A 72089-nucleotide genomic window follows, 5' to 3' on the forward strand; every position below is an offset into this window, starting at 1 on the left:
CCCATGTAGAATATACACCCCTGCTCCAACCACTTATTTTTTATTTCCCACCCCCCCCCCCCCCTAAGCCGGGGATCCCATGTAGAATATACACCCCTGAATCTTTGTCTTCTCCCCTTAGAGATCAATTCTTATTAATTTATATTTTCAATCTAAATTACCAGCTTTTGTTAAAGCAGTTAATATTTTTACAAAGAGGACTATCCACGAACAAGAGCAAGGGATTCTAAGCATCTTCCAGCATTGACCCAAAGTATTTTTTAGTAAATATACTAGGTTTATGTTTAAAATTTGCTTTATCGACAAAAAAGTTAGGTTTCACCATTGTTTTATATGAAAAAAAAACTTTGAAATGTTAAACATTGTTTGGTGCAATATCATCGAATGTTTTGATGAGTTCAAACTGTTGTTTGCTTTAACACAAAAGTATTAATGTACTTTTGCAATTTACAACATTTGATGCTTTTCTGCAGCGTTATTTTATTTTGTCCTTTGAACTCAACAAAGTATTTGATGATATTGCTTTAAAAATTGCTTTACATTTTAAATTTCTTTTCGTATAAAACCATGGTGAAACCTAACTTTTTAGTCGATAAAGCAAATATTAAACATTAAACTAGTATATTCATTAAAGAAAATACTATGGGTCAATGCTGGAAGATGCTTAGAATCACTTGCTCTGGTTCGTGGATAGTCCCCTTTTACAGAGTTTTTGACACCCCCCTTCCGCACGCCTATGATTTATAATGCTTATACTTTTCCTCTAACAGTCCTATTGTAATACGATATTTTCTACTTATGTATTGTATATTATTAATGTTTCCATAAAAATTATCGTTTATCCTCATTAAACTAAAATTAATTCAAAATTAAAATACGCAGCTGTTTTAAAGATTAAAATGTCTGAAAAAGAAGATAAGATATCCTCATGGCCTCCAGAAGAAGAGGAAATATCCACATGGCCTCCTGAAGAAGAGAAAATATCCACATGGCCTCCTGAAGATGAGAAAATATCCACATGGCCTACTGAAGATGACAAAATATCCTCATGGCCTCCAGAAGAAGAGGAAATATCCACATGGCCTCCTGAAGAAGAGAAAATATCCACATGGCCCCCTGAAGAAGAGAAAATATCCACATGGCCTCCTGAAGAAGAGAAAATATCCACATGGCCTCCTGAAGATGAGAAAATATCCACATGGCCTCCTGAAGAAGAGAAAATATCCACATGGCCTCCTGAAGAAGAGAAAATATCCACATGCCCTGAAAAAGAAAAATTCTTGCAGGAAGATGCTATTAGTTTGCCTGAGATGACCCCCTTAACAAAGTTGCCTTTAAACACTTTTCAAGATGCAAGAACAGCGCTTGCTGTGTGGTACAGGTATGAAATAGCATTGAACCTGAACTTTTTTGGAAAGAAATTTCCTTCTCTGTATCGTGGGTATTTTTTAAGTCAGTGTTGGCTGAAAGTCATTACATAATAACAAAGCTTTATATATTTAGAAGAAATAGTAAAAGAAATGAGCTCGTGTTGCCAGAAGGACTAGGGGCCGCTTCAAGAATTAATTATCTGGCAACTTCTCAACAAGGAAAGCACTTTCTTAAACAACAAATCAGGTTTAGTTCTTTCTTTTAAACTAAAAATATTTTCTAATGTGCATTGGGAGAATGGAATGTTATCAGAAAATGTACTGTTATTGGTTGATTTAAATAATTTGGAGAGTAATTACAATCTTCATTTGTTTGTACAGAGTAGAATAATTTTGTTCATAATTGGGGGGTAAATAAAGGGGACTATGCACGAACTAGAGCAAGTGATTCTAAGCTCTTTCCAGTAGTGATTCTAAATATTTTTTTGGTGAATATACTGGTGTCATGTTTGAAATAGTTTTACCAACTAAAAAAAAATTTAGTTTCACAATGGTTTTCTATGAATAAAACATTGAAATGATACGTATTTTTTACAGGGGTGTATATTCTGCACAAGATTTATTTTTTTTTCCCTGCTACAAAATTTTTTATTTTTTTTCCCCCCTAGATTTTTCTTAAAAAGTAGGGGGGGAAATAGAAAAATATTTAAAGAACTCTATATTTTATTTATTTTATCCCTCCTACCACACATTTTTTTAGTTTTTTTAACCAAGGAGGGGGGCGAAATGGAAAAAATGTTTTCAGTTTTCTTAATTTTTAAATTTTTTTTCCCTCCAACCACTTATTTTTTATTTCCCCCCCCCCCCCCTGAGCCGGGGATCCCATGCAGAATATACACCCCTGATTTTTTAATGAAATAACAGCAAATGTTTTGTTGAGTTCAACGGTTTAAATAAAGTAACATGCCAAAACATAATAAAATGCTGTGAATTACGAAAGTACACTAATGAAACTGTTTACAATATTACAAGTTACCATACTTTTTTCTAAATTAACATTTTTAATTGAAAAGTTTACTTTTGTGTCACAACAGTTTAAACTCAACAAAACATTTAATGATATATAGCCAAAAAAATGCCTAACATTTCAAATTTTTTTCGTATTAAACCATTGCGATTTTTTTTTTTTTAAATTGATATAATAATATTAAACATAACCCTAGTATATTCACCAAAAAAAAACATTTAGAATCACTGCTGAAAATTGCTTAGAATCACTTGCTCTCGTTCGTGCATACTCCTCTTTATCTACAATTGTCCCAGTTCCCAAGATCCCTGATAAGAAATTTATTTGTGTTTTAAAAGCGAAGCTTTTCTATAATTAGGGTCGGTTCGTACGTCCGTCCGTAACGAATTGCTTTTTTCGTTAATTTAGACATGTTAGAATTGTACTATCGATTTCAAACTTTGCATGGTGATTCCTTTAGTAGTTAGGTACGATTTAGAAAGCGTAGCAACTCTATATAATTATTACCAGAATGTCCGTACGTCCATTTTAAACATGTCGATTTTTTTACTTTTTTAACAACAAATTTTCATGTGATCTATTCATTCGATTGATCTGATTTTTGGTATATTAATTCATGGGACAACAAAGTATAATGTTATGAGCGAAGGAACTGTATAATCAAGTTCTAAAAATGTAAGTATGTCCATAAACATTATCCTGTATCCAGCAGTTTTTCAACAAATTTACTTACAATTTTGCTTCGACTCTTATACATTTATATTCTGATTATTCAGTTCTGACACTATAAAAGTGTTCATGTCCGTTTGTCCTACCGTTTCAGTGCTTCGCTTTTATGGATGTTGTCATCCTTGTTATTTAGTAATTTGTTATCTGAAGAGAATCTGAACTGTGACAACTATCATTACTACTACACACTGGCCTCATACCATGATCTATGTCAAGATAAAACAAAAGCTTTTGGTAAGTTATTACAGTATGGCGTCGAAACCGATTATAATATCCGCTGGATTAGAACCGGTTCTTAGCCATTCTGAAATATAATGCATAGCATCGTATTACAAACAACTTTCCACGAAAATTCATTTTTGTTAGCCTGGGCCTTCGGCCCCTTGGGCTCACCAAAACTGGTTTCATTCTTATAACTCAATTTGGAAGCTAAGCCATTACTGCGATCTTCATTAACATACAGCATTATTTTAATTTTGAAATTAATTAAATATAAAAATCAAGTTTATTTTTTAGAATATGTGAGAAAAAGCTTAATGCTTATGGAATTTAATGAAGATCTTTTAGAATCATCAGATATAAAGGTATTCATTTAGCGGAGCTACTCTATAATATTTTCTATTTTGGTTTTTCTGTCCGTAATTCTTTACCATGCTGAAAAGGAGAAGGGTGAAATAGTATCATTGCGGGTGTAATCAAAATATAAATTAAATTGATCTTTGTTTTACAATTTTTTGGGGAGTGTGTTCTTAGGTTCTATATGCCCTTTATTCTATTTTCGATCATTTTCCTTGTTGATAAACTGAAAACCGGAATATCCCACCAATTTTTTTTTGCTTTTTCTCGTTTAATTACACAAATTTGAATCATTTAGTAGTGTTAGGAGAAAACATAGGGGAAATTTTTTAGAAAAAAAGTTTGTCTTAAGTTGATTAAAAATTGTCTAATTTGGTGAAAAGAAAAATTTGGCGGTATTCGGCGGGAGCGGCGGTTCGGCCGCCATTTTTCACAAATCCACGTTATACCCCTAATTAAAGCAACTGCCATGCCATATTTTCTGCTCCTATTTTAAAGTCTTAAAACGGGTACATGGCGTTCCTGCAACTGGCAGAATTACAGCTGGATGTAATTTTGTCAAAATGTAAAAACCTCTGCCAAAAATACAGTCATACTTAAAGTAACCGCCATAAATACATCTAACACAGGCATTTATACATCCAAAATTGTCAATTTTACATCTATTTCTTGCCAATTTAACATCTAAACTTTTTTATATGTCATAAATACATCCTATACATTTTAATTAATAATAAACAATAGTGAACTGTATAGTAGACATTTATTATCAATACAAGAACATGCATAAATATTATATTAAAATTATAGTTAAATGTTTAGTAGTCAGACATACAAGGTTATTTTTAGGGTCGATATGCTACGAGGTTATTTGCACCTTTTCTAAATTGCACCTATCAGTTATAGGAATCATCAGGCAAAGTTTGAATTCAATAGGACAATTTGAACATGTCAAAATTAATGAAAACAGCTAACCTTTATGAACGGACAGACAGACCAACCCTAATTATAGAAAAGCTTATCTTTAAAAAAATAAAAATCTGCATGTGTTGCTTGGAGTAATGAAATTTCCGGTTACGATTATAGAATTGCTACACTTCCTAAATAGAAAAAAGGGAGGGGGCGGAAAAACTACCAAAACTAAAAGTCAAAGGAACTCAACTAAATAAAGAGTTAGAGCTCTTAGTTTTGGAACTGTGAAGAAACGACAGTGGAACCGCCGCTACTGCTGAAAACCGCTGTATCCCGCCGATTATTTTTTGCCTTTTTTCAAATTAGACAATTTTCAATTATCTGAGAAATTATTTTTTCATAAAAATTTCCCTCATATTTTCACTAGACGCTTGGCTTTGACTTTTATTTTTGGTTTTAAAAAGTGTCACTTCCGCCTCCCCACTTTAAAACGTCTAATTTAACGAACAGGGCTGACAGACATACATACCATAATTATAAAATAACTTCACTTTAAATATAACAAGAAAACATAATGACCACTTCTTTTTTAAAAATTCACAAAAAATACGAATATATACAATCAAACTAATTACCTAATAAATGACATTCTAAAAAGAATTCTTGAAATGGGTAAACAGGGAAAAAGGAATAAGTTATAGAAAAAAGATTTTAAACATTTACCTATAATGTAATATATTAAATATGTATATTATTGTAGTATTAATATCTACTATATAGTTTACTATTGTTTATTATTGATAAAAATGTACAAGATGTATTTTTGACATATAAAAAAACTTAGATGTGAAATTGGCAAGAAATAGATGTATAATTGACAATTTTGGATGTTTAAATGCCTGTGTTAGATGTATATTTGTCAGGGTACCTACGATATATGGCAAATTACTGTCGAATTTACATCCAGACAAACAATTTTGACAAAAGTACATCCACTGTATTTCTGCCAGTTGCAGGAACGGCAACGTCCCCTTAAAACACACACTGTTGCAAAATATTGCGAAAAAAAAATTACCTTTATTTACATCCCCAGTAATTATGAACAGATTTACCCCACATGAGTATTGATTGATTGATTGATTAGCCATAGTTTCTTAGGGTTTGGACCTAAATAGTCATGGAGTAGGCTGAGACACTTTTGTCTAGCCACTAAGGCTATCAAGCTCCACGTTCCATCACATTATGACTTGACCCGCTATCTCATGGGAGCTACTCATTATTACCTCAACCTCGCTGTGTATTAAGATCTTTGATTGAAAAATTTGAACACTTCTAGTCTGGAAGCAACCATTGAAAAATATCTTGTTATTTCAGGAATATTTAGAGTTGATAAAGAATCTGAATGAAGATGAACGAAATTGTATTTGGTTATTCTGTAAACTTAAACTGCAATTCAAAATTAAGGTACCTAAAATTTCACCCAATGTTTATTGTTTACCCAAAAACTTTAAAGGCCTAACTTTCTAATGTCTGTTATGAAGGGTTCTTATGAAATAAGGCAATGGACGATAAATTGTTGGAAAATTTTGGAGACAGAAGGTTTTTGCAACCATCAAGATTTAGTGATAAATCCCCAATGTTTTAAGTCAATGAATCATAGATCGTGCCTAAAACATTAGTTATGGGGAAGTGAAATTACAGTCCAATGTCCCATCCTTTCCTGCTTCTTTTTTTTTATATGGGTACAGTTCTATGTTTACTAAGGGAACTTAAGTGAAAAGATTATGGACTTTAAATTAATATAAATCCCAAATTAAGATTTTCAAAATTACCCTATCTGTAGATGAGAATTATTGGTTGAAAAGTTCCATCCAACTCGACTAGTTTGTAACCACCCAATCAAAACATATAAAAATACCCAAATTATTTAAGGTGATTACAAAACTTTGGGTACCAGTTGTATCCTATTATTTATTACAGGAAAGTGCAACAGCCAAACATAAAAGTTCCTCCAAACTGAAAGTAGACAGATGTAATCATAAGGATTTGTCAGTTGAACAATTTAAGGTAATAATGAAATGAAAATAATAAAGGACTAATATTAGTCCTTTATTTGTAAGCATCCTGAATTTAAGTAATTTTATGTCATACTAGTTCAGACTTCTATTGAAGATTGAATATTAATTTATTAAAAGCATTTTTTACTTTATACTGGTTAATGTTCTTTTGTCTAACTGTTTGATTTTGCTTCTGTTATGGGTAATCCCATCCTTGTAAGTACTATGACTAGGTGAAGTTTTAATGTCTTAAAGATTTTAAATGCCATTAACTCAACCAGTGAAAAACAAAGAAATAAAAATAAATAAAATTTCAGAGTAGCTTGCAAGTTAAAAATGTATTTTTTCTTTTAAAGGTGTCATACTGTGGGGCGCAGCGTCCTGTTGTGATAACCAACCTAGAATCCGTGATTGCTGGACCTGAATGGACTATTAAACATATCAGGTATTTTTCACAAGTTTAGTAGAAAAGATAATCTATAACTCACTTTGTCTGTTCATCAAGGGGGGGGGAAGTTCTGACACATTTGCGTAAACCTGGTGTATAGGCGTTATCTTTGGACTGAGAGGATAGGTTATTAGGGATAAAATCATTCTTATATGATGAACTTCCCCCAGATTTAAGATTTTTTGGATAGGCCTCCAGGTTCCGGAGCTCCAGGCCTCCAGGTGGTCTCTCTACAGGTAAAAATGAAAAAAAAAATTTTTTTTTTAAAGTTAGATGTCAGCTTATGAGACAAAATATGTATGTTTTTTCTTCAAATATGTGAATAACAATCAAAAAGAAGCATATTTTGTTTTATAAGTTAACCTGTAACTCTTCAAAAAAAAATCTTATTTTTAATTTTTACCTGTACAGAGACCACCTGGAGGCCTGGAGCTCCGGAACCTGTAGGCCTATCCAAAAAATCTTAAATCTGGGGGAAATTCATCATATAAGAATGATTTTATCCCTAATAACCTATCCTCTCAGCCCAAAGATAAAGCCTATACACCAGGTTTACGCAAATGTGTCAGAACTTCCCCCCCCCCTTATGCCCCAACAGTTAAAGATGAACTCCTTATATATATTCATTCTTTTTCCATTCCATGGCAGCTTATTTCAACAACGAAATTAATTTGGGGGGAAATCACGAAACCTTAAAGTGATTTTCAACTGTCGTTGGGTGGTAACACTCATTATAGTTGACGACCTTTATATCTGCATTAGATTTATTAACGAAGCCCAATCTGTCCCACTTTTGAGCAAGACGATTCCTATATGACGTCATATAATGGGAAAAGAAAAAGGGAAGGGGGGGGGAAGAAAATCTCTTCAAAAGAGATGGGAGAAAAGGGAATCGTCTTTCTCAAAAGTGGGACAGATAGGTCTTTGTCGATTTATTTTGCTTGTTGGCTATACCTTATTCCTGGTTCCATAGTCCTTATGTCAAAAGCCTAAGAAACTGTGGCAAATGAATGAAACAATTCATTTAAAATGTTTTTTTTGTAGAAAAGTTTGTGGATCCAAGCAGGTATCCTTGAAGAGCGCCAGAGAAAACTCTACAGAATGGGCTGGATTAGAAAGTAACCATGCTACATCTACAGTAGATCAGGTATAAACTATTGATTAATCCTATTGATTGTCTTTACATAAAAGTAACAGGATGTCTGTCAAATCAGATCTCGCTAACCACTGCACTGCACTGGAAGCTATTTATAGGTCCAGGGAAGGAACTATTTTGGAGGAAATTTTTTTCACCCTCCAAAACTGCTTTACCAAAAATTTTACTTTTCAAAAACTAAAGTGCCTCTAGAGTTCTCAAGGGGCTTAGCCATTAGTTAAAATTAAAAAAACAAGTAAATTTATGTTCACAGGCAGTGAATCAATAACAAGCTTACTATAACTTGGGAATAATAAGAACAGTAACTGCATGTGATTAACTGTGATTATAGATAGATGAATTTATGTTAATATATCTTATTTAAGATATTAAGTTATAGTCATACTAGCGGCTACGCCCCTAGAAGCTGTAAAATCTATATGTTCATTATGTTCATATAAAAATGTATGTACACAAATAAGCATAAATTTACCTTTCCTTTGTTCCCTGTTGAACATTTGGACGGGATGAAAAAACCTGTTTGCTGTACAAAATAAAATTCCCGCTAAAATAAAATGTTATAAAAGGGATAAGAACCTGATAGAATCTATCAGTTTTATATTAGTAGTCGTACAAGAAGGTGCTTCTGTTTGTGTGGTCCTGGCTTTGCTCCAAACGAGAGTTTTAGTGAACATTGTAGTTAATTATTATTGTCAAGATCTTTCCCTTCCCTGTACATCATTCGATTGGTTCTAACAAGCCTAAAAGAAAATTATTTTATCTATTTAAATTTTATATGTAAATAAAGTTTTAAGAATTGCTAACTGTGTTTTATTTATTTTCGATGAGATTTTGCCATTAAAGAAATGATTTCGGACGCTATTGGTTGATTGAATACCACGTAAAAGCGCCTAGAAATTACAGAAGCCTCTTGAAGCACTTAAGGTAGGAGGGGGAAAAGTCAACCTCATCCCATTTTGAATTTGTGTTCAAAAGAGTAAAAAAGATATTTTGAGGGGGAGGGGGTGAAGACATCCTCTCCAAAAATAGTTTAAAACCTTCATAGGACCTATAAGAAGCTTCACTGTAAAGGAAAACAATATCGGTTCAGCGGTAATCGAGATCCTTCGGGACAGACAAAAAAACGCTTACTACTTTATATATAAGGATAGTGACTGGTTGCTTTTTCATATGGACGGTCAGAATTACAGACAACCTAGTTGTAGAGTAGCTGTGCTTGAATATAAACAATTCTATAAATGTTTTCTATTCCCATCCTTTTATGGGTTTATTTAGTGACTTTTTATGAAATGCCGTTCAGAAGATCTTCGGTGATATCAAACACAATTATAAGAAAGAAAATCCCATTTTTTTTTACTTTTTCAGTACCTGGATACCTTACCAGGTGACCAGTACCTGTTTGACTGGAGCCTGCCCCTGAATGCTCCAGAATTGGCCGCTCAGTTCAATCTACCAGAATATTTTGAGGATAATATTCTGCTCAAAACTAACCCGGGAGCTATGTATAGGTATGTTAGTTCATACTTTAATAGCCACTGCCTCTAAAGGATTTATCAAGGTGGGGTAAGAGTAGCCTAAAACCTTAAGATATTTTTAAGAATCCGAGATCTTTTGCTTCAACCCAAAAAAAACCTTCTACTTTTTACAATAGAATAAGTACTACATAAGAGTTATTTTAATGTATTTGATCCCAGATGTCTTAATGGCAGTAAATCCCCTATATTGTTAACCAAGTTTACTCCTTCTATAGATTAAAATTACTGGTTGAAAACTATGAGAATGTACACTAAAACAATAAGAATCACCAAAAAAAATTTACTCACAGACAGGGGTGTATATTCTGCACAAGATTTATTTTTTTCCCCCGGCTACAAAATTTTGTATTCCTCCCCCCCCCCCCCCCCCTAGTTTGTCTCACTAAGTAGATATAGTCGTTACTGTTTCTTGTAGGGATAGCTGGCCAAGCCTGTTCATTGGCGCGGCGGGAACAGGCAGCGGTCTCCACGTGGATGCTTTCCATTCTCATTTCTACATGTACCTTATTTCAGGTAAACTTTGAATAAGTTCTAGTCACGTTTTCAAATATTTTCACACTTGTAAAACAAATGAATTAAACAGTTGAATCTTATTTTCAGAAACGCAATTTTTGGTGCTATTTTTACACACTATATTTGCAAAATATTTGCACAAATACTAATTTGTGGTGTTTTCCCTTAAAGTGTCTAACGAGTACTAACCACCTTCTCCTCAACCCCTTTATTAAACAAATTAATAGAAATTAAGGAAGGGTAGTTTTTTTCTTTATGCTCAACCTCTGGTTTGGGGGGGAGGGAAGGCACATGTTCCCAATATTACCCAACTTAATCTGCTCTAAGTAAAAAATAAAAACAAACAAAAAATATCCCCCCCCCCCCCCCTCCATAATTTCAATTTATTACAAAATAAGAGGGCGGGGGTTTTGTGCTCGACTAGGCGCATTGAGGGAAAGCACCACTAATAATTTTAGGAAAGAAAAGATGGACTTTTTATCCAGCAGAAAGTTTGCCCCTGTTAAAACCAGTTTACTGGGATTCCTTAGATCCATCATTCACAAAAGATTTAGATACAACCAATATTAATAGTTTTACTGTTGGTAAGTTGCTTTTTTATTTTATTGCGTGCACAGATACTCACCATGTGAGTGTTAGCATTGATGTACAGGGGGTGAAAAAAGGGAAGAATGGCCTCCCTACTTCACTATCAAATTGGGATGTTTACCACCTGAATACATGTAAAAAGTCAGACCCCCCAAAACAGCTAAAATCAGAAAACATTTTTCCAAAAATAATTCAGTTAAGGATAGTGTTCCAGGGAAATCTTTCCATTTCAGTCCAAACTTTAATTACAACCATCAGCAAACTATCTCTTTCATTGCATGACCTTTGTCTGTCAGCCTTTTCTCTTGTGCATGGTTATGAGTTGCGCCTGTTTTGGGCAAAGGTATATCAACACCCGCATCTGACATAGCAGCAGTAGGAACAATTTTTAACAACTTTAGTCATTACACGGTCTAGAGCCGAAATTCGAACCCCATTACCTCCCCCGACTAAGAGTAGATGCGCTATGTGTAAAGTAACCATTTCTGAATAAAATTAATGTTTTCTTTTTTAAGATTTATGTGCTGGGGAGGTGCTGTTTGTACCCGCTGGTTCACCACATACCGTCATTAATCTGGAAGATTCCATAGCCGTCTCAGGAACAATTATAATCTTGTATAAAATTTGAAAACCTTCCTTAATCCTTAAAAGCCAGAAAAGCCATGATTGTATTGTAAAATTTTGCTTTATTCGCCCTCTTTTTTCTCAAACTTTGTTTTGAATGTCCTTTTTTACCGGAAAACGGGAAAAACGGCTGTTTTTTTCTCTTAGGTAATATTTTTTTTTTAAATTTTCGGATCACGTGCATTTCCTGGTATCTGTTATCTTCAAAAATCCATGATCTTTAAAGGCTGCAAACGTCGGTAACGCTTTAAATTTTAACCGACAAAAAAAGGCCTTCAAATAATAGGAATATTACCTAATAGTGCAATTATCTCGCAGTCCACATAAATGCGCGAAAAAGACGCATTTTTCCTTCACTGAAGCTTTCTCTGTGAATCATTTGATCTTGGCTATTTCAGATTATTTATAGGCCTTATTATGCCGCTTAACATGATGTGCAGGCAGGATATGTACGTTTAGTTGTTTGGCAGCTTGCAGCCTTTTAAGTTCATAGATTTTTATTTACTAAGTATATTTGCGATAACTTTTATTTAATGAAATCTTCCAATTTTTAACATGTACAAAACGGCCTGCTTAATTGCTTCAAGATCCATGTCAGATCTATATAGGAAATAAATGTCTATAAACGAGCTCAAGTTTTCCAAGGAATATTTGTTAAAAACTCATAGTGCTCCAATAATCCATAATAAACTCTCATTGCCCAGAACGATAAGACCCATTATTTTACTTTATTAAGAATAAATTCCTTTTTTTAATTTCATGTTGCTATTTACCTTATATTGATGTATTTAATTTCTAATAATAAAAAAGAAAATTTAAATTTATAATATAATAAATTTAAGAAAACTCTGTTTTAAAAGAATTCGATTGTGGCGACACTTTGTGTGTTCAAATGTTAAACTAAAATTGTAATCATCATCATTAACCCTTTGGTGATGGTAATGTAAAGAAAAAATATAATTTAAAAAATCTTTTTAAAATCACTTAAATTATTAAATATTTACTTTCTTTTAGATAGTAATGCCGGGTGAGGAAAATAGATTTATTGAGAAATAGATATGCATATAGAAAACTAGCCAATAGGGAGATAATTATATCGAGCCAACTCTAGTATATATATATGGATATAACATTTTGAAGTGAACTGCACTAGATCTAAATTTTCAAAACCTAAAATCTCGGTGGATGTTACATGCTAGATGTTAATTGTGTACAGGAAACTTTGTGAACGGGACAAATGTTGAGTTATTCAAGACCCACATGAAGGTTAATGCTCTGAAAGATCCAAGATCAGCTGATCTTCTGACAGAACTCTGTGATTTGAAATTAATTTGAAATGTATCAAATGTGTATAAATTCTAGGAATAATAAAATTAAAAATAAGATATTTTACTGAATTTGAGGGCGGCCGGGGTAATTTTGTGTATCATCATTGGGGATGCATATATATTCATCGGTCATTGTCTTATCCCTTGAGCTCCCTGAGTGAGTCTAATCTTTAAGCTATATTTGTTGTGGGTGAGTTAGATATGCTTTTATGCGAAATAAACGTCCTTGATTAAAATCAAAGCTGATAACATCCTAAAGTAGTGAGGCTATTGAATACTAGAATTGAGCTCGATATAATTATCTCACTATTGGCTAGGTTTATTCAATGTTTTGTTTACTTTCTTTTGGTTATCTGAATACTGACAATTAACCCTATTCTTCCATTATCTTCTCCCTGACGATTTCTTTCTTTAAACTATTTAAGGATCTTAATATTTTTTATTTCAAATTATCGTCCTAAAAAGGGTTAAAATGTTTAGTTAACTGTTAAATTTTAGTTCAATATCTGACCACATTACGCACGTATCGCTAATATCAAATTATTTTAAAACTAAGTTTTCTTTTATTTACTATATTATAAATTAAATTTTCTGTTTTATAAATAGAAATTTAATACTTTAATATAATTCAAATAGCAACATGAAATAAAAAAAAATGAATTTATTCTTAATACAGTAAAATAATGGGTCTTATCATTCTGGTCAATTAGAGTTTATTATGGATTATTGGAGCACTATGAGTTTTAAACATTTATCGCTTGGAAAACTTGAGCTCATATATAGACATTTATTTCCTATATAGATCTGTCATGGATCTTGATGCAATAAAGCAGGCTGTTGTGTAAATGTTAAAAATTGGAAGATTTCATTAAACGAAAGTTCCCGCCAATATAAGTATTAAATGAATGAAAACTGAAAATCCAAGCAGACGGAAGGAAAATGTGAGAATACCAGACAGACATAATTTATTATACAAAATAATTCTGGCAATCAATCTTTAATAACAGCTGATATAAGGAGTCTGCTCAAAATATTTCAGCCATTTATCTTGGTTGACAGGCAAGAAAATCTAGTTTTCTTCTCAATGAATTTAACAGACGGGCATTTAGAATTATAGCGTAGCTTCGCAGCTTTAAATTAATAAGAAACCTTTTAAATTCTCCAACATATATTTTTATTTTTGTTTAATTTCATCAGAAATAAATTATTCTTATAAGAATTTCAAATTATTTCATCATTAGAATACAAAAACAAAATGATCAGTTTGGGATATTTTTTGCTGACTACTTTCATTAACTACCTAATGATTCGTAGTGCATTATTTTTCTGCTACAATGTTTACCATAATTAAAATTTATAATTAAGACTAATGAAAATGTTAAAGGCAAAATTATTTTTGTGCTTTCCCTCAATGTGTCTACCGGGCGTCCAAGGTTTTTTATTTTTTTTTTTTTGGGGGGGGGGTGGTAAATCTTAAATGGGGGAGAGGGAAATAAAAAAAACAATTGGGGTCCCTACGGCACCCCCAAATTCGTTTGGAGGGTAATCACCACTTTGCCCCCCTTGGACGTCCTTGCCAGCGGGGCTAACCAATATCTGACAAACAGTAAAAAACGGTATACTACTCCTACCCCCTTATTTTTAACTTAGTTGAAAGGAAGGGAGGGGGGTCTGGTGCTAAACAAGAAACTTTGGTATAGTCCCTTTCGTAACATCGCACCTTAAGGGGCGATTCTTTGTATTTTTCACAGTAGCTTCTCTCCTATTTCTAGCCCCTGCGGGGCAAATTACCTACCCCTGTGGGGCAATCACCTAACCCAATATAACCTAACCTAAAATAACCTATTAAAAGCCGTTTTAAAAATACGACGAATTGCTCCTTATGGGGCGATGTTACGAAAGGGACTATTCCCGAAACTTTGAGGAAAATCTAATTAAGCTTTTGAAGAAATTGATCCACTTCTTTGATGGAATAGCCAAATGGTCCTAAATCCCCAGCATAGACAATCTTGTTGTCAAGTATGACGTACAATCTTTCTGGTAGGGCTGAGTAGTTCTTCTCCGCTTCATTGCACATACTGGAAATACAAAAACAAGGTTGACAACATCCATATAAGCAAAGCTCTAAAATCAGAGGGTTGGACAAACGAACAATTACTCTTAAAGATCTTAATAAGTAGAACATCGAATTGTAAGTCATAACAAAACTGATAAATGGAGAGGTAGCTTTTACAGGATTCGGTGAAGATGTGTGGTTTAGAACTGTGAAGAAACGGCTGCAAAACAATCGCTGCTACCGAAAACTGGTATATCCCGTCAATTTGTTTTTGCTCTTTCTCGCTTAATTACATAAATTTGAATCTTTTAAGACAAACCAGTGAATTTGAACAGTTTTAAGAAAAGACTAGATATTTATTTTAACATATGATTCTGTAAACCTCTGACAATGGTCCTACCTGGACTCTACACTGAGTACTTTAACAATATAACAAACAAAGTTGACCTTAAGTTGTGACACTTTCAGGTGAAAATATTGGGGAAATTTTTTAAAATAGAAGTTGTCTCAAATGATTTAAAATTGGAGAAAAAACACGAGAAAAATGCGGCGGTTCGACCGCCGTTTTTTCACAAGTCAGTGTCATATCCCATTAAAGCAACTACCATGCCAAATTTTAGAGTTCTACTTCTATTTTAAAGTCTTACAACACACACCTTTATGGAATTCTGCGAAAGCTACCTCTCTCTTTGTTGCACAATTGCGTAAATCCTTATGATAAAGTAACAGGATGTTTATCTGTACAGAAGGATCTCGCTAACCACTGAACCGATCGGGTTCTCCTTAACATGACAGAGAAGCTTCTCACATGTCCCGGGAAGGTTTATAGCTATTTTGGGGGAGGGTACCACCACCTCCCCAAGAGAAATCACAAAAAATCCAGAAAAGAGATGCCTCGGTAACTATACCTTATTGTTTTATGAACAGTCATTCCAAAAATCAGAATAAATGTATCTTAAGTTGTTGTCAAAAAAGTTAAACATCAACATGTTTTAAATGTACGTACGGACATTCTGATAACGGTTATAGAGTTGCTACGCTTTCTAAATCGTACCCAACTACTAATGCCTAAAATAATGATAATTAAAATATCTTGAATTGATTATGATCTTACCTATCCACAAGAATAGGAGAACCATCCAGGTTTTTGCCAGCTTCCTTTTTCAAAATTCTGGCTGCTTCAATTTTATCTTCCATTGTCCTGTGCTGTCGAAGATTATAATTCTCCCATGCATCAATTCCCTAGGGTGAAAAATAAGATCTAGCTAAACCGATGAGGGTTGGGCCGGATATTCGGCGGATTAAAATTAAATTACATTAAAAACAAAATATACTTCTACATTACTTTAAGTGGTTTCGTGATTTTTGTAGAATTGATTGTTAGAAAAGCTACCCCTTACTATCTGTAATATTAACCCTTAACAGATGGGGGGGGGGGCGACATTGAAAGCCGCCCCTCTTCGGTTTTTTTCTATCTCATTGTCTGTGTATGAAAGGTAGAGGGCTATAACTGAGTGTTCAAGGTGTTTAAGTCAATTTCAGGCTCCAGGTATGATCCTGCAGGGCCCATATATTTCAGATTAATTGAAAATAAGGGATCGAAGTAGTATTTTCTCCTCCGGGAAAAATCACAATATTGCTAACCTGTTCAGTTGGGTGGGCCTCACTGATGTAAATAGTAACAAAATCCGCGGCATCCTGGAATTTTACGCGCAAGGCTCCAAAATCATCAAGATGCTCCATAAACGGAGGTCAGGTACAACTACGAATAATTCAATTATTTTCTTTAAAAAATTTTGTTCCTCTACTAAAAGATTGTCCATCCATATTACAGTCTCTGCACTCATTGATCCATTATACGATTATATCAGAGACGCTTTTATAACCAGTCCTGAGCCATACTGAAAAATCATGTATCGTCTCAAATAGATTATTCAATTTTCCACACAAAAAATAGTTATTTATCGCATCGTATTATAGACAGCTTTCCCCTTAAGTGTAACAAAACTGGTATTAATTCTATGATTTTATTTTAATATTCGTAGAAAATTGTCTGTAATACGATGCTATGTATGGCTTCTAATCCAGCGGATACAAATCGGTTTCGAAGCCATACGGAAATGGATCCTGTTCTTTTGGCTAAAGCCTTCGGCTTCTCAGGGCACACAAAGAAGAAGCAAAATTCTGTATATTTTCATATTATTATTCGCGGAAAACTGCTTATAATATGATTCGTTTAATGTCTACATATTTATGAAATGTTTGTTTGTTAATGCTGCAGTGCTTGTAGATAATTCTCTTGTCATTCACCAGGGCTCGGCAGCCACGTGAAAGCCCCGTGTAATCCTCAGTAAAGTTGTCATATTATAACTATAAAATCTAGCTGCCTAAACCTGTTCCTTAACAGACAATCTTTTCGCATTTTTTATATGCACGCAAGCGAATTTAAAATATGAGTCTTATGCGCGGCTGCCGAGTCCTGCACCCTCACCTTCCAAAATTGAGTACAAGCGGCCTTCCAGGTTTAGCAAAGCTAAGCAGGTTGACCCATTCACAAGAGGCAAGGTCATACACCTTGGCATCCAGCGCTATGCTTCCCTGAAAATGGAATGATAAACAAGAATTATAAATATAATCTGGGATCTAAACTTAACTAAGATAACAAATAACGAAAATAATATAAATAGACAAATTTATAAAAATTGGTTTTGAATTATTCTTTTTAATAGTAAGCTGTTCTATTAAATTTTCTTATATGTATGTCTGTTCTGTATGTAATGAATAGTGACAAAACTCAAATTTAATTTCTCTACCTTATGGGCTCTTATACATTTCGTAAATTTTGCTTATAATTTAAAACAGCTTAGCTACAATTGGATGCAACCATTCTTGGCAAAGATTTTTACGTTTTCTTGATTTTCTCAACACCTTTTCAAGATACAGGGCTGAAATTTCCAGGGAATAATTAATTTTATATTCTACATATTTTCCCCAAGTTTTATTAAGATTTTTCTATTAATTGGGGTGCTAGATCGATTCCTAGATTTTTAGGTTTTCATATTTTTATCGATTCCTATTCAGGATTTACGGCTGAAATTATCAGGGATTGAATATGCACATGTTCTCCATATTTCCATCAAGTATCATTAAGATTTGTCTATGAATTGAGGTTTGATGATTTCCCTATTTTATACAATTTAAAGTTTATTGTATGACACTGCTCTATATTAATTTTTTTCCCGATATCCCTTCATCATTATGGAGCTTCGCTACTTGTGGATTTTGAATACAAAACTAAGGAGAAAATATATATTCATTGAACCTAACCTAATAAAAATAGCTTAATGTGTATTTATTGTTTTTTTCAACATGAAACATGGCTTAGAACCGGTTCTTATTAGGCGGCTAGTAATCGTCGGTAAAAAGTCATACTGAAATAGTTATTTCTTTCATCGTATTATAAACGGCTTTCCGCGGATATAGAATGTACAATTATGAGATTAAAACTAATCGAAGGCACGGGCTAAAAAACTAATTTTAATCTTATGATTGTACATTTTTATATTCGTAGAAATCTGGATATAATACGATGCTAGACATAGTTTTTTTCGTATGGATGAGAACCGGTTCCTATCCACCGGATTCGAATGAATACGCGAATAGTTATTTCTCGTATCGTATTATAAACGGCTTTCCGCGGATATAGAATGTACAATTATAAGATTATAATCTTATGATTGTACATTTCTATATTCGTAGAAAACTGGATATAATACTATGCTAGACATAGTTTTTTCGTATTCATGAGAACCGGTTCCGATCCACCGGATTCAAATGAATACGAGAAAAATAATTTTACCTTAGTAGACTTGTTCCATATATCTCTCATGCTCCACAGTGCCTTCGAAGGTGCTTTGACTTAAGTGTCAGAACCTAAATTGGGACATAGTGCGTTTCATTACCCTAGGTTAGGTAACTTCATTTCACTTTTCAAAAAAATCTAAAATGCAGCGGTTTTTGAGAAAATTAGATTTAAAAATTTCTAGTTAAATTTTCACCCACTAGGAGTTACCGCATAATCATGACAAGAAAATCAAAGATTATTTATTTAATATTTTGAACAACTTTGCTTTTATAAAGTCAGTCATAAAACCTCCCTATATATGATTTATTTAAGGCTGAATTTCTGTGACCTTAGCAAAGCAATTGATAAAAATAGCCATTAATTACATCACTTCAGGAGTGGTTTTATGAAGAAATTTATTAGAGCAAACTTGTTCAAAATTAAAAATAAATAATCTTTGCTTTTCTTGTTATGATTATACGGTAACTCCTAGTGGGTGAAAATTGAACTTGAAATTTTCAAATTTAATTTTCTCAAAAACTGCTGCATTTTAGATTTTATTGAAAAGTGAAATAAAGTTACCTAACCTAGGGTAATGAAATGCACTATGTCCTAATTTAGGTTCAGACACTTAAGTCAAAGCACCTTAGAAGGCACTGTGGCTCATTTTGTAAAGCATAAAAATGGAATCACTAAAATATAAAATAAATGGGTATTATCCTCTTAGGATTTTTTTCAATTTTGGTAGCCCCCCCCCCCCCCCCTCACAAAACTATGACCTGGACGCGGCGCTCGGCCCCCTGGCCTGCCTAGCCGAAGCGCTCGGCACCCTAGCCTGCCTAGCCGCAGCGTTTGGCCAACACTAGCATATTCTACCAAATTCAACCTATTTTTTAGTTTACAAAACTTAATAATAGGCGTATAGGTGGTTTTAAAAAAAAAAAAGAATAAGGGGGGGACATTGTGTTTTATGCCCAATCCCTGCGGAAAGCTCTAACCCTGCAGTGAAATCCTGTAACCAATACCTATAACCTAACCTGACCTAAAGTAAAAAATGAAGAAATGACACCCCTTTTTAAAATTTTGTGGAGGGGGGGGATTTCGTACTATTGAACCGATATAGATCTCCTTTACAGGGTAGCCTCTCATAGGTCCTAAGAATGTATATAACTATTATGGGGGAAGATACCACCACCTTACCTTGAGTAATAGCCCCTACACGGCTGGTTTTTTATTAAATGAATAAGTTAGGGTACAATGTTTGGCACTTTCGATATAAGTAAATGATAATAACAAAGCCACAGAATACGATAATACCTTCAGAAAAATCGATGAAAATAGTTTTCATACTAAATTTTGGTTTTTTATATTTTTTCTAAAATGTCATGACAGAAGATGTAAAATGTCGTCTTAGTTTTTTGAAAGGATTAATCTTCTCTGAAATCTAAATTATCAAAATATTATTTTTGGTAAATGATTATACGATATATGTCAAACATTTTATCAAAAAGAAATATTTAAAATTGTGAAGTAGAAACCTGAATAATTTTTCTTGTGGAAATAGCTTTCTGCAAATGTTGATAAACATATGTCTGCTAGCATTAAGATGTTTGTACTGTCAATACACGTTGGGTTTTATTTAAAGAATTTCTTTAAAATGTTGTTTTTACCTTGTATACCAATAACGCAATATTTGCTATCAGAAAACCCCCATACCCCCCAATCAACTAAGACTCGCCTACGGCCCGATCTTTTAGGATTGCTTTGTAATTCGCATTTTTGAAAGTCTTTCAACAGTATACACAGCAAGTTCTCTCTTTTTTAACTAACTTTCCGAATCATATACCTAAAGCATTTGAATTGACAAAGGTTATGCTAATATTTTTACCATTCAAGTTTATTTAATATTCTAATAAATAGCGCAACCCTCCAAGTTATGGCTACTTTTCATGAACATATGATCTAAAGAATAAGCTCTGACGCAATGTCATATAAGGATATTATAATATTCATTAAAAAAATTGTTATTTTTGCATATATGTTACATTTTACAGTGTTTTGTGGCTCAAAAGAAAGACAACTAAAATTTATTTCATATTATATAGTTTAAATTGCATAAGATAACCTAGAAATTGTAAAAAAGTCCCTTTCTTTTTTTGTCGTAAAACAGAAATTAACAAAGATTTTTATTAAAAAACACCTTAGTGTAAAAATTAAAAATTTTAAATATGGTCACAAAAAGATTCAATTAGTTTATTAAATGTTTCATTTTCAGCAAATGACGATTAATCTCTATTACAAAGAATAAAGTGTAAAAAGATATTCTCGTTTTAATTTTAAGCAACTTAAAATGCATTTTAATACCTTTTAATGATTTATTTTTTAAAACATCATTTTATAAAATGTTATTGATTTTTAAAGTTATATATTAGAATGTTTTTAAATTTTGTTAACATTTTGTTTTAAATGTAGAAAATTGGTAATTCTAAACATTCAAAAAATGATTTTATTAAATTTTCATCACTTAAATTGCATGTTTGATGAAATTTTCAACTGATAATTCAAGAAAAATCGTTTAAGTTTTATTATATTTTACTTTGAAATGTTAAAAAATATAATTATTGTCAAAAATGTGGAAGTTATACTTTCCTCAAAAAAAGACCTAAAACATGCAAATTAACACGTGTAATGAGATTTTTTTTCTTTCAGGTTTAATTTTAAGTAATTATTGATATTTTTTGTAAAAAGGATTTTATATAAAAAGTTTTAAAACTCGAGTTATGTAGTGGTTCTAAAAAAGGTTGCGAATTTATGCAATTTTCTTGCAAAAAAAATTTTCTAGGATTTTAAAAATAGCAAAGGGTGTTATTAGACGTACTTACAGATACAATTGCAAAGTCATTTTGGCCAAACACTAAAATAAAGTTTTGACATCTGAGGGCCTAACCGTGCCTAGAAAAAAATTCACCCCACCTAAAAAATTTTTTTCTTTTTGAAACTACAATTCAAATCGGAGGAAGGGCCCCAAGTAACAGATATATACTACCTAGAAGTAAGAAATTTCAAAATTCCTTCTTTATTTTCAGGGTTTGGAGAATCATCCTAAATAGAATTTGTTGTATTAGTAGTAGCAAAGCATTTTTTAAAGTGAACTGTGTCGGCATGTCTGTCTTTGTTGTGCCCTCTTATTATTCAACATATTTCCCATAATATTTCTTTCCATAGGTTCAGCTGAATCTTAGTTTCCGATTTTGTACGTATCACCCTCATCCTATCTCAATATTCAGTACTAGCTAAAAAAGCTTCAAACTTTTTTTAAAAAGCGAAATTTGAAAAATTAAAATTTTGAATGTATAATGTATAAATCGCTTTGTAAATGTAAAAAGCCTTTCCCTTTGACTAGAGTCCCAGCGGACAAATTTGCGATTTCGCCAGGCAAAATCGCGAACTTTAGCAAGGGATTAAAGCCGAATTAGCAGTTTTTAGCAAAATTTTTGTATTTTTTGCGAAAAATTTCGAATTCGCGAAAATTTTGCGAAATGTAAAGGCTAAAAATTGCGAACTAGCAAGCTAAAAGTTGCTAAAAATTGTGAATTAGCAAGCTAAAAGTTGCTAATAATTGCGACTGTGTTAATTAGATTTTTGAGAGAACGAAAATATGCAAATTCGCTAATTTTTAGCGAAAAAAAAATAGAGAAAATTCGCGAATTAGCATTTTTCGCAAAATATTTGCGATTCTTCGTCATCACCTTAATAAATTCGCCTTTTATAAATCGCAAAAAATTCGCAGATAAAACTAGCGAATTCGCGGCTTTTTTTCAAGAAATCCTTGCAAATTTGCGGATATTCTCTATATTTTTCCTCAAAATTCTTGCAAATTCGCGACTTTTATCTTTTTATTTTTGCGGCTGTTCTCTTTTTTCCTACAAATCATTGCGAATTTGCGGCTTTTCTCTATTTTATTCCCTCCAAATTCTTGCTAATTCGCGAATTTTGTCTATTTATTTTCGCGGCTATTATTATAGCTCTAGCTTACGTATCATTGCAAATTAGCAGTCATTCTCCTAAACAACCCAGCGGATCCGTATGTTTATTTGCACATTTTTCACAAAATTTTACGTCATATTTCAACTAAACATTGTAAGCTCTGGCTCAAGAAGTATTGCAAATTCGCCAATGTTTTTCTAATCTTCCTTGCAAATATTGGCGGATTCATATTACTTTACTTGAGATATGCTTAACTTTAACCTCTGGTTCAGAAGTTAAGTAATGAGAAACTCTTATACTTATTCTTCGGTGACAAAGGCTATAATACTTTCCATCATATACTAAAAATTTCAAATTTTGTATACTGTTGTCTGTTGTTCAGATTTTGTTATTCTTTCTTACAAAAAATTTCAAAATACCGGAAAAAAATGAAATAGGAAATTATTATAAATATGATATACTTATTTAATTTTTAAACAACCATACTTATATCAAAAATACCAAAAAAAATTATGATTTTCTAAAATGTTAGAGACATCTAGCGGCAAAAATTAAAACTATATGAAGTATAAATTTGTTGAAATCCAATTTAAATATCAAATGGAAAAAATATAAAAACAGCTCGCCACAATTTTATACACAGGGAGGGAGCGGACATTGTTTTTTACACTAGTCCCCAAAGTCTTAGTATTTTTCGTTGGATTTACAACTTTGGGGACTTTTATTGAACTTTTATTGGTTGCCTTAATAAGTTAAGTGTTCAGACATTTCAATCACTAATTCTAATCTACAGAAGGGGTAATTTTGTGTGTCATCATTGAGGATGTACATGAATTCATTTGCCATTGTCTTATCCCTTTAGATCCCTGTTTTCTACACCTTATATTAAGTGAATTTCAAATTCAATGTCAATTTTAATTATCCGTAAATTTCCATATACAAGAACAGACAAATATTTAACCGGTATGGTATTGAATCTGATAAATTTATGCTGGATTAGAACCGGTTCTTGGGTCATGTATCACAATAAACACTTTTCCGCATAGGGTAAAATAAAATCAATAACACTGGAGTTAATCTTACAAGTTTTCATTTTACTATCCGCGGACAACAATCTAACAATGAAATAATCTATACCTTTTAGGATTTGATGAAAATAAAGATTTCAACCTATAGGGACAGAAAGCTTTGCTATATATGTATACTAGCGGCTGCGCCCCTAGAAGCATCTAGGGGCACTTTACTTAAGGTAGGGGGAGGAAAAGTCGACCTCATCCCATTTAAAATTTGAGTTTCAAAAAGATAAAGATATTTTTTAGGGGGAGGGGGGTGAAGACACCCTCTCCCAAAATAGTTTAAATCTTCCTAGGACCTATAAGAAGCTTTACTGTAAAGGAGAACAAAATCGGTTCAGCAGTTAGCGAGATCCTTCAGTACAGACAAAAAACGCTTACTACTTTATATAAAAGGACTAGCGGCTACGCCCCTAGAAGCCTCTAGGGGCACTGGTAGGAGGGGGAAAAGTTGACCTTATCACTTTTAAAATTTAGTTTAAAAAGAATTTTAAAAATATTTTTTTGGGAGGAGGGAAGTGAAGACACCCTCTCCAAAAATAGTTTAAAACCTTACCAGGACCTATAAGAAGCTTCACTGTAAAGGGGAACAATATCAGTTTAGCGGTTAGCGAGATCCTTCGGGACAGACAAAAAACGCTTACTACTATATATAATAGGATATATAAAGCCTCTAGGGGCTTAGCACCAAGATGTTTGATTAACCTGATTTTTCATTCGGTGGGGGTGTCCCACCCCCCAAGAAAATAGCTTAAAACCATCTCAGGACCAGTTGGTATATTCTCTGAAGAGTAGAGCCCAAACGGTTCAGTGGTTACTGAGATCTTAAGCTTCAGACGGACAGACAGACATCGTTCTACTTTGTATTATAGATTTAAGTAGTTAGAATTGTCATATTTTTCGTCAATTTTGGCAGGTTAGAATTGTCCCATCGATTTAAAACTTTGCAAGGTGATTCCTGTAGTACGTAGGTACAACTTAGAAAATTTTTAACTATATAAGTTACTTTTATTGAATTTTCATTGAATGGTTCACTAACTTGAATATCATTTATTTGTTAGTTTGTTCTTCCAGTAGGAGGGGAGGGGTGGGGTAAAGTGGGTGGATAAGAGCGTTTGTTCTTTTAGCCAGCTAATAGTTTCAATTTATTAAAGAACATGATAATCTTGTGTAAAATCCATGTAATAATAATCCATTATATAATACTAGCGGTTACGCCCCTAGCTTCTAGTGGCTCTGTATTCAAAGGGGAGAGTTAAAAAGCCTAAAACCTTCCCAAGACTTAAAATAGAATAGCCTAAAACCAATCCACGACTTAAATAAATAGCCTAAAACTATCACAAGACAAATATTAAGCTTACCTGAAATAGAAAGCCCAATCGGTTCAGTAGTTATTGAGATCTTAAGCTTCAGAACATAGAACCGGTTCTAGTCAAGGGGATAATAGTCAGTTTTTAAGCCAAACTGGAAAAATTTTAATGAACAATTGAATAAATGCAACTACTCTATGATTAAGTGTATGTTATACAGGGATAGGAAAATGGCCGATAAATTGATATACAAAATTACCCCTTCTGTAGATTAAAAATTTGTGGTTTAAAAGTTTGAACACTCAACTTGATAAACCAACTTATCAAAATTCACTAAAGTCCCCAAAGATTTTAAGTCAACCAATAAGAAAACGTTATTGTAAAACTTTGGGGACCAGTGTAATATAACCATTGTCCCCTTTCTCTCTCTCTCTGATATTTATTGTTGTTTTTTTTATCAGTAGCGAAGCTACTCTATAATTTGAAATGTCTGTCTGTCTTAGTTTGGGGGAAACGTGATTTTCTCGGCTCTTATAAAAGATAAAAGATTGATTTTTTTGACAATTACCCCTTATGAACAATTAGATTATTTGTTGGAAAAGTTTGAAGAGAAAGAGGGGACAATGGGCTGTTTAATGTCATCATCATTGCCTTTTAGTTCTCGGCAGAACGTAGGCCATGCACAATGGTTCTCCAATCTTCCTTTTTTTGGGCACGTTTTGAGGCATTGCTGAAAGATGGAATTTTCTTTTCTTTCAGTTCACTTAAGAGTTCCCTCCTCCAGGTTGTTTTTGGTCTACCTGGTTTCCTCTTTCCTACGTGGGGGTTCCAAGTCAAGGCTTGATTGGTTATATCATCATGCCCTTTCCTTAGAGTGTGCCCCAGCCATCTCCATTTTCTCTGTTTTATTGTCAGTTTAATGTCTGACATATCACTGCGCTCTAGAAGCTCAGCATTTGTGATCTTATTTGGCCAAAAGATCTTGTGGATTCTCCTTAGACATTTATTGACATATGTCTGTAGCTTGGAGACCACTGCTGTGTTTAGGAACCAAGTTTCAGCCCCATACAGCAAAACAGAGAGAACATTTGACTTGAACAGTCTTAACTTGGTCTTTATGGAGATGTTGTTTGAATTCCAAATTTTGTTCAGGCTGGCAAAGGCTGTCCTAGATTTGTTAATTCTAGCTTTAACATCTGTTAAAGTGCCTCCAGCTTCATCAATTTTACTTCCAAGATACTCAAAACAGTCTACATCCTCAAGAATTTGGTCTCCAATAGTAATTGGTTCTTGGGAATTTGCATTTAATCTGAGTATTTTGGTTTTAGGAACATTTATTTCTAGTCCAACTTTCTTGGAAGTTTCAGCTATCCTGTTAGTCCTTCTTTGCATTTGACTTCTATTGCTTGTTAACAAAGCGATATCATCAGCAAAGTCCAGATCTCCTAAATATTTGGGATTGCCAAATAGCTCCCAACGAATGCCATCATTACTTTCACAGTTCTTCATGATCCAGTCAATGGCAAGGAGGAAAAGGAAGGGAGAAAGAAGGCATCCTTGTCTGACGCCTGTTACAATCTCAAAAAAGGTTGATAGTTTACCTTTATACATTACATTTCCACCTCCTTTATGATAGATAGCTTTAATGATATTGATTATCTTTTCTGGAATGCCATAGTGTCGGCAGATTTTCCAGAGAGATCTTCTGTCTAAAGAATCAAATGCTTTTTTGTAGTCAATGAAGTTTACAAAAAGCTCAGAGTTCCATTCCTTGGATTGCTCTATGATGATTCTTAGAGAGGTTATCTGATCAATAGTGGAACGGTTTGGTCTAAATCCAGCCTGATTAGGTCTTAGCTTTTCATTAACCTTCTTCTTTATTCTATTAAGAAGAATCTTACTAAGGATACGGCCAGGTACTGAAAGGAGCATTATCCCTCTGTAGTTTCCACATTGGGTCAAGTCTCCTTTTTTGGCTAGTATTGAGATATGTCCATTCTTCCAGTCCTCTGGGCATAACTCATCATTCCATATTTTTGTGATCAGAGGTAGGAATGCCTCAGCAGATGTATCTAGGTCTGCTTTTATGACCTCAGCTGGGATGTTATCAGGTCCAGCGGCCTTGTTATTTTTCAAACTTTTAATGGCCTCCTTGATTTCCAATAGATTTGGCGCTCGACAGTCAATGTCAAGTGCATCTGAGGGTGGAATCTCAGTTTCTTCCTCTGGAACTGGAAGATTCAGCAGTTCAGTGAAGTGCTCTGCCCATCTATTTAGAATATCTTCATCAGTTTTAAGGAGTGAACCATCCTTGTCCCTGATGTGTGATCCTGATTTGTGTACTTTACCTGCAATGCTCTTAGTAATCTCATAGACATCTTTCATTCTATTTTGATTAAAAGCATTTTCTGCTTGCATAGCAAGGTTTTCCAAGTGTTCTTTTTTGTCAATTCTGACACTTCTTTGGATTTCCCTGCTGAGCATCTTATACAGGTCTTTATCTTCTGGAGAGTTTCTGGAGAGTGTCTTTTGTCTTACCTCTCTTCTTTGATCCATGAGATCAATGGATCTTTGAGTGATCCACGGCTTTTGGTTAGCCTTTTTAAAACCTAATTTTTCTTGGCTAGTATCATTATAAACTTTTTTGATACCTTGCCAAATATCTTCAACTCCATCATCCTCTTGAAAAGTCAACAACTCAAATCTGTTCTTTAGAGTGAGCTTAAACTCTTGTAGCTTTTCAGAGTTTTGAAGGGTTGTTAAATTATACTTTTTCCTGGGGTTAGGCTTTGTGTCCTGCTTTTTAAATCTAAGCCGAACTTTAGAAGATAGAAGATAATGGTCTGAATTAACATCAGGTCCTCTTTCAACCCTGACATCAAGGAGAGAACCTTTAAAACGTCTAGATATACAGATGTGATCTATCTGATTAAAGGTTCTTTGATCTGGTGATCTCCAGGTGGCAGTATGAATCTTCTTGTGTTTAAAGATGGTTCCACCAATGACAAGTTTGTTTTCAGTACAAAAACTTACAAGTCTATCACCATTGTCATTTTCCTTGCCATTACTTAAGCCTAGGCCATAAATGCCCATGACTTCTTCTAAATTCTCATTATTACTCCCCACTTGAGCATTGAAATCACCTAGGAGCATGGTCAGGTCCTTTTCTTTATGACCATTCTTAAATACAGAGTCAAGCTGGTCATAAAATTCGTTTTTGACCTCTGTTTCTGCTTGTTCTGTAGGAGCATATGCTACTATTATTCTCAGATTGATGTTTTTATCTGAGGATTTGAAGTAAGCCTCCATGATTCTTGGACCATGGGGTTGCCAACTGATCATGGCCTGCTCTGCTGGGCTGTTTAATGTACTAGTCCCCAAAGTTTTATAATATTTATAGTAATATTTTTTTTCTTTGGAGAATTTTGATTGGTTGGTTAATTAAGTTAAGTGTTCAAACGTTTCAGCCACTAATTTTGATAATATAAGGGGTAATTTTGTCATTCAATGTCTTATCACTTTAGATCCCTGAGTTTGCATTAAATTTTCAATTGCTCTTTAACAAGGATGACAACATCCATAAAAGCGAAGCACTGAAACGGTAGGACAAACGGACATTAACACTTGTATAGTGTCTGAACTGAATAATCAGAATATAAAAGAATCGAACAGTCGAAGCAAAATTGTAAGTAAATTTGTTCAAAAACTGCTTGATACGGGATAATGTTTCTGGACATACTTACATTTTTAGGACTTGATTATAGAGTTAAACAAGATAAGATGATAAACTAAAATTGCTTAAAAACGGACCTATGGAAGCTTCCCTAAAATGAATTACTTAATCAGTTTAATGATTACCGAGATCTTAACGAACAAACACAAAGTTATCAGCGAAGCACCACTGTTTTTTTAATTTTCAAATGTTAAGCATCCTGTATTTGATTTAGTTTGAGATAAATATTTATATAAATTTTAGAAAAGTATCCAACTTTTAAAAGCCAACCAAAATGAGCAAACGTTTTATAAAATTTGGGTAGCAGCATATTTTAAATTCCAATCCCCAATCCCTCCATGTTTATTACGTGTCCAGTTTGACCGCTCATATGCTCTCACATGCACCTCATGTAACTGCTATTGGTCTAGTGCGCATATTTGACCGACAATGCTCGTGCGTTTTCATCTTTGAACTAAATAATGGGTATATAAGAAAGACAATTCACATCATCCCTATTAATACCCAAAAACATCAATTGTCTATCTAACGGGAAATGTTCTCAATAAAATCTAAATGGATTTGCATATCCTTAATGGTGACACACAAAATTACCTCTTCTGTAGATTAGTTTTCGTGATGGAAATGTTTAAACACTCAACTTAATAACACAACCAATGAAAATTCAACAAGTCCCTAAAGTTGTTAAGCCAAGGAACAATACTAAGACTTTGGGGACTAGTGTAAAAAACAGCCCAATGTCCCCTCCCTCCCTTTGTATAAAACTGTGGAGAGCTGTATTTTCCATTGCACATTTAAAATAGAGTTAAACAAATTTTTACTTTATATAGTTCAAATATTTGCCGCTAGGTGTCTCTTACTTTTTAGAAAAACTTTTTTTTTAGGCGTTTTTAATATATGTATATGTATGCTAATTAGCAAGATTGAAAATTTTAAAAAATTGGCGAAAATATGCAAAATTGCACTAAATCTTATATGCTAAACTTGCTAATTAGGGAAATTGGGAATTTAAAAAAATTTGGCGAAAATATGCAAAATCACACTAAATCTCAAATGCTAAACTTGCTAATTAGCAAAATTGGGAATTTAAAAAAATTGGCGAAAATATGCAAAATTGCACTAAATCTCATATGCTAAACTTGCTAATTAGCAAGATTGAAAATTTTAAATAATTGATGAAAATATGCAAAATTGCACTAAATCTCATTTGCTAAACTTGCTAATTAGTAAGATTGAAAATTTTAAAAAATTGGCGAAAATATGCAAAATTGCATTAAATCTCATATGCTAAACTTGCTAATTAACAAGATTGAAAATTTTAAAATAATTTTAAAAATTGCCAAAAATATGCAAAATTGCACTAAATCTCATATGCTAAACTTGCTAATTAGCAAGATTGAAAATTTTAAAAAATTGGGGAAAATATGCAAAATTGCACTAAATCTCAATTGCTAAACTTGCTAATTAGCAAGATTAAAAATTTTTAAAAAATTGGTGAAAATATGCAAAATCTCATATGCTAAACTTGCTAATTAGCAAGATTAAAAATTAAAAAAATTGGCAAAAATTGGCAAAATCGCACTAAATCTCATATGCTTAACTTGCTAATTAGCTAGCTTGAAAATTTTCAAAAATTTGCAAAAATATGCAAAATCGCACTTAATCTCATATGCTAAACTTGCTAATTAGCTTAAGATTGAAAATTTAAAAAAATTTGCAAAAATATGCAAAATCGCACAAAATCTCATATGCTAAACTTGCTAATTAGCAAGATTGAAAATTTAAAAAATTGGCAAAAATATGCAAAATCGCACTAAATCTCATATGCTTAACTTGCTAATTAGCTAGCTTGAAAATTTTCAAAAATTTGCAAAAATATGCAAAATCACACTTAATCTCATATGCTAAACTTGCTAATTAGCTTAAGATTGAAAATTTTCAAAAATTGGCGAAAATATGCAAAATCGCACTTAATCTCATATGCTAAACTTGCTAATTAAGATTGGGAATTTTGAAAAATTTGGCAAAAATATACAAAATCGCACTAAATATCAAAATGTGATAAACTAGCTAATTAGCAAGATTATAAATTATAAAAATTAGGGAGAAAATAAGCGAAAAAGTTTTTTTTTTGGCAAATTTTTAGGGTTGATAAAGTATGCAAAATCGCAAATATAAAGCTATGATAAAAGTTGCAAAATCGCACTATATCTCAAAATTTTCTAAAACTTACTAATTAGCAAGATTGGGAATAAATCTAATTAGTGCTAAATTGCAATCATTAGCAATTATTAGCAAGATAGGTAATTTGGAAGTTTTCATTTTAAGTGAATTAGCAAGTTTTAGCACATTTTAAGATTTATTGCGAATTTGCAACTTTTATCTAATTTTTTTTTTTGCGATTTTGTATATTTTAGCAACCCAAAAAAATTCGCCAAAAAAAAGCATTTTCGCACATTTTCGCTAATTTTTTTTTGCATGTTTTGTCGTGATTTCGCAAGGTTTCGCAAAATATGCGATTTTGCAAACTTTCGCTAATTTTCGCAACATATAATCGCAAATATTTCGCGAATTCGCCATTTTTTCGCAATTTATTTGCGAAAGTTGGCGAAAATTTCGCAAATTTGTCGGCTGGGGTAGCTGAAAATAGCTTTTGCAATAGTTGGGTTATCTGTGTACAACTTCGGAAATTAGGAAACAAATGGGTAATCAATTTTCAGTTGATCTTCCATGGCATGTATAGAGTTTATTAAGATCTAAAGGGAAAAATACAATGAACGATTATTCGATTTACATCCCCAATGATTATAAACAAATTTTGCATGAAATTTTGCCACTCTGTAAATTGAAATTATTGTTTTAAAAGTTTTGAACACTTCTATTTGGAACAAATCAATCAATCTATAATACAAAGTAGAATGATGTTTGTCCGTCCGTCTGTCTGTCTGTCCGTCTGTCCCTGAAGATCTCGGTAACCACTGAACCGATCGGATTTTACTCTTCAGGGAATATACCTACTGGTCCTACGGTAGTTTTAGGCTATTTTCTTGGGGGGGTGGGACACCCCCAACCCCCCAAAAAACAAAAAATCCTCCCACTACTTTTTTGAAAATTATTTAAAATAGTGTTAGAGTGGGGGGCTCTCCAGGTAATAAAAGATGTAATTATACCTCTTGGGACAAAGCCCCTAGAGGCTAGGGGCAAAGCCGCTAGTATATAAAATAGTACCGAATGTTTGGACACCAGTGTAATTTAAATGTTTACTACCTCCCTGGTCAAATCAATATGATCAATATGGCAAACATCAACAATTTTGAGAATAAATCACTATGTCATAAAATTACTTCAGCCTAGTTCACAAAAGACAAAGGTTGACCTCTGGAAATTTTAGGTCGATCGATTTTATAAAGGCATTTGTTAGTTGTACTTGTTTAGGTTGACTTACAGAATAAATCGGTCGACCTCTAAAAGTTGTTTGTGAACTGGGCATTTAATTTCCTATAACTTTTACTAATTTTTTTACCTTTTTCATTTTTTCCGTGACGATAGTCTTGTTTAATAAATCCGGAGCTAGCCATGCTGTAGCCTTTAGGGGCAGTAAAGCTCCAACCTTTTAAAAGTATACATTTTATATATAACAACTAATTTCTTTATAGGGACCAATAATAATATGATTGGCTAGAAAGTGTAGAAAAATCATGTTTCGTATTTATACAGTATTCTACGAATATAAAAATGTACTATCATAATATTGAAACCATTTTTGTTACCCTGTATATTTGTTCATTTTAATATCCGCAGAAAGATGTTTATAATACGATGTGATAAATAACTATTCTGTATGTATTTATGTATGTAGCCCTGATTCTCTGAAGTCAGGATTTAGATGCACACGGAGATTGGAGGTGAGAATCTTTTGGTCAATCTTAGATTGGTAAGTTTCACGTAAAAAGTAAGCTGTAAAAAGTAAAAACGGCTAAAAAGCTGCTTAAAAGCAGTCCGACTGCTATCGATGTTTTATGCTTAATTATGCTCCATATTGATGGGAATGAGCCTTCTATCTTTTAAAGGAGCTGAGAAAATCACGATTCCTTAAAAACGTTTCAGATATACATAAAGACAGACGGACATTTCAAATTATAGAGCAGCTTCGCTACTAAAAAGGCCGGTTAAACACATACCTTTATAGGAACTAATACAATTTGGAATCCACTTTTTACACATTTCACTATAAAGTCCATCTTATAAGATTCACATTTGCTTGTCTTCCAACTTCATTAGTGTGTTGTTTACTGTTTGAAAACTTGTTTTAGACTATATATGTATTTACACGGTCAGTTGAATTTGAATTGCCGAAAGTGTACACAGTTTCCTCGGTGTTTCCTTATCCTATCTCAATATTTACTACTAGCTAAAACAGCTTCAAACTTCCAAATGGTTTATACATACATTATACATTTAAAATTTTAATTTTTCAAATTTAGATTTTTTGAAAGTTTGAAGCTTTTTTAGCTAGTAGTAAATGAGGAAACACCGGGGAAACTGTGTACACTTTCGGCAATTCAAATACAACTGACCAATTAAACGTATTATTGTTATGAGGTGTTAACTCAAGTCCGCAAAAAATGTCACAGTATAAAGTTTATGTCGACTTGCAAATTCATGTTTTAGTAGTAGTAGATTCCTTTTCCAATATAAAAAAATACATTAAAATGATATACTATAAAATAAGGTTTAGTATAAGTATATTTAAATAATTTCATATTTGTGTTGCTTCTGTACTTTTCACCATGAAGGTCATTTTAAGCATTTAATATAAGTATAAACTATTATACGCCGCATCTATTGTTAAAATTGCATAATTGACTCTTATTGATGTTGACTATGTAATTCTTAACATTATATCAATATTCTAATCAATAACATATAAATCAAATAACAGAAAGTTAGACTTAATATTTTGTTTACAGAAAAAAATTAATAATAATACCTCTTTTTAGTTTTAGCATAAAAAATGATTATCTTTAAAATAGCCAGTTTTTGGCTTGTGTTATTATAAAAAGTAGAAACGACTAGGACTGAGTATTGATCATTAAAGAAATCCTAGTTACTAAGCAAGGTGTCAAATCTTATCAGGGAAGGAGTAGTCGTCAGAGACGTCTAAGGGTTTAATTAAATGGGTGTTTATCGATGAACTCCAATTTAGTTTCCGAAAGTGTACCTAGCGTCCGCGTCCTATCTCGAAATTTGCTATAAGCTAAAAAAGCTTCAAACTTCCCAAAAAAAAAATTAAAATTTTAAACATTAAAATTTTGAATGTATAATGTATAAATCGCTTTGTTTTCACAAATTTCCGGAGTAGCTGAAAAAAGGGTCTGCAATAATTGGGTTATCTGCTGTACACTTTAGGAAACTAGGGCTAGAATAGGAAATCCATTTGGAGCTGATCTGTTTATCCCCTCAAACCATAGAGAAAATAAAAAAAGAGAGGAATCAAGGTATTTGGATGACTAAAATAGGCAGTGGGTCTATTTCGTCAATAAAGGGACCAACCCTGAGGGCTAAATAACATCACTAGAAAATGTCAAAGTATTTTGTAACCCATACACATAATTAAAAATATTGGTAAAACGAACATTATCTTGGCAAAAACGTAGATGGCTTTACAGTTTATACACTAATTTAGATTATTAAATTTTGAAATATTTTATTTATATTTAGCCTTGTGTTTCATGTATGTATGAAGTAGGACATCTAGCACCTCTAGTGGTTGTAGTCCTGAACTATTAATTATTAATAAAATATATTTAAAAGTTTTAATATGTTATTTAGATTTAAATATTACATTTAAGCTACTTTGGAAAAAATTAAATTTGTGATCATAAAAGGCAAATCCTTCCATTTTGACTAAGTGTAATATACTTTTCTGCCTCACCAAAACAGCAAAAGGCTGTCTGCTAATTAAGATTTATCATATTTTTATTTTTTATCATGTCTAAATTAGGGTTGGGCCGGATATCCGGCCATTTTCAATATCCGGCCGGATACCGGATATTACAACTATCCGGCCGGATATCCGGCAATATAATCTTTTATATTTTACAACAAAAATCTTTGTTTTTTTTAAAATCTTCAATGGCTTTAATTTTCTTATTATTGAAGCTAGAAGAACAATTTTTTCTGAATATGTTTATGTTTATGTAAATTTTATATTAGAAATCTAAAAACATAAATTTTGGCGGTGGCAGCAGTACTTGGCAGCTGCCAGCCGCAAACCGACGGTTGGCAGGTAAACGGCAACAGATTTTATGAAATTGTAATATGTCATGAAGATATATAAAAAAGCCTAAGTTTAAAATTTGAAATCTTTAAGTAAAAATTTGCGGTCACAGGAACCGTTTCAAGATATCTGGAGACTTGGAGGTTTAGGACTTGCAGGATTATACCTGGAACCTGAAATCGACTTGAACACCTATATTACATATGAGGATGTACGACTATAGGATATTTTAGTATTAGATAACATGAAATGCTTTGTTAAAAAATATTTTTACTTTTTACCTAAATGACCTTACCAGATTTGCTGGTATCCTGTGCCCGCCAGGAAGGAGGTATTAAAAAAAATTCAACTCTCAGTTATGTGTCATACCCATATTTCGAAAGTCACTCAGTTATAGCCCTCTACCTTTTATACACAGAAAATGGGATAGAAAAAAATCAGAGGGGGGGGGGGAGGCATTCAACGCCACCTCCCCGCCAATCCTCCAACCGTTAGAGATTGATATTACAGATTGAGAGTAGTAATAGTTAATTAGATTTATTTACTAAGCTTTTTTTGTCTGTAGCAAAGGATCTAGCTAACTGCTGAACTGATATGGTTCTCCGTTAGAGTGAAGCTTCTTATAAGTCCCAGGGTGGTTTTAGGGTGTTTAATCTTTATAAAAAAGTCGTTGTATACTTTTAGGTTATTTTTCTGCACTTTCATGTCCCTTCTAATATATATCCTTAGATACTAGGGACGCAGACGATAGTATAATATAAAACACCAGTTTATGAAGAAATTTTTTTTGCGGGAATAGTCCCTTTCGTGGCAACGCCCCTTAAGGAGCAATTATTCGTATTTTCACAGTAGCGTATCTTCTATTTCTAGCCCCTCGCGGGGGACTCTAACCTTGCGGGGCCAATTGCCTTACCCTGTGGGGAAATCACCTTACCAAATATAACCTAACCTAACCTAAAATAACCTATTAAAAGCAATTTAAAAAATAAAACGAATCGCCCCTTAAGGTGCGTTGCCACGAAAGGGACTATATTCTTTTTTGATACTTTAATATGTAGTAATTTGGCCGGATATCCGGTAATTTGGCTGGATAACCGGCATTTGAAATTAGCCGGATATCCGGTATCCAGTATCCGGCCAAAAAAATATTCGGCCCAACCCTAGTCTAAATCAACTTGTATTTTAATGATTTTCCTTATATGTTTTTTAAAGGAAGCCTGCAAGAAATACCACGCTTTAACTGCTGAAAGACTGCCACAAGTAGACCTAATACCCCAAATTTGAAGCCTTCAGCTTCTATAACAAAAAAGTTCTAGGCATTTTAAAATGACATTTTATGTACAATGGAAATTTTGAAAGAATTGCAATGCTCATGTTGAAAACTTTGAAATTAAACTACGTGGCCTAGAAACAAAATTATAAGCTTATTTTTGTCATAAATTTAGGTTTCCAGTAACTAATTATATTTTTACAATAAAAATACTCATTTTTATAGTCAAAATCATTAAAAAAAATTAAGATTTACTTGCGTTGTACCGAATGTACTGTAGCCAATCAGAAGGCTGAATCAGCTTAACAACCAATCACAGTTAAGCTTGTATTAGTTTACCCCTTTGTTTCCGCTATGATTTCCGTTTAAAAATGCAATTTAAATTGAATTTTTTTCATAGATTTTGACTATGAATTGTGGTGTTTTTATTGTAAAAATGTAATCAGTTACAGGCAATCTAAGTTTCTGACAAAGATAAGGTTATAATTTTATGTCTAGGCAACGTAATTTAATATTGTTTTTTCTTTTATGAGCATTGGAAATCTTTCAAAAATTCCATTGTACATAAAATGCTATTTTGAAATGCCTAGAACTTTTTTGTTATTGAAGCTGAAGGCTTTAAATTTGGGGTACTGGGTCTTCTTGTGGCAGTCTTTCAGCAGTTAAAGCGTGTTATTTCTTGCAGGCGTCCTTTAAAACCCAATAAATCATAGAATAATAATAATGATAAGATATATCAATTTTTTATTTACATTTATATATATAGAATAGATTATGATTAAAATGCAAAAAACCCTTAGCTGTTTTTCTTTTAGCAGATGGAAAATTTTTCTGTGGGTGGAAGTAATATTTTACACTGAAATAGGGGTGAGTTTCAACCTCTTATCCTTTTTCCTTATGCCTCAAACTTTTAAACCCTTTTTTACCCCCCACAAAATGGAAGCAAAATTGTAAATAAATTTGTTGAAAAACTGCTTGAAGCAGGATAATGTTTATAGACATACTTACATTTTTGGACTTGATTATAGAGTTGCTTCGCTTATAATATTGTTCTTTGATGTCCCAGGAATCAATATACCAAAAACCAGATCAAACGGATAATTAGAACACTTGAAAATTTGTTGTTAAAAAAGTAGAAAAATCAACATGTTTAAATAGACGTACGGACATTCTGGTAATGATTATAGAGTTGCTACGCTTTCTAAATCATACCCAACTACTACAGGAATCATCATGCAAAGTTTGAAATCGATAGGACAATTCTAACATGCCTAAATTAAAGGGCGAATATAGGTTTGATATGATATGGGCTTATTTCAAGCGTGCAATTATATAGATTATAAATAACTTAAAGACATTGACATATTTAACTGTATAAGTCCGTTTCTAGCCTAAAACCGAACTGATTCGTTGATATAATTACGCCATTTCGCGTAACTTGTGTGGTTCCCTAAGAAATCCAAACATCCCTGCATCACACAAGGCTGCGTCGGAAGGTTGTATTATAAAGCTTTTGTTCAATCATAGTCATAATGAAGATGAAAGGAATGGGAAAAAAAGGATGCTGCAACTTTTACTTTTGATCAAATAAATTTTTCATAACATAATTTTGTAAAAGTACATTGAAAAAGGGAGGGCTGAAAACTAATTTTAAAAAAATATTTCAAAATTGAAATATTATTTTTGTTTGCTAAAAGTTGCATCATGTTTGTGTCTTTACCCAGGCTACAAAGGGTAAATATATTTTACATATTATATATTTTTATATAAATAAATTGTATTCATCATGAATAAATCTAAAATCTTAGTAGAGAAAATAAATTTAAAAACTTAATATTTATCTTTATGATGCACTATAAAGCAAAATTTTTGACGCTATTTAAAATTTGAATAAAATACTATATAATTAAATAAAATAAACATTTTAATTATCATTTAAGATGCATGCCAATGAAATAATCAATTAAACTTAAGAGAACTAGTCAAAAAAAGTCTTGTAAAGGGCTAAAATAAACAATTTTGTAGGCCATCTCATTTATCATATGTTGAAGAAAACACGAAAATTGTAAAATCTACTTAAGGATTTTTTTGAATTTTTAAATTTAACATAGATATTCTAAAACTATGCAATGGCACCTTTGATATAAGCTCATATCATATCGAACCTATATTCGCCCTTTAACGAATAAAAGCTATCTATCTCGGACGGACGTACGGACGGACGGACGTACAGACCGACCCTAATTATAGAAAAGCTTCGCTTTTAAAAATAATTTAGATTAACTTACGCCACTCAATACTTTGCAATGCGTTATTTTACCATTTAGAAATAAAAAGCTTGGACGTTCCTAAAAATCTTGGGATGGTTTTCAGCCATCCTTTTTTTCCCTTTACCTAAAGAGTGTGATGTATAGTCCCTTTCTTCCTGATTTAAGAGCAATGCATGTATTATATAGTTTAGCTTTTAGTTCTTGTGTCAACGGTTTCGGAGCAAGACATTGCTCTGCAACACGACACGAACATAAAAGTGAACAGTTGTCTTAATATTAATGTTATTATTGTATGTTAACCTTGTATTGAATTAATACACTTTATAAGAATATTTAGCTGTTTGTTCTTGCTATTACTATACGTCATTTTGGCGCAGTAGTGTAGTACGAATCTGCGGCTCAGATTTTCTTTTAATTGTATTATTTCTTTGCTTTAGTTTTGTTCAGGAATTTTTGGACGCCATGAAGGTGGACATTGATTATTACAAGAAGTTGTCCCCGGCGGAGAAGGAGGAGTATATGCTCCAATTGTTGGCCTCGCTGCAGGGTGATATTCATTCCAATGGGGATAAGCTGGATAATCTTACTGGAAGAATGGCGCCGCTGGAGGCGAAAGTTCAGGAATTGACGGATAATGTTGATACTAATGTTGCTGCGGTTACTGGACTGGCTACTCGGATCGACGATTTGGAAGATCGTCTTAATAAGGTGGTGGAGCCTAGTGTTGATAATGATATCAAGACTGAAAATGTGACTGTTGTAAATGAGTTTATGACCGGCCAGCAACGAATTCTTGAAAAGATTGCCCAGCAGAATAGTTTGAATGACCAGCAGAATGGTTCGAATACCCAGCAGAATGGGTCGAATAACCAGCAGAATGGTTTAAATAACTCTATGCCGTGGCAGAGGACGGCTGGTGGATCTGGAGGATCAGAAGAGAAGCCTAAGTTGTTTGCTGGTGGTTCTCGGCCTATTTTTGGTGGTATGCAGGGAAATGAAGATAAGATCATAAAACTTTGGGAATTGTCTAGAGTTGATGCTGTGGATAATATCTATAATGGAGTTCTCATGTGGTGGCCAGCCCTTTCTGAGGTTGATGCGGAGGATTTTAATACGCTCAATTTTTTTGAAGCTGGACTGAGTGATTCGCAGGTTAGTTGGTGTAAATCTCTTGTTTATGTACCAGATAGATCTCTGTATGTTTCGCAGGGGGAGGAGAATGTGCATAGGTACAATGAAACGTGTGCTAAACTTGATGATCAGTTCAGAAAAAATGCGCCTGAATTTGCAGTTGACGATGATGTGATTTTCTTTGATGATTATTTGGAGAGATTTTGGATGACTACTAGACGTTATCATATGACTAATCATCAAGTGTGTAAGGAAATTTTGTTTGATAAATGTGTGGGTGTAAGAACCGCTTGTGGTTATACACTAAAACCTGCTGATATGGAGAATAGACAATTAACATTAAAGGGGTACTTGTGTAAGATGCGGGAGACATTTTTACCACCCGACATGAAAAATGTGTGTAAAGATGCGTATTTGAGTGTTAAGCAACATGAGAATGATAAGATTGATGCATTTTTTGATAAGATACTATCTTTCTGGAAACGTGCGTATCCGAAACCAACTGATGATATGTTTATGGATTTCTATTCTCAAGTGTGTAATGTGGTTTTATCTCCACTTTTGGCTAATCAGATGCGTCAATTTGCATTGGATTTGGAGCGTGATGGACAAGTGCGAATGATAACGAAGTTTCGGACAGAGTTAATAGTTAAAGCACAATTGATTGTTAAAGGGCTACAATTTAATCAAATTTCAGGGTCAATGGCTAGAGGATGTACAACAAACCAGATGGCTTTGGCTAAGACGATGGTTGGTGGCGTTGGTTCCAAGTCAAATCCTGTAACTATTGATCAGGTTAGTGATGAAGATAATTTGTCATATGAAATAAATCAATGTGAAATTGATTTAGCTGATGAATTTGGTGGACCAGCTGAACTTATTCCTTTAATTGGCGCAATTCAAGGTGGTTTTATTTGTTATTATTGCAACAGAAAGGGTCACATGATGAGGGATTGTTTTGATATTAGAGATAAAAAGTTGCCTAATCCTAAAGGAAAATACTTTTTGCGGTGGGGAAACAAGCCTTTTGTTCCTTATAAGACGGGGCAAAAGAGTTTTAAAAAGAATGAAAATAGTTTGGATAAAAAGAAATTGGTTGGTGAAATTGAAGGAGAGGTGAAAGAAGGGGAGGATACGAAGGAAGTGGCGCATGTCGATGGTTTAGGGGCAAGCGATTATGAAGACGACCTTGTAGCGGAAGTCGAGGCATGGAATAATGCTATTATAGATGACATTTTATGGTTTTAATGTTTTGAATGTATTATAATCATAAAACCTTATTCCATTTTCTACTTGTTACGCGGCATTGTTTTGATTTATGCGCATTGTAAATAAACAACAACAAAACAAAATTAATGATAAAGAGTGAACGAAGCAACTATAATTTTGTGATAAATTATTTTGATGGTTTAGTTTGAATTATGAAAAGATAACATATTGTTTATAAGCCTATATGAAATTACGAGATTATGTTATAATGGAATCAAAATAATTAATTTAGTTTTTGATTATGTTTTGTTGAAATTATGAAAATTCATTTTTGTTTCAGACTGTTGTGGAGTCTAACAGAGATAAGAATAATAAAAAGTGAAAATGAAAAATGAATTAGGAATACAATTTTGTAAAATTGCTATTTAAAAATATTAAATTGAATTTTAAATTGAATTAAATTTGATAAAAATGTGAAATTAGATATTTGAAAAGTATTAAATTTTGATGAAATGTGGAAAATTGTTTTAAAAGATGAGTCAGTTATTGTGATTTAAAGTATTCGATTTTAAAACAATTATATTGCGATTTAGTGATGTTGATTCAGCAAAATTTTTAATGAAGTTTAGAATTTCATGAAGCAAAATTGTTATAATGCATTAGATATAATCGTGGAGAAGTCTCTTTCTATGAAGGAAGGGAGGGGCTGTCTCTCGGAGCTGGTATGCACAAATATGGTGGAGCTGTCTCTTTTGTTGGAGGAGAAAGGGGGAGTGAACATATTTGCAACGAATATTGCACTACCTCTCAGAGTTGGTATGCGCAGATATGGGGGAGCTGTCTCTTTTGTTTGAGAGAAAGGGGGAGTGACCATATTTGCAAAGAAATTTGCACTATCTCTCAGAGCTGGTATGCGCAACATGGGGCGGTGTATAGAGGTAGCTGCAATGATTATCGGGCGTGGAGCGCGCCATGCGCAGAAAGTTGAGCTGCGCAGAGAAGCAAAGCTGCGCAAGAAAGTGCTCTCAGATTGGCTGAGAAGAGTGTTTGTGGTGATTGGGAGATACTGTCATCATTATTTATTTGATGATTGGTCGGAGAGAAGTTTACTGATTGTGGATTAACAAATAGTTTGGGGAGTTTCTGTTGGCCGGAGAATTTCTGTTGTTGATTGTGGATTAAGAGATATTTTTGGACGTTTCTGTTGGTGGATGAAATATTGTCGGTGAGTGAATTGTTTTATTCAGTTCTTTTGTTATTTGTTGTAGACAGATAGATAGTTATTTGATAGACAATTGGATAGTTACAACCTCATAACTGTTGGTGTGAGTTAGATAGCTGTTTTATAAGTTTCATGAAGATTCTGAGATGGCGGCTGGAGCGGCTGAAGTCTATGTTCCAACAAAGATTGGTGGCATGGAAATCCTGACCTTAATTGATAGCGGCAATGCAAGAGGCTGCCTGATATCTCAAGTGTTGGCTAGAAAGCTTGATTGTGTGATTGAAGAAACGGATTCGAAAGCAACAGGCGTGCAGGGTTCCAGCATCAAGATTGATGGTGTTGTTCGGAATGTTGAATTTCAGATTGGAGGTCACAGTTTTCAAGAAGATTGCTTTGTTATTTCCGGCATGACTGTACCTATGAACCTAGGCAGTTATTGGCTGAACAAAAATAACGTGAAGACGATATTTGCCAAAGACGGCAACAGGATTGAGATGCATGGAATCAGTGTGAATTTAGTAGCTAAACGGAAAATTGTAGTGAAGAATTTGGTTCATACAGTTTTGGAGAAAATGGAGAAAGCAAGAACTAAGAAACCTGAGATTAATGTAGCTGAGTTACAAGACCACAAAATGGAATTGGTCATTGAAAAATCGAATAGAAATTCCTGCATTGAGTACAGTGGTGGTAGAAGTTTCAACTGAGGGAAATATGCCTGAAGGACAGTTGTGTTATATAGCTCCTAGACAAGGTTACTGTAGCCGAAACAACTTGTTGATAAACGAAGGAATTACTGAGGTGGGAAAGAATGGTAAAATTATGACTAAAATCACGAATTTTGAAACTGTTACGAAATCTGTTCCTGCTGGTACTTTGGTTGGAAATTTGTTTGTGGCGGAGAAGATAGCAATGCTGCAAGAGAACAGGGTTAAAGAAGATGTGTCAACAACATTAAAGAAGATTCGTTTTATTAAAGATAAATTGAAGTTGGATAAAGTTCCGTTTTTAAAGGATAATGTTTCTTTGAAAGGAAGGATAGTTGGTTTGTTTTTAAAGAATTTCAAGGCGTTATCGATTGATCCTACGGATATTGGATCTTGTACTTTGGAGGAGTATGATATTCAGTTGGTTCCTGGAGCTCAACCTTTCAAGAATAGGATGATTAGACTCAATCCTCATCATGCAGAGAAACTAAAAGAACAGATTGATTTATGGTTGGAAACAGATGTGATAGAAGAATGTAATTCACCGTTTAATTCTGGAATTTTTGCTGTTAAGAAGAAGGTTGGAAATACTAACGAGGTGAAAGTCCGTTTTGTCCTGGACTACCGCTCATTAAATGAGATAACTGAGAAGATTTGTTACCCTTTGCCTAACATTGGTGAGCTATTTGACAAACTTGGAGGAAAGAAGATTTTTACGTCTATTGACCTAACTTCAGCGTATAATTCAATGCATTTGAAGGAATCTGTCAGGAAATATACAGCATTTTGCTCTAATGGACGGCAATATTGCTTCAAGAGGCTTCCGTTTGGATTGACCAATGCTCCAAGTGCATTTGTAAAGTTGATGGATAGAGTAATGGATTTGAGTCCTGAATTAAGGGCATTTTGCCTAGTTTATTTGGACGATGTTCTTGTATATAGTATGAATGTGGAGGAACATCTGGAACATTTGAATATTCTACTACGAACATTCTGTGAAGCAGGCCTCAAGATTAATCTTGGAAAATGTACATTGTTTGCAGAGGAAGTGAAATTTCTGGGCCATATTATAAATGCAGAAGGCATATTTATGGACCAAGCATATATTGAAAAGATTAAGAATTGGCCAGTACCTGAAACAGGTAAAGATATTCAAAGATTTACTGGTTTCATAAATTATTATGGTTCATATTTCAAGAATTTTTCTGATATTACAGCACCATTGAACAAATTCAGAAACAGTAGTAAAATAGAATGGGATGAAAAAAGTATGGAAGCTTTTACAAAGACTAGAGAATTGTTCTGTGAAGAAATAAGTAAATCGTTCCCGGATTGGAGAATGGAGGCTGAACCATTTGTGTTGGATACAGATTGGTCATCTACAGCTATGTCTGCGGTGTTAAGTCAAAAACAAAATGGACAAGAGAAGATGATATCGTGTTGGTCACGTGTTTGTTCAACTCATGAAGCCAATTATGCAGCACATAAAGGAGAATTATGTGCATTAGTAAATGCTGTTGAAAGATTTGAATGTTATTTGAGACACAAGAAGTTTATCGTGAGAACTGATTCAGCTGCACTGAAACATCTATCTACTTGGAGGCAGAACGGATATTTTGTTGGTCTCACCATAAGGTGGATAAATTTTTTATCCACCTTCAGTTATGAGGTTGTACATAGGCAGGGCAAGATGCATACTAATGTTGATATATTGTCACGTACTGCATTAAAGGATAGTAAAGATAGGATATCTAAATTATCGACAGACGAACAAGGAGAGTTAATATTGGATACTGTATATCAATTGGAAGATCCTAAATTATGTCTTATTGCAGGAATTGGAGCAGAGACGGCCAGTCAAATATCATCCAGATTGAAGGCGAGAGAATTTAGTCGTAGCCTGGAGAAGGATCCTGTTTTAGTTGAGGTGAGGAAATTTATTGTAAATAATGTCAAACCTACGTCCAGAGAATTGTCTCAAATGCCTTATCGTGGTAAACAAATATTAAGATTTTTTGAACATCTGAGTTATAAGGATGGTTTAATTATCCTGACTTCACCTATGCGGCTCCAGAAAGAATTTCAGTTTATTGAACGGGTAGTGGTACCTATTGGAATGTACAATAAAGTTTTCTTGTTAGCTCATGCAGATGTTACAGCGGGGCATAGGGGTTATTTGGAAACTTTGAGCAGGATTAATCGTCACTTCATTTTTCCCTATGTGTCTAAATATGTAGCGGCGGCAGTTGCAAATTGTGTCATTTGTTTGAATAGACGTAAAAAACCTAAACATAATCATAATATAGAATTTTCTCCTTTGGCTGGGGAAGCTATGGCAGAGTTGGCCATAGATGCTTTAGGTCCTTTGAATGAGTGTGAATATAATGGAGTCATTTGTAAGCACATTTTAATAGTAGTTGACAGTTGTACTAGATATGTGTGGTTGTTTGCTATTGAGGATGTTAAAGCTGAAACAATTATTGAATGTTTGAAGTTTAATTTATTTTCTGTTTGGGGACTATGTGAGCGAATTAGGACTGACAATGCACAAAGCTTCAAATCAAAAGTTTTTAGGGAAGTTTGTTTAAGGTTGGGAATTGAACAAATTTTTATCCCTCCAAGATCAGCAAATTCGAATTACAGTGAAAGATACAACCAATCGGTGTATTCGTTTCTTAAGACTGATTTACGTTTTCAAGATGGAGATTGGGCTTACAAACTTAAAGCTACACAATTTTGTATGAACACTTCTTTCAATCGGAGGTTAGGATGTTCCCCGTATTTTAAGATGTTCCTAAGAAACCCTAAGCTTCCACTTGACTCATTTGATCCGTTAACACGCTCGAAAATTAAACATATGAATTTTTCAGAGTTATTGGAGTGCCTTGACAAGAATTGGAGGACTGGACAAGAAAGAACTGAGAAGTATTTACAGGTAGAAAATACAGAAAGGATAGGTCGGCCGATAGCTATAAATTCCTATTGTTATATTTTTTATGACGTCACAACGATTGGTGTAGCTCGTAAACTCTGCTCGTTATGGGTGGGTCCGTGTTTAGTGACAAAAGCAATTTCTGATAGTTTATTCGAGGTTCAACCCCTAGAAAAGTGTAGATTGAAAGATAAAGGGGTGAGAATTGTACCAAGAGATAAAATATATGTGATTGAGAGTACTTTAGACTTGACTCCGGATGAGAAGATTGACTTAGTGATTACAGATGAATGTTTCTCTGTGGATAATACCTTGAAAGTAAACTATGACTTTCCCAATACTTTGAGAAATTTAACTTGTTCAGGCGTTTCTGAAGAGGAGAATAGTTGTGGCGCTAGTCCAGAGGTGGTTGGAAGGCGGAAGGATGGACAGGTAACACCAGATTTTTTGGAGAAATCTTTTTTGGGTGTTGGGTTGTCACAGCAAAGGTCACATGTATCTCAGGATAATGAAAATTTAGATGATTTAGTTGAGGATCTTAGTGATACTTTGGAAAGTACTCATATTTCTGATAGTGTAGATTCAAATGATATGACTGACAAAACTAAGTTAGACTCTACATATTCTACTATTAGTAAGGATAGTGTTTTTCATGGAGATTATGCCTCTGATAATAGTTTAGTAGACAACAGTTTGGGTGTAGAGGATGTTAACATGGAATCTGCTAGAGAGTTAGAGTCTCGGATGAGTATTTTAGAGGACACTTTTCCAAAACTGCAAAGTAAAATTGTAAACTTGGAACAACGAAGGGGAAGTGTTAAACGAGGTAGAGATGTTGAGGAGGATGAATTAGATAGATCGTTAGATAATGCAAAATTGCAAAAAATGTCTGAGACTATTCCTGTTAAGGGTCGTCCTAAAGGTTCTACAAATTAAGTGCAATTACAAAAATTAGAAGAGGATAGACAAAACAGAGAAAAAGACAGATTAGAACGTTATTCAGTAGCAGATGTAGTAACTAGGAACCTCGCAAAATTGATTAAAAAATAATATTTGTAATAATTTGTATAATATTTGCAGGAGAAGAGATTACCACGAAAACCGTAGGGAGCGTGATGACAAGAGAGGAAGCGGCGGTGGTGATAGACATGACCGGAATAGACGAGATGGAGATCGTGGTATGCGCAAGAGGTCACCGGACGCTTGTAGTTCAAAGAGTGGACGTGCTGGACCAGTACCTGTGAAGAAATCCAAGGATGATAGAGGAGTCAGGTACTTGGATATTTTGTTATTTGTTGTTGTGATGCAGTTTTATTGTTTGATTGTTGTTGGTGGTATGTATACGTCACAGGATCCACGGCTAGCAGCTTATGATTGTTCTCAAATAAGTAATGTTGAACTTAGATCAGCTGCCTGTTTGCATGATAGGATGGAACCGGTTAGATCTGTGGAATTATTGGGGTTAGCAGAAACCGATTTTATATTGACAGAAGCCATTAGTTGTGAGGTTAGACTAAAATTGGAGCGCTGGTTTTGCGGTACCGCGAGTCATGTGCACGTACTAGACGTGCCACATGAAAAACAGGTAGAGTTGAGTATGGACGAATGTAGAAGGGTTTTTCATTCTGGCAAGTATCAGCATGATGGTATTAGTTTTAAAGTAAATATAGACTTGTCAACTGTTCACAGTTTCACAGTTAATGGAACATTGTCACCTTTCTGGGATGTTGGTGGTGAAAATATTCAATGCAAGACACTGGGAATATACGCACACAATATGTGGTTCAATTTAGGTTTTGCTGTTGGGACTTTGCATATTTTAGTGAAAAATACACCCGTTTTGATCAAGGGAAATGTTGTTATGGATTATGATAAAAAGACGATTGTGGCGAATTTTGAAGGTAATCATTTGTGGGCAACATCAACTTCTCCATATTTTCCGTATGTAGTACGAAAACCGGCCAGTAATTTTAAGGTAGTTTTTCAAGATACATTCAATTTAACTACTTGGAATGAACAACTTTTTGTTTCTAACTTGGAAAGGAATATTTTAGTTAAAATTATGGGAACAGAGAAACTTACTTTGCAGCATTTGGATTTCAACATTTTTGTAACAGAATTGGAGGGTATCAAGTTTTTAGAGGAACCGAAGGCGGCTGTTAGAAGTTATTTTGGGGATTTGTTAAAACAGGAAGCTAGATTTGATTTGAATGCTATGTTTTTGGCTAGTAGAGAAAGGAATGAGAGGATGATGGAACTTTTTAGTATTTCTAGATGTGCTCAAACAGAAGTTAGGTCAAATGTACAGATGCATCATGGGTTCAGAATTATATACCTGGGAGAAATTGCTAAATATGAAAAGTGTACAGCGGTTGAAATTCCAGTAAAGTTAGGTGTGGATTATGGATGTGCAGTAGGACACTTGATGGTGGATTATAAAGGTGAAACAGTTGGAATACAAGAATATAGTAGAATGATTGTAGCAGTAGAGGATATAAAATTGTTAAATTGTTCGCAAAGTCCGGTATTTTTGAAGTTGACAGCTAATTTGTTCCTTGGGAATCAGGGGCAGGGACTCGAACTTCTGCATATTGCCAATGAGAAATCAGAACACGTGGGACAAAAGATTTTTCTGAACGACGAAAAGGTGTTTATTGCTGACTTTAATAAGACTATTAAATATCAGGGATTAGAGGATTTTGAGGATTTTAATGGACAAGCTTCTAAATTGGATTTTGTTGATAATAAGTTGTCATTTTTCGAACAGGTTACAGGTCCTTGGTTTGGTTTAGAACATTTGTTCAAAGATATATTACCATTGTTTGCCAAGTTTGTTTTGATTGTGTTAATGTTGTTGTTAGGTATAATTCCTGTGTTGGCATTGTTGTATTGTTGTTGTTCATGGTGTCATAAAAAAAGATTTACTGAGGAAGAATTTAATGCTAGATCTTAAATTTCTTATGCTGAAATTTAATTATATTGTATTTTTGCAGGTTGGTTACGGCGGCAACAATGAATCAAAAGTTATTGAGCAATGAAGAAGATGGCCGCCACAAACAATCTGTCAATGAAGGAAATCAAGTCAAAACTGGTCTACCAGTATCTGCATTGGTCAACAACTCTGCATCCCGGCTGGTGTTGGTAATGTCGCGCGTTGAGCTGCCCACGTTGAGTGTGGGCAGGGCGACAAGGAACATATTTTTGAGCAGTGAGGACATGCCACTGGCAGATTTAGCTCGTCTTATTGATAATGAACCAAGGTTTAAGTTGAATTTGATAAACATGTTATCGGTGCAGTTGGAGATGGGGAGATGCATCCACTCCATAGACTGGCCTGTGGACAGGATCCCTATCTTTACCAGCCAGAATTCAAGACACCTCAACCTGATGGCGGCTGGTGAGCATTCTAAAGCTATAAATAGAAAGTTGTCATGGAACGAGACAACTAGTTTAAATAAGTTGAGTGCGACCATATTTCTCTCTAAGCTTGTTTGCGAAAATTTACCAAGTTTGGTGTTGCTTGCTAAGATTGAATACCTGGATGGAGATGAGAGAAAAAGCTGTCAAACGTTGGGCGAATTGTTACCCATAATCAAACATATGGGGGAACTTGAGGATTGGCATCAACTTTCAAAAATTGACGTCATACCTGCAGATGGTAAAATGAGCCTTCAGACGGTGTTGAGAACGGTGGGTAATAGTGTTGATCCGAGGTTGAAGACGCAGGTTGTGTCAGCTATCCGGCTCCTGGCACATTGGAAAGATGTCGTGAATAAAGTAAGCTTTATTCTGAAGCAAATGCCATCCACAACTTTGTTAGAGTTACAGAAAGATTGGCTTGATGGAAAGTCTGAACAGGATTTGAGTGCTAAAGTGTTTATTGACTCCATTCAGGTGAATGAATACATGAACTTAACAGTCTACATTCCACGCATTGTAAACATGAATTCGGTGAGTTTAATCACCAGTGGAGAGATGCCTGCTGAGATACGTTATGTTAGATTGGATGGTCAAAGAGAAATAATTGATAATCTGGTGAGTGCCACATATGCAGGTAGTCTGTTGAATGATAAAGTAGACGCAAGAGTTCTGACCTGGGAAATGCAGATGCGCTGCAAGCGTCTCCGTCCGACTCTAGCCAAGCAGATATTGTTATGTGATCCAAGTACCACTTTAGAGAATGTAGTGAAGGAAATCAGATTGGAGTTGGATGGAAACGTTTATACAAATTTGTTGACAACCAATATTGAGTGGAAGTTTAATCCTGAACACAAAGTAAATGAGTGGTTCGAAGGTGATTTCAAATTGGTTACTCGGTTTGGGGATCCTGTTTGTGTTCAGATGGATCAGCCCTTAAATCCGAACATTCCTGTTTGTCTGGACCTTGAATTGTCAAATCAGCAATGGCGTGTTGATGAACAAGTGAGGGAGGAAATGAGGATGGAACACACGCCTGGAATATTGATGATGCTGGATAAATTTGGAGAGGAGGTTAGTCGTAAGCATCAAAAGATTTTGGATAATCAGGAGGAGGTTGATAACGTTGCAACCTCGATTTCGGTTGCGGTTACTAGTGGATTTGAAAGATGTCTTCATATGCTTGGTGATACTGAGGCAAGGATGTCTCAAGACGGCTTGTGTGATGAGACCGCAAAACTTGGAGTGAATGATGATGAAGCTATCATGCCCATGGATATTGAAGAATCTGGCAAGAAGAGCAGAACATCTGGAAAAAGAAAGTAATAATTATAGTTATGTGTATTAATTCATATTTTATTTTATTTTATGTATTTAATATTTGTTGAGGCAGTAGTAGTCTCAAAAAAAGTTTAAAATTCATGTTTCATATTAATGCTCTATAATACCATGCTTAAATCTGATGGTTATATGTTAACCAATGTTATTTTTATATCATGTATTTATGATAACTATGTAATTAATGCATTAGGTGTTAATCAATGCATTTTTCAATGATTATATGTTAATCAATGTTTTTTTCTTAAAAAAAATATTAAAAAGAAAAAAAAAACACATAAAGAAAAAAGGAAAATAAAAAAACACAAAAAGAGTTCTAAGGAACCAAAATAAAAAAAAATGTGTATATGAAGTGTTTAAAGATCTGGAATAAAAATATATAAAAAACAAAAAAAAAAATATGGCAGGTGTCATACCAGATCAACTATTATCTATTTAATAAGCGTTCAACGCTACTTATAATATCTATGATAATTAACATGTAAAACCTATTGTATATTTAATCTGAAATATTACAGTTTGAAATCCAGGTTCATGTTAAAGCCAGGGAGAAATGTGATGTATAGTCCCTTTCTTCCTGATTTAAGAGCAATGCATGTATTATATAGTTTAGCTTTTAGTTCTTGTGTCAACGGTTTCGGAGCAAGACATTGCTCTGCAACACGACACGAACATAAAAGTGAACAGTTGTCTTAATATTAATGTTATTATTGTATGTTAACCTTGTATTGAATTAATACACTTTATAAGAATATTTAGCTGTTTGTTCTTGCTATTACTATACGTCAAGAGCTCCATAATACAAGGGCCGCATCCACTAGTATTTTACGTACTAGCGGCTACGCTTCTAGAGGCCTCTTGGGGCACTTGAGGAGGGGGGAGTCGAATTTGATAACACAATTTCTTATTTTAGATTTTAAAAAAATCATTTTTAATTTTAGTTAAAAAATTTAAATTATTTTTTTAGTTATAAAATTTCCAGGGACCTATGAGAAGCTATCCTGTTAAGGAGAACCAGATCGGTTCAGCTGTTAGCGAGATTCTTCGGTACAGACACACAGACAAACACCCTGTTACTTTAATTAGCTCTGAAAGTATATTGATCTTATCGCATCTAGTAATAAGCCAAATTAAACCATATTGGCAAATAGTTTAAATATGCCTTGTTAAACATCTTTCTATCCTTGGTTTAGTTAGTCCAGATTCGACTGAAGACAGGCCCCGGATTTTAAAAAAAATGTTAGGGTGTTTTTTCTTTCTTTTACCTCTGCTCTGTTAGATTAGACGAACTGTGTTGACATAAAATTTCGATATTTTTATCCTCTCGTCGTCAGGGAGGTGTTGGGTTCGAATCTCGTCGGCATCACCGCATCATAACTAAAGACAAATAATTATTTATCGCATCGTATCATAAACTGCTTTCCGTGGATAATAAAATAAAAAATACAGCCGATATTAATCGGTTTCGAAGCCATACTGGAAAAATGGTTACGACTGCTGCTTGTCAGATATGTGTTGTTAATAATTACAGTATGGGAAATGCCTTAGTCCAAAACAGGTGCAACTCAGCAGGGGCGTCCAAGCTTTTTTATTTTTTTTTTTAGGGGGGGGGGTAAAATTTTGAAAATAAATTTTTTTTTTTGGGGGGGGGGGTAATCTTTATTTCATAGAGGCATTTCATTTGGGGGTGTAATCACCCCTTTACCCCCCCCCCCCCTCCTTGGACGTCTATGCAACTCAGTGCCATGCACAGTAAGGACTTTCAGACAAAATCAAAGTGTTGGTTGTCTGCTGTGTGTTAATTAACCTAATATCCCGGGTGTTTGGACTGAAAAAGAAAAGTTATCCTGGGTTGTTGCATATCATGTTTAATTGTCATGGACAGCAGCCTCGCCCCAACGTGGTAATTGAGGCTTAAATAAAAGTAGGAGGTCATAATTGACATGCTATCAACATTTCTTGTATTCATTCGAATCCGGTGGATAGGAACCGGTTCTCATCCATACGAAAAAACGATGTCCAGCATCGTATTATATCCAGCTTTCTACGAATATAAAAATGTACAATTATAAGATTAAAACCAGTTTTTTTAACCTGTGCCTTCGGCACCGCGGGGCTAAAAAAACTGGTTTTAATCTTATAATTGTACATTCTATATCCACGGAAAGCTGTTTATAATACGATGCGAGAAATAACTATTCCTTCATCTTAACATCCAGAGAAATTCCACTATAAAGCTCTCAAATGAATAAATGTATAAATATAGATGTATAACAAGACAACTACCTCCTGGATCCTCCTTTTAGGGACCTTTTGTCTGCTAGCATACTTCTTTCTGCTCTTTTGTAGCGACTTGGCTGTGTTAATATTCCCAACGCTCTTGGTTAATTTCCAAAGACCTAATTGAAAGTCTGCACGGGGTTTGAACATACAGTTATTTATACCCTTCCCCCTCTATTGTTTTACTCTAATCTCATATGTTTTACCCCTATTTTGTTATATTGACAATACTTATATGGTAGCAGCACTAAAGTTTAACAGGGTATAACGACCTAAATATTGTTATATTGACTCATTATAGTTGCTATGTTTTACAATGCCTAGGTCAGTTTTAACAACCCTAACTAATTGTTGCAAAAATTCACCAAACCTCGCGCTTTTCGATGATTTTTTTGGCTTAATTACAAATAAGGCTTAGTGGAGACATTTGAAGTATTATCATACTTTTTCAATTTTGAAAATTTTAGTACCCCCGCCCAAGACAAAACTATGACTGGCCGCGGCGCAGGGCGCCATGACATACCTAGTCACATCGCTGACCCCCTAACCGCGGGCGCTCGGCCCCATAGCCTATGACCTAACCTAACCCAATTGTAACAAAAATTATCGGTCATAGTTTTTCAAAATTGAAAAAAAAATTGCAATTGCCGTCATCTCAAATCTTTTTAAAATTTTTAAAACTTTATCATATGTAGAATAAGTTTTGTCTTGAAAGTAATGATCATAATTAAAGGACACATTACAAACTTTCCCGATTTTGTATTACTTTTGAGGAACATGATTCCAGTTACGTCATATTTTTCTTTCCCGAAAAAGGGAAGAGGGGAAGAAAATCTCTTTAAAAGAGATGGGGAAAACCCATCTCTTTTTTCTTCCCCCTTCCCTTTTTTCTTTCCCCCTTCCCTTTTTTCGGGAAAGAAAAATATGACGTAACTGGAATCATGTTCCTCTGAAGTAATACAAAATCGGGAAAGTTTGTAATTTGTCTAATTAAAGGATAGAAAATTATTTTTAATTTTCATGTCAAAATATGATTTATATCCTTTCTTCTCTCATATGTGTGTGTATACTTATAGGATAATTTTCATTTTTCAAAATGTTTACATTATGTTACAAAATTTTTGCTTTTTAGCGCAGATACTCTATAAGTAAAGTATGCCTGTGTGACCTTACTACTTCCCTAACTCATTAGGTCATCCAAAAAAATAGCAAATCCCTGTGAATGCCACTAATGGATGTAGAATATTTGAGGATAGTATCGTCAATTAAGCTTGCTAACATGGAACTCATTTATTGGTCATTAGGTGAGAAAGGGATCGGGTAAAGGGGTTGGAAGGGAGGAATCGTTATTTTAGCCCACTTCGTGTTTTACTTTATTAGAGAGTATGAAAATCTGGTGTAAGATCCAAATAATAATAAATCCATCAAGTATCAGGGACAGATACAATCCCTGACGAAGCCCAATCTGTCCCACTTTTGAGCAAGACGATTCCTATAAGACGTAATATAAAGGGAAAAGAAAAAGGGAATGAGGGGAAGAAAATCTCTTCAAAAGAGATGGAAGAAAAGGGAATCGTCTTGCTCAAAAGTGGGACAGATTGGGCTTCGTCACAATCCCTTATAGGTTAACCCCGCTATTAGAAATAATAAAAATATTCAAGATTTTGTTGAAACCCTGAAACTTTTTCTTGTCTAAATATTTTCGTGAACCTTTTTGATATATTTGGCAGCCAATTTAGCCCCAGTCCCTCTGTGCAAAACTGTGTGTATGTGTGTGTGTGAGAGTAAGGGGTCTCTGGGTGGGTGTGTGTGTTTGTTTTGCGAATTTAGGGTGTCCTGTATGTTTTTTTAAAGAGGGTTTAAACTTTAGTAAAATCACTAAAAAGCATTCGCAGGACATTTTTAGATGCGTACCCTCTCTACAATTATCCACTTCTCTCACTGACTGACTCATTCCAACAGAAATACAGTATTAGAGTATTTGCTACTAAATTTTCCTTAGAGTCAAAGCTATATTAGAGTATTTTATTTATTTGATTAGACCAATTTTCGATATCAAATTATTAATAAAAAATCCAGTACTAATTTTATGATTTTCATTTTAATATTTCTGGAAAATTGTTTTTAATATAACGCTATACATAATTTTTTAGTATGGACAAGAACCGGTTCTAATCCAGCGGATATTAATCGGTTTCAAAGCTAGCATGTCATTTGGTAATTATATAAATGTAGGCAATAGCCGACATTCTGGTACAACTCAGTAATTCTACCCAATCAAATCTGTTTGCATTTTAATTTCCATCGATATTGATTTTCAATAGTTTATTTCGACTATTCTCGTGGTTATGGCTGACATAATATCGTCATTTTAATTTAATTTGTAAGAATTTAGGAAAAGTTTACAATTGTGATTTTTAGTCAACGTTTTGAGACACCCTACTAAGATATGTGTGTAGTTTAAACAAAGGGTGCCCCTAGAATTTTTCCCTTTTTGCAAAAAGACTTGTTTTGTCACTTTTTCAAAATAAATATCAGATTCTCCAAGGCTATCAGAACCCCAAATTTACAAATACAAAACATAATAATCAAATCACTTGCATCAATGAGTTAATTACAGTATAAATATTTACCCGGGATCTATAGGGATAAGACAATCACGGATAAATTGACGTACATCCAAAATGATGATACACACAATTTTTCCTTATTTAAATTACATTTAATAGTTGAAACGTTTGGACACTAAACTTGATGAATTAACCAATCAAAATTCAATACAATTCCCCCAAAGTTGTTGATGCAACGAATAAGAAACTGTTAATATAAAAATTTGGTTAATGGTGTAATAAACAGCACAATGTCCCTTCCCTCCCTGCTATATATTACAAACTTTCCCCCCCTAAAATTAAAATTCAAATCAATCAGGCGTCTGAGGCATCAATTAAATTTAACCTTGGAAAGAAAAAGTATTCCCAATGAAGCCAAGTTATTTATGAAGTTTTTTCCTACAAAAACATTATATTCAACCCATAAAAAATGATTTTTAATTTTTTTTTGTTTTCGCAGACTTGTATAAACACCAAAAACTGTGCCCCCTGCATGATATATATGGCAGCCAATTATAACTTTCTGTGAATAGATAATATAGTATAGTAGTCAGGTAGCTAAAACAACCTAATAATAACTTTCTGTGAATAGATAATATAGTATAGTAGTCAGGTAGCTAAAACAACCTAATAATAACTTTCTGTGCATAGATAATTATAGCAGTGTAGTTAGGTAGCTAAAACAACCTAATTATAACTTTCTGTGCATAGATAATTATAGTGTAGTAGTCAGGTAGCTAAAACAACCTAATTATAACTTTCTGTGCATAGATAATTATAGTGTAGTAGTCAGGTAGCTAAAACAACCTAATCATATCCTTCTGTGCATAGATGATTATAGTATAGTAGTCAGGTAGATAAAACAACCTAATTATAACTTTCTGTGCATAAATAATTATAGCAGAGTAGTCAGGTAGCTAAAGAACCTAATCATAATTTTCTGTGCATAATTTATCATAGTGGAGCATTCAGGTAGCTAAATCAATCTAGTTTTAACTTTCGGTTCATAGATAATTATAGCAGAATGTTGATGTAGATTAAATAATCTAAACTAAATTATTACAAACAAGCGGCTGTGCCCATAGCATATAAGGCGACCCCATAATGCATTTAGGAAGAAGAAGTTTCAAATAAGCCTAAAACCATGTAAGACTTAAAACTAAAATTAAATAGCTTTTAACCATACCAAATTATTTTAATTATTAAGTGTACCTTACTCAGCATCTCGGTTAGTTAATAATCTATGTTTCTGCCTAAAACTTTTTTCCTTGAACCGAAAATCACGCCCAATATACACATACACACACACACACACATCAAACATATATTCACACCCACACACACATAACTCTAAAAGTTAAAGATATGTACATAAAATTAATTTTTGTTGTTAATTAATTTTTGGCTTTATATTAATATTCAAACTACATCTTATTTGTTTAATTTTTTCCTATTGTCGATTTTTCTTGGAATTGTGGTGGTACCCTCCCTACAAAAAGTTTTAAACCCTTCCAGAACCTATGAGAAGCCACTTTGTAAAGGAAGAAACGGATCAACTGCAGTTCACGGTAAAATATTCCTGGTAATGAATATTTCCAAAAATCTTTGAATTTTACAGGCTGCTAGCTGCCAAACGGCTGAACGTACAGATCATACCCGCTCACCATTTTAAGCGGCATAAGAAGGCCTACAAATAATCTGGAATAGCCAAGATCCAACTATACACAGGGAAAATTCACTGAAGAAAAACGCGCAAAATAGGTCTTTTTCGCACATTTCTCTGCACTGCGAGATAATTATGCATTATTGATTTATGGCTATTACAGATAATTTTTAGGCCTTCTTATGCCGCTTAAAACAGTGTGCAGGCATGATCTGTACGTTCAGCCGTTTGGCAGCTAGCAGCCCTTAAAATTCATAGATTTTTGGAAATATTCGTTACCAGGATCCGAAGAACTATATCAGCTCAGTGGTTAGCGAGATTCATCGGTACAGAGATAAACAGAGATCCTGTTACTTTATTATAAGGATGAACTAGCGGCTTCGACCCTAGCCTCTAGGGGCTTTGCCCCCAGAGGTAATTTTAAAAAAATCAAGTAACTCCACACAACTCCTAAAAAAATGAGGGTGATTTTGAGGGAAACAGGACCCTGAAGAGTAGAATCCAATCGGTTCAGTGGTTACTGAGATCTTAAGGGACGGACGGACAGACATCAAGTTACTTTATATTATAGATAGGAGAATAAATTGTAAAATGTGTGTTTGTTTTTAGATTGATTCATTTTAAATAAAACTGTATTTTTTACATAGAACATGGACCTATGTTTTTAAAAGCGAAAATTTTTTATACTGAGGGTCGGTCCGTCCGTCCGTACGTCACAGATAGTTACCTCTTTTCGTTAATTTAAACAGGTTAGAATTGTCCTATCGATTCCAATGTTTGCATGATGATTCCTGTAGTAGTTAGGTACAATTTAGAAAGCGTTGCAACTCTATAATTGTTACTAGATTGTCCGTACGTTGATTTTTAACCTTTTTAACAACTAATTTTTATGTGATAAAATTATCCGATTGTTCTGATTTTTTTAATACTGATTCCTATAACAACAAAATACAATAAGCATCCCTATAATCAAGTCCTAAAAATGTAAGAATGGTCTTAAACAATATCCTTAAGCAGTTTTTCAACAAATTTACTTACAATCTTCAACTTTAATTAATTTATATTGTGATTATTCAGTTCTGACACTCTACAAGTGTTAATATCTGTTTGTCTACCGATTCAGAGCTTCGCTTTTATTGATGATGTCATCCTTGTTTTTCTATATTCTTGTTGGTTTCTTCTTCTGGATATAAGAAATAACAGTTTCTATTGAATCACCCTGTATGTGTGTGTGTGTATGTGTGTGTGTCTGTGTATGTTTGTATTTGTGTTTGTTTATGATAGATGCCATTTTTGAAACTAATGGTAGGACTTTTATGCTTTAATAATGGCTTAAAGTGCCCAAATATGATTATATAGGTTATCATAGTGGGGAGTTTCGATATACTATAGTTTATTTGTCTGGCCTATATTAGTATATCTCTGTTCCAGTATGGATTCTAAACCTATTAATATCCGCTGAATTAGAACCGGTTCTTAGCCATACTGAAAAATCACAGTATTACTGATAATTTTTATAAATTAATACCATTTTTGTTAGGTCGGGCCTTAGACCCCTCGGGGCTAACAAATCTTTTAATTTTCATTTTAATATCCGCGGAAAACTGACTATAATAATTTCTAGGAAATGTACCAGGAATATTTATAATTCCTTAAACAGTTAGGGAGTTGAATCCATTTTTATAGAAGCAGAAATATAATCTATGATTATGGTTTGGACCCTCTAAAACTGTAATCTACCTTTCCACTTTCCCCTCTCTTGGTGAAGATATCTTCAACGCCGATACGATTTTTGAAATGTAAGATTCTACTTTCCCTTCTCTTGGTGAAGATATCTTCAACGCCGATACGATTTTTGAAATGTAAGATTCCACTTTCCCCTCTCTTGGTGAAGATATCTTCAACGCCGATACGATATTTGAAATTTAAGATTCCACTTTTGCCTCTCTTGGTGAAGATATCTTCAACAAGAGAGACAAAAGTGGAATCTTATATTTCAAAAATCGTATCGGCGTTGAAGATATCTTCACCAAGTGAGGGGAAAGTGGAAGGGTAGATCACAGTTTTAGAGGGTCCAAACCATAATCATAGATTATATTTCTGCTTTTATAAAAATGGATTCAACTCCCTAACTGTTAAATAGATTATATTTCCATAGTCTTTTCAACATCCGCACTAAATAAAAGGGTATGGCAATTTTTAGGGAGGGTTGGGATCAAGCTCTTTTTCGAGGGGCTGTTATGAGGGGTTTCACAGTTTTGAGGGGAGTAATCTAATGGTTTTTTTTTAAATTTTGAGGGGTTAAATGAGTGGTTTCTAAATTTTAGGGGGGCAAACACCCCTTTAACCCCCCTTCCAACCCCTTGAACGTCTATTAATACAATTAATTTTATCATTAATCTTAATGTATGCAACAATGGAGGATAAATTAATGCACATCCCCAATGAGGAGAAACAAAATTACCCCTATTGTAGATTGATGGAAAACAATTAAAATATGATAAACCAAGGAATGAGAGCGTGTTTTTATAAAACTTTGGGTACCATTAAGGTTATAGTCAATTATAGTCCCGCGACCGTGGCTCAACACGTAGCGCATCCGGATAGGTACGAATCTCGGTCCGACACCGCGTCATAACTAAAGACGTTAAAAATGGTTCCCACTGCTACTATGTTAGATGCGCGACGTAAATAATTAGAGTGGGGGGAATGCCTTGGCCTAAAACAGGCGCAACTCGCTACCATGCACAAAGAGTTGGTAGTCTGATGGGTGATTGGACGCTTTACACCGCAATCATAAGTATTTATGTATGTTCCAAAGTGCGTGGAGAGAGGTCTAGTACCTGAAGCGACACCTAGCCCCCTAGAGTCTTAACTCTTAGAGTCCATTATCCTCTACTTTACTGGATTTTAAGTTGCAAAGATACTCTACAGGTCTTAGGTGCCAGACAGTTTTTTTTAGTCCCGTATTTTTATTAGACTAAAAAATATAAAGTAATTTCAAATTAAAAGGATAAAATTATTACAAGGATGACAGCTAACATATAGGAATGGAAGGTCATACATGAAAACAACAAAGGCGTGAAGTTCATTAAGTCTTTAAAAAGAAATCTTATAGCAAAATATTTCTATTAAAAGCCGAAAAAAATTATTTTCATCATCCTACATCTGATAACAATTGATGAATTGCATTTCCCTTGTAAATTTTCAATGTCACCATGAGCCTGTTCTAAATACCTAAAGCGTTACGGACGGACTGACAGACAGATGGACAGACAAATTGAATCAAAGAGTAGCTTTAACTTTAAGAATAATAATGTAAAAGAGGAGCAGAAAATACAACTCAATTTTTTTTTGTTTCATCTTTGGTTAAAAAGACTCTAAATCATTTAATTAGATATTATATTTTAATATCTTTTTGTTTATTTTGTCTTTCTTTGTAAATCGATTACAAATTTTCACCTTATTTTTTGGTTTTTAAGTTTTCTTCGGCTTTTATATAAAAATTACTCTTAAACTATTTAAGTTTAATCACAAAACCTTCGCTTAATTTTGTATGAAATTCTAAGAAGATTAAAATGATTTTTTCTTTGTTTGTTTTGGATCAGAAATTATAGAAGCTCTGTATTAGAGGGGATAGGAAAGGAAAAAATAGCCTAAAACTATTTAAGACTTAAATCTAAAAAAATATAGCCTTAAACAATCCCAGGGCCCATGTGAGGCTTCCTTGAAATGAAAAACTCCTAATCAGTTCTATATATGTTGAAATCTTTAGCTTTAGACAAAAAAAGTCTTTACTACTTTATATAATAGGATGAATTGAACATTGAAGCATTGAATAGATCCGCTGGTTTGATCCGATTCTGACGTCCTTTGGGCTTGGGGTTTTATTCCTATTCCAATATACCCATTTTTAAAAGCGAAGCTTTTCTATAATTAAGGTCGGTCCGTCCGTACGCACGTCCGTGATAAAATTATCCGATTGGTCTTATTTTTGGAATACTGATTCCTAGGACAACAAAGTACATTGTTATAAGCAAATCATCTCTATAATCAAGTCCTAGAAATGGAAGTAGGTCCTTAAACAATATCCTGTATTTAAGCAGTTTTTCATCAGATTTTGTTTCGTTCGACTTTTATACATTTATACTCTGATTATTCAGTTCTGACACTATACAAGCGTTAATGTTCGTTTGTCCTATCGTAAATTCAGAGCTTCGTTTTTATTGATGTTGTCATCCTTGTTTATCATAATTTTTACAAATGTTAAAAAAGTAAGTCAAAACGCTTCTCAGGGATGTAGGATTTTATATATTTTTTCAATTAAGATTTAGGGAATTTTCTGTGTTTCCCACAAACTAAAAAGAATTTTGCTTACTTTTTAGAGCACCTTTTTTTTAACCCTGATTTTTATACTACTAGGAAGAAAATTTGATGGAGAGTAAAATAATGTTTTATTACCTAAGAAAGTCAAGTTTAATTACAAATAAAATTTTTTTTAATTGATTTTTTATATTTTTTTCTACACCACTGAAGTAGATGGATGTGGGTGTAGGTATGTTCTGTAAGATCTCATTAACGGGAAGGCTTAGCATTGGTGTTGGGCAGGTTTGCGGCTATTTGACGGGAAAAGAGATAGTTTTTCATCACCCCAAAGATATGACCCAGTAAAAACTTCCTTCTCTCCCCTCCCCCCCCAAAAAACAATAACAAAGTTAAATAAGAAAATAAAATTTATTAATATTGAGAAGAATAAGGCAAAATTAGTTTATTATAATGAAAAATAGTCTCTCTGTAACAAATAAATCTGTAACAAAAGATCTCAGTAACGGCTAAGCTTCTCAGGGAAGCATTCTCTGGGTATTTTGGTAGTTTGCAGTTACTTTCTAGAGATGCAAATATGCTAACAGAAAATAAAAAAAAATTGTTATTACCAAAGGTATCTTTCATTAATAAACGCCATTATGTAAAAATAGTGAATGGCGTTTTACAATTAATGCCATAGTTTAAGAACATTTTAAAAAATTTTATGAATATAGCCACTTATTAGAAATAGCATAAAACTTGCCGACGGCTTATGCAAAGATCTAAAGGAACGGACAGATACAATTACTACCCTAAAAAAGGACGAATATCTAAAAGTACGCTTCAATTCATGTCAAAAAAGTGTTTTCTAAAGTGTGTTAATTTCGTGTACAAAAATATGGGTAGCATTAACAGTTGACTTAAATAGTTTGTAATGAATTTTGGAAGAAAAAACCTAAATTTTGCTTACATTTGTGCAAAATATAAATTCAGGAATCGAAGGAGTTGTACGAATCGTAATCCCTATGTACAAGTAAAAGGGTGTGTGTTTATTTGTCTGTGCCAAAGTATCTCTCAAACCGCTAAACCGATATCGTTCCTTTACAATGTAGCTTCTTGTAAGTCCTAGGAAGGTTTTTAATTATTTCGTGGCTGTCTTTACATCCAACCTCCCAAGATCTAGAAATAGACGCTTGAAAAAATACTCCTACAATTTTTTCTTCTCTTTCTATCTTTAAAGTGAGCAAAACTTAATTTGTCCACACTCCTACAGAAAAGATGACGTTTTCAGAACACAGTAATAGTGTCTGACTGATTATGACGTAACAAAAAAAATTAGCCAATGAGAGGCCATTATAAATTTTACCATTGGTCAATAACGGCCTCTCATTGGCTATTTTTTTTTGTTACGTCATAATCAGTCAGACACTATTACTGTGTTCACGTTTCATGGTTTTAAAAATAATGATTGTAATTAAATTTGATTGTCAAAGGCGAAATGTCTTGGCACATGAACAGAATCAACTCAAACATACACTGTTGACTTTTTAAAAAGACTATGATTTATAGAAGGAAAGAAATTTATCAAATGGATTAATCAAAAACTACCTGCAAAGACAGAATATTTGGAAAATATAGAGCTGAAACAACCAATCTTTATTCCTGTTCTTAAAAAGTCTTAAGCACTTGGGACTGAAAAATATGTAAGTGTGAATCACACAATGAAACTATAAGTCTTAATCTTTTGAAGTCTATAAATAAATAAATTTTGTTTTGTTTTATTCATTTAGTTTAAATGCCAGAAATAAAAGGTTTAAGAGTTACGGATTGGAATAGCTTTTTTTTTTACTTGATTTAAAACTTGGACTAAGCTGAAATTGTCCCTGTAGAAAATATATTTTGAGGCCACAATTTAATCTAAACAAACAGCTTCGGAATCTCAACATAGTCTAGATATTTGAGTCTTAACATTTCATTTTCTGGTTTCATTAGCGCCAAGGGGGCTGAAGTCACTGGCTAGAAACGAGTATTTATCTTACTATTTTTATTATGATATTTGAAGAAAATTGTCAAAAGTACGATGCTATGTATGATTTTTCAGTATTGATGAAAACCGGTTCTAGTCCAGCAGATATTAAGTAGATTTGAAGCCATACTGAAAAATACTTTTTTTGTTGCAAAATGAATACAAAATTATCTTGAAATTCCCTGAAATAATGCAGGATGAAAACCCTTGGACATCACAATAATTCAATAGATATAGGATAATTGTACGTGGATATGTTGAAAGGGAACTTTGTTGTCAATTTAGCCTGTTAATATGGAACTCATTTATTTGTCAGTTCGTTCATCCAGTAGGAGGGAGAGGCAACTTATTAATGAATTGATTGTGTTTTAAGAATAAGCAGTGCATTTCAATTCTGAGGCACTTTTTATTGATTGATTGTGTTATAAAAATTTAGTATTGGATATGCGCATTGAAATTTTGGTGCAACCTACCATAAATTGATTATGTTTTAAGAATTTAGCAATGCCTGTGCACATTTCTATTTAGCTATTTGCAAATTTTTTAGCAAAGGATTTTTAAACATTTTTATGAGACTACGGAATCAGGAATAAGGCATAGCCAACAAACGAAATGAATCTAAAAGATATTTACTTGCCCCCCAAAATCATTATTAGAATGTAACTTTAACTATCTTTAACATATGAAACGGTCGATCAATCGGATGTATTTAAGGACATACATGTTCCAGATATAGAATATTAAGAATTTGTAAGACATACTTTACCTCCCCAGTCCCTGTACAAATTTACAAAATATGGGGAAGCCACTCAAACACTGTTCCTAAAAAAAAGCAGAAAAATGTGAAATTGCTAAGAACATTTATTTGTTATCTTTTCTTGATTTTACAATTAAAATGCTTTAACGTGTAGATTTTTATGATGTTCTATCTAACTACATCGGAAACAAAATAGAGATACTATAGATCAGGGGCGTCCAATCTTTTTTTTGGAGGGGGTGGGGAATTTTTGGGGGGTAATTTAAATTTTATAAAATATTTAGTATGAAAAAAGCGCGTGAAGCGCGCAAAATTTTTTTTTTTAGGGATTTTTCATATTGCGGGGGGGGGGGGGGTATTTACCCCCCCAAAATTGTTTTGGGGGGGGGGTAATCCCCACTTTACCCCCCTCCCCTTGGACGTCTTTGCTATAGATTACACTACACTAAAATTACAGAATGAAATACAATTACAGAGTGAGGAAAAATAAATAGATCTATTCCCAAACAAGAAGAAATTAAGCGAATTTCATAAAATACAGAAATGAATGAACACTTTAATATTAGCTGTTGACTTTTTAAGCCCATATTCTTTACTTTTCTTGAATCAATTTTGACCTAAAAGCTTGTTTATGCTGTTTCTTATACCTGTTATTTGTGTACTGTATGACCTATAAAACAAATTAGTTGGATGTATATTTGTGGGTTATAAGTCATGTAATATCTCGAAAAAGGTTGAATCAGTAGATCTACAATTTTCATTCAAGTATCATATCAGAGGTCGTTTTGTATGGTTAACCATCGGCAGCAGCGTAATTGGTTACGTGTCGGCTTACTGTCGGGTATAAGTATGGACTACACCACTTTGTACACATGCTTCTATGTCAGGTATGTGACATCAATAGTAAAGGTAGGAGGAATTATTTGGCCCATAAACAAAACTGGAATCAATTTTATAGATTATACATTTACTTTCCGCGGAAACCTGTTTATATTACGATGCGATAAATGACTATTTCATACTTTGATAGTATTGTCTATGTACATATAGTTTTCAATATTTCAAAGGTTTATTTCAAAATAACGATTAAAGCATATATGTTTAATTTACCAAAAATGCATAAAAATGAAATATTATGTAAAATATCGAATTACCAAAGAGTGTTATTTTTCTTTCAAACAATAATAGATCCAATTCTCATTATTAATCAAAATTTTTAACACGCAAAACATGTTTCATAATCTTAGTTTCCCTACTTTTTCTGCCATGACTATCAAAACATATATTTTGTATGCATGATAATAAATGTATAAATATAGATGTATATCCAGCCAACTACCTGGATTCCCCTGTTGGGGACCCTTTTCGTCTGCTAGCATTGTGCTTTCTGCTCTTTTGTACCGACTGGTGTGTTGATATTCCCGACGCTATTGTTTGATTTTCAAAGACCTAATTGAAAGTCGGCACAGAGTCCTCAGGGTGGGGACATTATTATTATTTAACCCCTTCTCCCTCTAATGTTTTCTCTAATTGCATGAATACCTTTCAGCCAACTACAAAATAGATCATCGGCAAAAACTAACACAAATCCGCAAAATATTAAGACGACATTTGATAAATGAAATTTATACCTGTAAATTTTAATTAGATATATTTATCTTTATTTCCTAAAAATCTATGCTATCTTTGGAACATTATATTTCCTGCTTAAAGTAACTTTTACACAATTTCACTAATATCAAAGCTTGATAGTGTCAGCTAAATTGCTATGAAGCCTCCCGACCTCCCCCCCCCCCCCGCCCTGCACATACCTGTGGGTTCTTATAGTTATTCATCGCATTGTATTATAGACAGCATTCTGCGGATATAAAAATGAAAAATTATAAGAATAAAACCAGTTTTATTATCCTGAGGGGCTGAAAGCCTGATCTAACAAAACTGGGGCGTTGCTACAAAAGACCAACTCTACAAAAGACCAACACCTACAAAAGACCAACTCTACAAAAGACCAACACCCACACAAGGTCTACCCATACAAAATATCAAATGATACAACTATATTTTTATATAAACATCAAACTTATTAATAAAGCAATACATTTCTGCCATTTCATCAAAAGATTAACCATTCGTTGCAGAATGTTGGAATGTAATGATTTTTTATCATTAACATTGGAAGATTTAAGATTTTTTTTTCAAGAATTAGTAAACTGGTATTAATTTTATGATTTTATTTTAATATTCCTGGAAAATTGTCTGTAATACGATGCTATATATGATATTTTAATATGGTTAAGATCCAGCGGATATTAATCGGTTTTCGAACCCATGCTAGAAAAAAACTAAACTCAACCTAAAAAGTATAAAAAATCTAAAGAGTGGGTGTAAAGATCGTCTAACAGGAATTAATGGGATTTCTCCTAAAATTTTATTAAAGGGGATATTTGGTGAGTAATTAACACCTATAACTTTAAAACATAACGGTGGAAATGCAATTTTAAAGTATGTATTAAAGTAACTCTTTAACTTGCTTTGTTCATAGGTTTATATTTAAGTTTTGAGGGAGTAGAGGGGGGGGGGGGTGATACACCCCTCTTTATATTTAGTTTTAGGAGAAATAGGAACTATTGAAGACGAAGAAAATCCCTCAAAAAAATTCTGATGTCATAAAAATGAGGGATAAGTATTTTTCCAACAAATATCTGTGAATACTAATACGTTTTCATGTTTTTACTATGCATGAAATTAAATTATGTCATGTTTTATATAAAAAAAACATTAAAATTTGCATTAAAAATTTTGAAGTTAAAATATTCCTATTTTTACGTGCATAAAAATATTTAGGTTTATGCCTTCTTTCAAGTAGACGCAAAAATGAGTATTTAATTTTCCAGTATTGCTTCGAAACCGATTTATATCCGCAGGATTAGAACCTGTTCTCAGCCATACTGAAAAATCATATTCAGCATCGCATTACAGGCAATTTTCCACGAATAATAAACTAAAAATAGTACAATTGATACCAGTTTTGTTAGACCGGGCCTTGTCCCTAGGGGCTTATTAAAACTGGTTTTAATCTTATAATTTTTCATTTTAATATCTGCGGAAAGCTGTCTATAATACGATGCGATATATAATTAATATGAATCCATCCCCCTCCCCCCCTCCAACATGTTTTACCACAAATAGTTTGTACTACTCAAGACAGAATTGTCTATTTTTTAATTTTGAGAGAGCGGTCATAGATTCTTCTGATACTTGTGGCTGCACCTCTAGCATCTAGCATCTGAAGGATAAGGGGTAGAAAAACAGCCTAAAACAATCTCAATGCCTAAAACTAAAAATAAGATAGCCCGCGACCTATTTGAAGTTCTCCTAAAATGGATAACCCAACTAGTTCAGTAATTATTGAAATCTTAAACTTCAGACAAAAAACCTTACTACTTTATACTTTAGAATTACCCTCTCTTTGGATAAATGGATAGAGCAAATTATAGAGGGGCCAACAAAAAAGGGGGGTCTAGAGGAAGTAGGTAAAATTAAATACCCATTTTTACAGCCATTTTTAAATACAAAGTTTAGGTTCTCATAATGTTACAGAAATTTTGAAAAATAGGTTGAAATAAGATCTCGTATACGGCTAATCTGTTCAATCTTCTTAAGAGGAAGCTTTGAATTTGTCAAAATTTGTTTATAGTAGTTATTTATCGTTTCGTATTTTAGACAGCTTTTAAAAGAGAATTTGGGGTGGTAAATTTATCCCCCAAAATAAATAATCCCTAACAAAAAAAAAATTTGGCGTATTTTTACTACTAGATGTTTAATAAAATTTCATAATTAGGTAGGTACCTTTTTACATTATTAAATTACCCCTCCAAAATTTTATCCCTGCCAACAGAATTACCCCCCCAATCAAATTTTACCCCCGGGGTAAAAAAAATTTTTTTTTTTTGGGGGGGGTAAAAAAAATTGCGGCGCAGTTCGCGCGCCATTTTACCCCCCTAAAAACAAATTACCACGTCCTTAAAAAATTTTACATGCATCAAATAAAAAAGCTTGGACGCCCCTGGCTGAGAATCAAATAGTTATTAATCGGTTCCAAATCTACTGTGGGTGGAGACTTTTTTCTGGGAGAAAAAAATAGTTGATCCCTTCCCCCCTTCCCACCCCCTAAAAAATGTATTTATTTTTGTTTTTGAAGAAATGAAAGGCTTATTTATGATCTACATATATAATGCATTAAAAATTAAATTTTATCTATATCATATAAACATATGTAAATGGTAAAGTGAAGGAAAGGGGGACTTTTTTATTAAACGAGAGAAAATTGTAGAAAATAGAATATGTGGGGGGTGAGGGGGGGGGGGTGTTTAATGGTTATAGGAAAACCACACGCGTTTCCTTTCCCCGAATGATTTCATCAATTTTTACTTTACTTACTTCCTTTATGTTTTCCTTTATTTTTTTTTGTAGTTTCCAATACATATACAAACTTTGTTGATCGAAATTTACACCCCCCCCCCTTTCATCTATAATACAAAGTAGAACGATGTTTGTTTGTCTGTCTGTCTGTCTATTTGTTTGTCTGTCTGTTTGTGGCGAAGGATCTCGCTAACCGCTGAACCGATCGGGTTCTCCTTTACAGGGTAGCTTTTCATAGGTCCCGGGAAGGTTTATAACTATTTTCTTGAGGGGTGGGACACCCCTGACCCCCCAAAAATTGAAAAATACCCCTCCCCCATTTTTTTAAAAAAATTTCTTTAAAATCTAAAACACGAAAATTTAGTTTGATAAAACCTCTTGGGGCAAAGCCCCTAGAGGCTAGGGGCGAAGCCGCTAGTGTATAAATATATGTTACTAAGGGAGCTCTAATCCTGAAGGGATCTCATCTAACCTTACCTAAAGTTTAGATGTTTGTGATAATTGTTTCTCGTCTGCTTATGTTTTTCAGAAGTCAGGTAGAGAGGGGTCATTGGAGGGTAAACTACACTGGTACCCAAAGTTTTAAAACATCTTCATCTCATTCGTTGGCTTAAAAATGTTATTGAATATTGATTGGTTAGTTCAATAATAGTAGTAATAATGTTCAAACTTTTCAACCCAAGCTTTTGCATATCTACACAGGATTGCATTCATTTAATAAAATAACCATTAGATAGGTTAGGTTAAGTTAGGTTTATTTAAAGTTATTTCAGAAAGGTAGGTAAGCCCATCGCTATGGCAATGTGATAAGATTCAGCAGTTCGTGGGTGAATTATGAGGGGACCATTTCAATGTAAATTGGTCTATCATGATTTGGTTTGAGCGGTTATTGATTTAAACAAAATTGAATGTTGTCAGGGCGAAATTAAAAAAAACATGTCATCAATAACATCCAAGGAGGGTTGATTAGGGAATAAATGAGAATAAAAAAAAGCTATTTATTGAATCGTATTATAGACAGTTTTCCGCTTATATTAAAGTGAAAAATCAAAAGCTAAAATCTGTTTTATTAACCCCGAGTGGCCAAAGGCTTGGGCCAATAAAATAGTATTAAGCTTATGATTTTTATTTTGATATTCCTGACAAATTGTCTGTATATGATGCTATACATTATTTTTAGGTATGGCTGAGAACCGGTGCTAATCCATTTGATATTAATCAATTTCGAAGCCATACTGGAAAATATATCTGAGCTGGATCTTTAAATCATTTTAGTGGTGAGCCAGATCGGGGTGAGCCAACTTTCCACTAATGAGAGCACAGCATTTTATGAAATGCCGCGCTGTGATTGGCTGAAATTCGGCTCACCCCGATCTGGCTCACCACTAAAATGATTTAAAGATCCAGCTCTGGTATTAAGATATTTTACCTCCCACTAAAAAAAATTTTCTTAATTTTTTAAAATCTACCAATAAACAAAGTAGCTACAATACCAAAAAAGTTGAATAAATCATTTGTTAAAAAAATATGAAATATATTAAACCATCCAAAATTTGAAAATATTACCATGTTGTGAAAATGTTTAAAAGTTTTATGATGATATTTTTATGGCTCGCAAACAGTCTACCTACCTTTTAACTTAATCATTTTATATAATTTTATCAAAATATTATAATGTTATGATAATTTTACTATACTTTTAAGGATTAATAATTGTTATTCCAGTTTGGCTTCGAAAAATCATGTATCGTATCGTATTATATCCAGTTTTCTACAAATATTAAAATAAAAATCACAATATTAATACTAGTTTTGTTAGTCCGGAACTATGGCTCCTCGGGGCAAACAAAACTAGTTTTAATATCCGCGAAAAGCTGTCTATTATACGATGCGACAGAAAAAAGCTAAACATGATTTTTCAGTGTGGCTGAGAACCAGGCCTAATCCTGCGGATGTTAATTGGTTTCGAATCTTTACTGGAAAGAATATTGTGTTTCTTCAAATTCTATCATTTATTGATTGTTCTGAGTTCTTGGGCTTCGCTTTTATGCATGTTGATATACTTGTTTTTGTAAACATTTAAGGACAGACCAGTCAGTCAGTGACCTTTTTTCAACAATTAGCTAATAAAGTGTTTAAACAAAAAAGTAGATAAAATTTAAGATAGTATAGCCTTTTCTCAAAATATTGTAAAGGCAGCGTCGTTTTATACATAGTAATGTTTTTTTTTTATTTGTAGCTTAAGATTTTGATAACATTTGTAATGTTTGAGTTCTTCATTTTAGGTGAGCTTCTCATGGGTTCGGGAATGGGATTTACTATTTTTTTTTTTATAGAATGAAGTTAGGTTATTGTTTTCCATTCTTTGCCAATAAGGAAAATAGCCCCTAGATGGTAGGGGCGCTGTCTCTAGCAATAACTAAAGTATCAGATAATTAAGCATCTCATGTACAACCTTTGTCTGAAAGTCTTAAGGATTTTATATTTTTTGACTTGATTCTTAAAAGGACTCTCCACAGAAAAATCAACTTTGGATTTTTGAAAATCTAACCTGAAATTATTATTCTCTGTTCAATTTTAGGCATTTTTTGTTTTTGTGGCATCGCGATCGAAGCCCTTTGAAATTTTTTACCTCCTTTAAGTGAATCCTCCCGCCATTTAATTTGTGCTGCTTTAGTGATTTTTAGCTTCTATTTTTGCCGCCGTTGCCGCATTCATCGCCCTTCTCCGCTGTTCATCGCTTTTTAATACATGCTCCCCTCTCCCTTGTTCAGAAATTAAATGGAGGCTGGGGATGTTGTGTATAGCGACGTACGCAATGTATAGCGGAGTAGCGGCGGAGAAGGGCGATGAATGCGGCAACTGCGGCAAAAGATAGTTATATTTGGCGGAGGCGAACACAAAATGGAGGCGGCAGGATTGTCCAGTCGAGGAAGAGGATAAATCGTAGAGCGGCCGGTTGCAATGGAGCAAATGTTCTTTAGCGGCAAACATATATTGAGTGGAGGAAAGTGTAGTATATATTGTTATAGCGGCAGTACAAATAGGCGGCGGACAAAATTTTCAAAGGGCTTTGATCGCGATGCCACAAAACAAAAAATGCCTAAAATTGAACAGAGAATAATAGTTTCAGGTTAGATTTTCAAAAATCCAAAGTTGATTTTTCTGTGGAGAGTCCTTTTAAGGAATAAGACAATTAACGATAAATAGGGAGATAGGTTGTGCTATAATTCCGTAAAGGTTTTAAGGTTTAAGGCTTAAAAACCGTAGTAGAATTATAATATTCAAAAATATGTGTATTCTTCATTGAAAAGAATTATAGACAAAAAAAATTGTTCACATAAATTTTATCGTTCTACTACTGTTTTAAGCTTTAAAATTCTCACCT

General features: G+C 33.6%; 2 protein-coding genes across 3 annotated transcripts; one reads left to right on the plus strand and one right to left on the minus strand.

Moving 5' to 3' along the window:
• The first annotated feature begins 893 nt into the window (after positions 1–893).
• Positions 894–12920, plus strand: LOC145325967 (uncharacterized). Its single transcript, XM_080168992.1, has 13 exons — positions 894–1381; positions 1504–1617; positions 3260–3360; positions 3643–3710; positions 5989–6078; positions 6595–6681; positions 7028–7116; positions 8164–8266; positions 9641–9783; positions 10226–10323; positions 10782–10907; positions 11427–11507; positions 12749–12920. Exons 1-13 carry the CDS (start codon positions 900–902, stop codon positions 12868–12870), a joined length of 1704 nt encoding a protein of 567 aa, XP_080025118.1. The 5' UTR covers positions 894–899; the 3' UTR covers positions 12871–12920.
• A 1093-nt stretch (positions 12921–14013) lies between these two features.
• LOC145325968 (type I iodothyronine deiodinase-like) lies at positions 14014–33181 on the minus strand. Of its 2 annotated transcripts, XM_080168993.1 has the most exons (8): positions 33048–33181; positions 32390–32476; positions 21810–21865; positions 19425–19455; positions 18779–18808; positions 17411–17517; positions 16564–16681; positions 16129–16161 (listed from the first exon to the last, which is right to left on the minus strand). In XM_080168993.1, the coding sequence occupies exons 1-7, from the start codon at positions 33105–33107 to the stop codon at positions 16672–16674; spliced, it is 381 nt and encodes a 126-aa protein (XP_080025119.1). In that variant the 5' UTR covers positions 33108–33181; the 3' UTR covers positions 16129–16161; positions 16564–16671. The 2 variants fall into 2 exon arrangements, with proteins under 2 accessions (XP_080025120.1, XP_080025119.1); XM_080168994.1 differs by lacking the exons at positions 19425–19455; positions 21810–21865; positions 32390–32476; positions 33048–33181 and adding an exon at positions 14014–14941 and having other exon boundaries at positions 16034–16161; positions 18779–18806.
• Positions 33182–72089: the final 38908 nt, after the last annotated feature.

Source organism: Acartia tonsa, chromosome 8, assembly GCF_053477335.1.
Source record: "Acartia tonsa isolate MP-2025a chromosome 8, ASM5347733v1, whole genome shotgun sequence".
Classification (NCBI taxonomy): Eukaryota; Metazoa; Arthropoda; class Copepoda; order Calanoida; family Acartiidae; genus Acartia; species Acartia tonsa.

Bases quoted from the DNA above. Each gene is read 5' to 3' on its own strand.
- LOC145325967 (XM_080168992.1), top strand. From the start codon at position 900: ATGTCTGAAAAAGAAGATAAGATATCCTCATGGCCTCCAGAAGAAGAG. The intron at 1,382-1,503 runs GTATGAAATAGC...TTATATATTTAG, and splicing joins GCGCTTGCTGTGTGGTACAG to AAGAAATAGTAAAAGAAATG. The intron at 6,682-7,027 runs GTAATAATGAAA...TTTCTTTTAAAG, and splicing joins TGTCAGTTGAACAATTTAAG to GTGTCATACTGTGGGGCGCA.
- LOC145325968 (XM_080168993.1), bottom strand. From the start codon at position 33,107: ATGGACTTTATAGTGAAATGTGTAAAAAGTGGATTCCAAATTGTATTA. The intron at 19,456-21,809 runs GTAGTATATATC...TTTATATTTTAG, and splicing joins TTGAAATTTCTTACTTCTAG to TGATTCCATTTTTATGCTTT. The intron at 17,518-18,778 runs GTAAAATTATTT...TTCCATTTTCAG, and splicing joins TATGGAACAAGTCTACTAAG to GGAAGCATAGCGCTGGATGC.